The 60948-nt window shown below is 38.8% G+C and overlaps 3 protein-coding genes across 8 annotated transcripts in view; 1 reads left to right on the forward strand and 2 right to left on the reverse strand.

Moving 5' to 3' along the window:
- Nucleotides 1-554, reverse strand: part of CD24 (CD24 molecule) — a 7490-nt gene extending 6936 nt beyond the window's left edge. The window contains exon 1 of the mRNA XM_032215290.1: nucleotides 390-554. Coding sequence (XP_032071181.1) covers nucleotides 390-458 — 69 coding nt within the window. The 5' untranslated portion in view covers nucleotides 459-554. The remainder of the gene's footprint in view (nucleotides 1-389) is intronic.
- A 25749-nt stretch (nucleotides 555-26303) lies between these two features.
- Nucleotides 26304-35104, forward strand: MTRES1 (mitochondrial transcription rescue factor 1). Of its 5 annotated transcripts, XM_032215945.1 has the most exons (5): nucleotides 26338-26400; nucleotides 27803-28143; nucleotides 29111-29558; nucleotides 30792-30864; nucleotides 34675-35104. In XM_032215945.1, exons 3-5 carry the CDS (start codon nucleotides 29119-29121, stop codon nucleotides 34849-34851), a joined length of 690 nt encoding a protein of 229 aa, XP_032071836.1. In that variant the 5' UTR covers nucleotides 26338-26400; nucleotides 27803-28143; nucleotides 29111-29118; the 3' UTR covers nucleotides 34852-35104. The 5 variants fall into 5 exon arrangements, with proteins under 5 accessions (XP_032071833.1, XP_032071835.1, XP_032071836.1 ...); XM_032215942.1 differs by lacking the exon at nucleotides 27803-28143 and having other exon boundaries at nucleotides 26304-26400; XM_032215944.1 differs by lacking the exon at nucleotides 27803-28143 and having other exon boundaries at nucleotides 26310-26396.
- A 3238-nt stretch (nucleotides 35105-38342) lies between these two features.
- Nucleotides 38343-60493, reverse strand: BEND3 (BEN domain containing 3). 2 transcript variants are annotated; one of them, XM_032215947.1, is made up of 4 exons: nucleotides 60186-60493; nucleotides 50117-50170; nucleotides 47787-47998; nucleotides 38343-41788 (listed from the first exon to the last, which is right to left on the reverse strand). In XM_032215947.1, exons 2-4 carry the CDS (start codon nucleotides 50157-50159, stop codon nucleotides 39578-39580), a joined length of 2466 nt encoding a protein of 821 aa, XP_032071838.1. In that variant the 5' UTR covers nucleotides 50160-50170; nucleotides 60186-60493; the 3' UTR covers nucleotides 38343-39577. The 2 variants fall into 2 exon arrangements, with proteins under 2 accessions (XP_032071838.1, XP_032071839.1); XM_032215948.1 differs by lacking the exon at nucleotides 50117-50170 and having other exon boundaries at nucleotides 60186-60489.
- Nucleotides 60494-60948: the final 455 nt, after the last annotated feature.

Below are 60948 nucleotides of genomic sequence, written 5' to 3' on the forward strand. Positions count from 1 at the left end.
TTCAGTTTACTGAATGAACCACAGCTGGCTAAGTTTACCCAACTGGCTACGCCCCAACCAACCATGCTACACTTAAAGGTTCAGAGAGATCTGGAAACTTCAAAAAAAAACTTTGTCGGTATCATTCCTCCCCCCCCCCCGCCCGAGCGCCCCCCCCCCCGCTCAAAATTGCAACTTCAGGAATGCAACTTCGCGCGCGGCTGGAAAGCAAAACCCGGGTAGGATCCCCTTAGGAGGATGGGGGCAACGGTTATAAGAATTAATGTCCTCTGATTCACTCCCCCCCCCCTACACCTATTCCCGCGGCGAGGGGGGGGGGTGTCCCGCTGCTGAGTTATGGAGAGAAGCGAACCCGCGGCGGCCTCGTGGTCGTTCGCTCGGGCGCTAACCTGAGAGGGTGAAAGCAACGCCAGGAGAAAAAGCCCGAAGACGAGCCGCCAAGCCAGCGCCCTGCCCATGTCTGCTCGTGCCGGGAGCGCTGCTCGTCGCGTCCCGCAAGTACTACTCCTGAGGTGGAGAGGCGGCGGGCGGCTTTTATGCCCGCGCCAAGCGGCGGGGAGGAGGGGGCGGGTCCAGGGCCTCCTCGCCCCCGCCTCCTTTTTTTCTTGTTCTGTTTTTGGGACGCCCACCCCCCACTCCCTCCTCCTCTGACTCCCTTTTGCAGTTCAGGAGCGCGCCTTTCCCTACTGGCCGAAGGAAATAAAAACACCAGCGTGGCTAAACGGGGAAGGAACGAGGGAGGAAAGGAACGCTGGAGCGGGGGTGCTCCTGGGTTCTTTAATTTCAATACAAAAGCTGCCGGACTTCCCACTTTCTTACCGACTTGATTCTAGCAAGAGAAGGGGGAGGGGGGCTGCCCATTCTCCGGAATACTGTTTTGATAGTCATATCTCTCACCTTCTTTCTCCTTCTCCTAGAACGGTGGTTCCCAAACTTGGCAACTTTAAGACTTGTGGACTTCAACTCCCAGAATTCTCCAGCCAGCTGCTGGCTGGAGAATTCTGGGAGTTGAAGTCCACAAGTCTTAAAGTTGCCAAGTTTGGGAACCACTGTCCTAGAAGGATAGTTATGTATAACTTGGAAAGATCTCTAGGTCATCCCAAGGGAGATGTCTTGGTATATAAACTTTGATTAATTCAGACTCATCTAAACGATGAATTCAGACTCATCTAAACCAGGGGTGAAATCCAGCAGGTGCTGACAGGTTCTGGAGAATCAGTAGTGGAAATTTTGAGTAGTTCAGAGAACTGGAAAATTCCACCCCTGGCTGGCCCCAGAAAGGGGTGGGAATGGAGATTTTGCAGCATCCTCTTCCTGCCATGCCCATCAAGCCACACCACCAAGCCCACCAAGCCACGCACACAGAACCGGTAGTAAAAAAAATGAATTTCATCACTGATCTAAACATGAATTCAGACTCATTTAAATGATGAATTCAGATTTCTCTAAACTTTGATGAATTCCGATTACAATCAACTTTCCTGTTTTAGAAGACTAGTATCCCCCCTCCTCTTGAGTTCCTAGGATGCCAAAACAGAAGTAAAGAAAAAAAAACTGGCAGATGAGATCTCACAACCACTGAACTATATCTTTCATAGATCATGGAGCACCGGGGAACTGCCAGAGGACTGGAAAAGAGTTGATGTGGTTCCCATCTTCAAAAAAGGAAACAAAATAGATCCAGGAAACTATAGACCTATCAGCCTGACCTCAATACCAGGAAAGATTCTGGAAAAGATAATCAGGCAACGAATTAGCGAACACCTAGATGTAAACAAAGTAATAGCCAAAAGCTAACATGGGTTTGTCAAAAACAGACCATGTCAGACTAATATTATTGCATTCTTTGATAATGTGACAAAATTAGTGGACCAGAGGAATGCCATCAATATAGTTTACTTGGACTTCAGTAAGGCATTTGATAAGGTAGACCATAACCTTCTACTAGATAAAGTAGAAGAATGTGGGTTAGACAGCATCACCACCAGATAGATTCATAACTGGCTGGCCAACCACACTCAATCTGTAGTCCTCAATGGAACTGCATCTATATGAAGGGAAGTATGCAAGTGTACCCCAAGACTCTGTTTTAGGCCCAGTATTCTTCAATATCTTTATCAATGATTTGGATGAGGGAATAAATGGGGAACTCATCAAATTTGCAGATGACACCAAGCTGGCAGGAATAGCCAACACTTCAGAAGACAGGCTTCAGATACAGAAAGATCTTGACAAACTTGAACATTAGGCACTATCTAATAAAATGAAATTCAATGGTGAAAAGAGTAAGGTTCTACATTTAGGCAAAAAAAAAAAAAAGAAATGCACAGGTACAGTATAGGTGGTACCTTCCTCAACAGTAGTAACTGTGAGAGGGATCTTGGAGTCCTAGTGGACAACCATTTAAATATGAGCCAGCAGTGTGCAGCAGCTGCCAAAAAGCCAACACAGTTCTTGGCTACAAAAACAGAGGGATAGAATCAAGATCACGTGAAGTGTTAATACCACTTTATAATGCCTTGGTAAGGCCACCCTTGGAATACTGCATTCAGTTTTGGTTGCCACAATGTAGAAAAGATGTGGAGACTCTAGAAAGAGTGCAGAGAAGAGCAACAAAGATGATTAGGGAACTGGAGGCTAAAACATATGAAGAACAGTTGCAGGAACTGGGTATGTCTAGTTTAATGAAAGAAGGACTAGGGGAGACATGATAGCAGTGTTCCAATATCTCAGGGGTTGCCACAAAGAAGAGGGAGTCAAACTATTCTCCAAGGCACCTGAGGGTAGAACAAGAAGCAATGGGTGGAAACTAATCAAGGAGAGAAGCAACTTGGAACTGAGGAGAAATTTCCTGACAGTTAATACAATTAATTAGTGGAACAGCTTGCCTCCAGAAGTTGTGAATGCCCCAACACTGGAAATCTTTAAGAAAATGTTGGATAGCGATTTGTCTGAAACGTATAGGTTTCCTGCCTAGGCAGGGGGTTGGACTAGAAGACCTCCAAGGTCCCTTCCAACTCTGCTATGGTGGTATTTCTTTTGGGGGAAGCTAAATCACATTTAAAAAATAAGTAACTGGTTCCTCTCCATGGAAGCCTTACTCTGTGCAAGTCCTGGGACCTTCTCTTTGTGCAAATGCAGTTCTGAAAACTCAAGTGTAGATTCATGTGCTGATCACCATTCCTTAAAAGAGGTCATATAATAAGTTTTGGCATATTTTGAATTAGCAGTGGTGCAACTACTAATTGGCCTTTGGGCAATTAGTAGTTGCACCACTAAATGGCAGGAAACTGTGGTGGGATGAGTCTTTACTCTGGCTCATCAGGGAAGGATGCCCCTTTCTTCTTAATTCATAAATTAGTTCTTCATCAGGGACAGCTTGCTAGGCAGGATCATAGTAAACAGGTTCAGAGGTTGTGGTTTTCCTTTTACAATATATTTCTTTTCCAAAACAAACTTGATGTTCATTTATCCAAAGGTGCAAAAAGAACAAGAAGCTGTTCTAGTCTGGACCAATTACTCACTAACAGAAGTGACAGTTGCCTAGAATGTGGAGAGAATTGATTGTGTTGTTCTTGAATCTATAGTAACCAAAGGAAGAGAAAGAAGAGTAGCATACTAGATGTGAAAAGATCAAATGTTGGTGAACTCCAAGGACAGATAGGTGGCTTATCACAGCTTCAATTCCTTAAGAAAAAAAATGTCCAGGAAGAGTTGGAAATCTTACAAGATTGGATGGGGTGAAGCTGCAAACAATCCCTACAAGGAAAAAATAAAAGAAATCTAAGAATGCCAGCTCTCCAAAATTGATTATGTACCATCATGTTGATGCCAACTTAGGCGCCTCTCCTTAAAGAGTCCAGTAATCTAAAATGCTGATCATGAGGAAGAATAACATGGGAGGGCGGGGGATTGAAGAAGAAGAAGGACTAGGCACCATTCAGAAATAGTAGGAACTGTATCAGAAAGGCTAAAATCAAGAATGTGTTGAGGCTTGCAAGAAATAAAAAAGAAAAACCAGCAAGATTTTTTTTTTGGGGGGGGCATAGAATGTAAAGAAAAGTGAGTATGGGAGTCATTGTAAGGAGAAAGTAGTGAAGAAGTGATGGATATTGGTTGGAATAAAGAAGTTCCTAACTTATATTTCCAATTTGTTTTCTCTCAGAAGGAAATGTCATAACTGTAACACTAGAACAGAAATAAACCAGAGCTTAGGATAGACAAGGAGACAATGCAGCTAATTCCAGAGCCAGATAAATTACATCCCAAAGAGCCAGTTTGGTCTAATGGTTAAGGCACCAGGCAAAGAAAGCAGGAGACCATGAGTTCAAATCCCACCCTAGGCATGAAAGTCAGCTGGGTGATTATGGGCCAGGCACTATCCCTCTCAGCCCTGTTGTTTTAAGGAAAATAAATAAATAAATAAATCTTGGTAATGTTTGAAAACTCTTAGAGGACTGGTGACATCTCAGAAAACGAAGAGAAATAAGTGTTATTATTGTTGTCTCACAAGGCTGTAAAAGCCATAAGAAACAACAGCCCTACAGCTAAACATGATTTTAAATATTATTTCCTTTTTTAAAATGCAGCTGATAAAGCAAGAGAATGAAGGGGGGAGATATTATATACCACATTTTGGCATGATTTCATGCTTAAAATGCAATGAGTATTTTGTAAATGCCCCAAATGCTAAGTGTTCTTTTGGCAAAATAAAAACAAAAACCAGTCATCTTCAATGTCCCTCTGAATATTGCTAAATCAGCACTCATGACTTTATGCATATTTATTCATAAAATATTTCAAGACAGACTTGCGGCCCACTTCCAGCAGCCCCAGCCAGCATGAGGGATGTTAGGAGTTGGAGTTTAATAATATTTGGAAGACCCTGGTTTAAAGGGCTTTCTATCTTGTGCCGTACTGCAGCTTCAGAATTCGTTCTTGAGCAAGTTCACATCCAATACTAAGCCATAATGTAATTAAATTAGTTTTGAGTTTGTGTGATAGATGAACCCAGCCATTATTATTAGAAAAGCAAAGTGTATGTTTAATATATGGCTGCCTGTTTTATAAACAATAACCCTAGGCAATTCACACACACAAACAAAAACAAATCTAGCAATAAAACAATTGTATCATCCAGATTTGAAGCAGCACTCTCCGTAAGTTTCTCCACAAGGTGTGTCCAACCTTCTGGTTTGTCTGGGCCACATTGAATGAAGAGGAATTGTCTTGGGAAACATATAAATATATCTAATATAGATAAATATAAAAATCACATAATGATGTTAAAAATTTATGATCTTGTGGGCCTGCATTTCTAGCTATCTAGGTCTGTGGATTGGACACGCCTGGTTTAGTTCAACGTTCTTGGAAGATGCTCAGAACTCAAGTAGGATTAAGACAAATAAGCACATGTTGGCTATCATTTTACATCCTGTTTATCCAAGGATTAAGGTTTATTTAAGGTGTTATGCTCTGTCTGGAAAGTCATTATTTGTGGATTTTGCAACATTATAAATCACAATAGGTGGTTGTTATAATGCCCTACAACAAACAAGGGCAAAAGCAAGCAACTCATACAGTTTGTGATATTAGCTACTGTTTCAATAATATTTATAACCACAATCCTAAACATTTTTATTTTGGAATAAGCACTCCATTCAATAGGCTTTACTCCCATGTAATTTGGTATAGGATCTTCTGAACTATTATAATGCACTAAGTAATGCAATTATGTTGTAAGATATGCAATCATATCATAAAAGTGAATCAATTGATTAAAATGCCAGCTTATTGCCTAACTTGGGAACAACTTTTAGTCATGCTTGACTGATCTCCAAAAAATTAAGGAGAATGGGAACTGGTTAGCATTTGAAGACACCAGCACTGATAAATGTTAGAATTGTAGGCTAGATTGAGAAATAAAGGGGGAAGGGATCTGAGAGAAAGCAATGGCAAATCACTTCTACATAACTGTCAATAAAATTATCTGAACAAATCCATGAATTCGCCGGGAGATGAGTTTGACTTAGGAGACATTTTTACACTCCTATTAATATGTCATTGTCAATTCCTGCATTACTGTATTGGATAAAACCCAATGGTCTCCTATATGAATGCACTGTATAGGGCTGCTTCTTGCTAGACCAGAGCAAAGAGAAAAATAACTCCACAAAAACTTATTTTTCGTCTGCTTTTTAAAAGTCTAATGATGCAATTCTATGTATGTGTATTCTTATGTAAGTCACAGAGTGCAATGAGGCTTAGAATTAAGTTGGTGTTAGGTAAATATGTGCCTGGTCCCTTGACTTCTAAAGAGCCCTTCATTCTTATCCACTTCTAGAAAAGACTTCCAGAGCTATAACAGACAGGCAGAACTCATCTCAAAAAATGAGAAACTGGCATTTTAATTCTGACCTCTTATTCCTTTGCCTCTAATTCCAGTGTTGTGAAAGGTAGCAGTGAGTATCTAAGTGAATGACCAGGTTCACACAAAGGTCTTGATTATATTAAAGTTTTCAGCCATGAATCATTACCTTGCAAACTAATTCTGGAGGTAGAATCTACTAAATCCTTCCTCAGCTTCAGCTTCAGCATAGAGAAGCTGGGTCATAATACACCACTATCTGTGTGGATGAGGATTTGCCAACCCCTGTTGTCCTTTTCCAGTTGTGAGAAATCAAGCTGAGAGTGCTGGAGGAGTCTGGGTCATTCCCCAGATTTATATTATCTCATTATTATCACTCGCTTGTTCATTTGAATTTGAATTTAATAACATTTATATGCCGCCCAATCCCGTAGGACTTCGGGCGGCTTACAATACAAAATAAAATCAAAACAAAAATATAAGGAAAAGAAAAGATAGATTTAAAAACAACACACCATGCACTCAGTTCTAGATGAGTGATTTTAGGGTCAACAGCCCCAGGCCTGCCGGAACAGCCAGGTTTTAGTGGCTTTTCGGAAGGCTGAGAGAGTGGGAAGGATCCGGATCTTTGCGGGGAGATCGTTCCACAGGGCCGGAGCAGCTACAGAGAAAGCCCTCCCCTTGTTCATGTAGACTTCTCCATCAGAGAAAAGCAACTTATTATCCACATAGAAGGTCTTGCTGAAAAACAATTATCTTCAAGAATTCAAAATAGGCAAGTAACACGGTTATTAATGATAATAACAGTGCCTAAAAGGACTGCGGTGCTGTCTATGGAGAAGTTCTGTTGCATCATACAAGCGGCATTAAGAATATGACAACTACTTTCCTCAGTCTGATCAATCAAATTAATTCTTATCCCCCGCCCCCAGTTTTTCTTATTCAGCAAGCCTTGAAAACATCCTTTCCCCCATCTAATGCCTTCCGAATTTGCTGGGCAACAAATCTTGGAACTGAAATTGAGTTGTTGCTTAGCACATCTGGAGAGAGTGGATTTTCCACCCTTTGGAATAAGGCATGAAGATAGATGCTATCATCCATACATTTTGGGTGCAGAAGATGCCCAGGGTCTTAAACTGAAGAGGAATCATAGAGCTGGAAGTAATCATAGACATCTTTTCATCCAGTCCCCTGCCCAGTGCAGAATCTACTATCTCTGATAGATGACCCTCAAGCCTTCTGTGAAAGAGAATTTGCTACCTCATAAAGCAGCCTATTCCACTGACTAACAACTTATTCAATCAGGAAGTTCTTTCTAATATCTAGTCTGCCCCTATTTCCTTGTAATTTTAGCCCATCGTTTTTAGATCTTCCTTCTGAGGCAATGTATAATAAATCCACTCCTTGTTCTAAATGAGAACACCTCAGATTTTTGAAGATTGCTGCCATAGTGTTCTTTTCTGTAAACTAAACATATCCAGATCCTTTAACTGTTCTTCAGAGGCCTTGGCTTCCAGGCCTTTCACTACTTGTTCCGACATGTCAGTTTTTCTCTCTGCCCCCCACCCCCCAAGTGTGGTGAACTGACACAGTACTCCAGATGAAGCTGATTAGAACAAAATAGAATAATTACTTCCAGTTATCTGGATTTCATATTCCTGTTAACCCATTAACACTCCCCAAAACAGTGTTCTTATGACCCGTGTTATACAGGTAGTCCTCAGCTTATGACCACAATTGAGACCAGAATTTCTGTCACTAAGCAATGCTGTCATTAAGTTAATCATGCTGAAACCTGCGATCTATGTTACCATGGCCATTAAATGAATCCAGTTCCCGGCATTGACCTTACTTTTCATAAATCCCCTGGCAAGATCATAAATGGCAATTATGTGATCTCAGGATGCTGAAACCATCACAAAGTAAAAAAAATATACCAGTTGTCAAATGCCTGAATTTTGATCATATGACGGCAGGGAGACAGTGATCATTGTAAATAGAAGGACTTGTCATACGTCACTTTTTTAACACTTTTGTAACTTGGTATTAAACAAATGATCCCTCCATCATCCCCCTCTACCCTACTTCCCCTCGCCCTCTACCGCTCCTGGTATTAAACAAATGATCATCAACGGAGGATTACCTGTACCTGCTGGCTACAAGGATACTCTACTCTATTTCAAATGTACTATTGCCAAGTCAGTTCTTCCCATCCTATGCTACACATTTGTCCTACCCAATACAGAACTTGACCTTTCTCCTTGTTAAATTCCATCCAGCCCTGTCAAGGCTGTGCAGATCTTTCACAATCTTAATCTTCTCTCACTCCACTAAGCCACTTGCCCAGCTCTGTGTTATGCAATGCAGCATAGTTTGACATAACTCAAATGATGCACCTTAGTCTCTCTCTATAGGCATCCTCTCCCTTAAATCCAGAATCTAAAGCCAGATCCCAATTTAGGCTTGCCCATTGCCAGCATGGGCCACCCAATCTCTGTTTCAAAAATACTGCTTTCTGCCCTAAATTGTCATAACCTCCTTAGGGAAGTTGGACTACTGTACTTCATTCTAATCTAGCAATACATCCGGATGATATGGCTGCAATGCTGCCCTGGCATGGCTCCAAGGTGGTCACTGCCTTATATGCTTATTTCATCCTGGTCCGTGAGCAGCTACATTCTCAGCTGATTAGCAGCTTTCCTCCCCCCCCCTTTATTCTTCATCCAATTCCCATAAAACCTGTGGAGCAGTGGTGAAATTCAATTTTTTTTTTACTACCTGTTCTGTGGGCATTGCTTGGTGGGCATGGCAGGGGAAAGATACTGCAAAATCCCCATTCCCTCCCCACTCCAGGGTGAAGGATATTGCAAAATCCCCATTCCCACCCCAACTCTTGGGCCAACCAGAGATGGTATTTGCCTGTTCTCCAAACTACTCAAAATTTACGCTACAGGTTCTCCAGCACCTTTCAGAACCTGCTGAATTTCACCTCTGCTGTGGAGTCTACCAAGATCTGGGCACCCTGTTTTCCCCATCTTTTCTGCCAGTACACTCCGTCCCATCCTTAAATCTCCCAGGAAGCACCCTTTTGGTTTCTGCCCAAGGCTGTGTACAGCATGTACTGTCTTTCTCATCCTGTGACTGCTGGACCACAAAGGTATGCTGGTTTTTTTAACGTTCTTTTATTTAATCTCTAAATTGCAACAAAGGAATGTTCCTCTTTTGCTCCTACTAATCTGACCCATCCATTCTTCCTTGCTGCAGATTTTTTAAATTGTTTAAATATAATTTATTTATATGGATCTGGCTTTATTTTGCCTTTATTATTTTTACAAATAACTCAAGCGGGTGACTCCTATTTTCCCATAACAAGAACCCTTGTGAGGTGGGTTAGGCCAAGAGAGAGTGACTGGCCCAAAATAACCCAGCTGGCTTTCATGTCTAAAGTGGGACTAGAACTCATAGTATCTTTCTAGCCAGATGCCTTAACCACTAGACCAGTGGTTCCCAAACTTGGCAGCTTTAAGACTTGTGGACTTCAACTCCCAGAATTCTCCAGCTAGCTCTTCTGGCTGGAGAACTCTGGGAGTTGAAGTCCACAAGTCTTAAAGTTGCCAAGTTTGGGAACCACTGCACTAGACCAAACTTTCTGTGGACATGCAGTGGAATGTAGAAATGAAGAAACAGACACTTTGATATTACTCTGCTATGTCAACCTTGAAGGGACGCGGTGGCTCAGTGGCTAAGATGCTGAGCTTGTCGATCAGAAAGGTTGGCAGTTCAGTGGTTCAAATCCCTAGCGCCGCGTAGTGGAATGAGCTCCCGTTACTTGTCTCAGTTTCTGCCAACCTAGCAGTTTGAAAGCATGTAGAAATGCAAATAGAAAAATAGGAACTACATTTGGTGGGAAGGTGACAGCATTGTGTGCGCCTTCAGAGTTTAGTCATGCCGGCCAAGATGACAGAGACTTTGAAATGGGAGATGAGCACTGCCCCCTAGAGTCAGGAACGACTAGCAGATATGTGCGAGGGAAACCTTTACCTTTACCTTTATGTCAACCTTGAATTGCTATTAAAATGTGGGATAGAACTAAGCATGTGATGAACTGTAATTTAGCATCGGCATGTGGCAATGTCAATACAAAGTTCCTTGGGTTTAATAATAGTTCATTTAAATTATTTGAGCATAAGAAGGAGAGTTTTGGTGTATTTAAGAGCTGGGCATTTCCTGTTTCAAGCTTCTGAAATATCATGATTTGCAACATAAAAGGGGTTTGTGATGTATTGAACACAGCAGTCCCCACAGCAGTCTTAAGATGCCCTTAAGAACTGTTATTTGGATGGCCCTGAGAATGTGCCTGCTGCTTCTGGAATTTGTGGCTGGATAGATGTCCCAAAGCTGTATTTTCTCTCTCTGTGCACAGTCACATATTTGGCAATTGGATTCTGTATGCTGTATTTAGGTCTGGGTGTTGACAGCCACTGTGATGTACCGGTAATTAGAATGCATTGCTACTATTTTTCAACTGCTCAAAATAAATCCCCGTTCCTTTATAATATGTACATAATTATTCCTGTTTTCTTATTTTTTTTTCCTGCTAGTTAGTTTTCTTCTCATTGTGTTAATTTTCCGTGTCTGGGATGTTTTTTATTATTATCAAAACCTGCACATTCATCTCTGAATGTAATAAGTTGGACTTAACTGCAAAACTGTTTTGCCAGCATTTCCCCTCTGAATTAGCAATTTCTCTCCTGAGTTCTTCATGCATCTGTCCTCTTTCCTTATTTTGAAATTAATTTATTTTCTGGCTTCCAAAAGGGTAGGAGAGTAGACTATTATTTTAGTTGGGGCAGGGGAGTATCTGGGGACAAATATATACTTTTTGCCTTCAGCAAAATAGCTAGATAGAATGGCAAAGACAGGAAGATGGGCCTCTCATACCATACAGACTAAAACAATAGCAATAGCAGTTAGACTTATATGCCGCTTCATAGGGCTTTCAGCCCTCTCTAAGCGGTTTACAGAGTCAGCATATTGCCCCCAACAACAATCCGGGTCCTCATTTTACCCACCTCAGAAGGATGGAAGGCTGAGTCAACCCTGAGCCGGTGAGATTTGAACAGCCGAACTGCAGAACTGCAGTCAGCTGAAGTAGCCTGCAGTGCTGCATTTAACCACTGCGCCACCTCGGCTCCTCTACAAGAGCATGTAAGCATGTACAAAGTGCAGGGCTAACAACATAAACATAACCAAACTCAGCAGCCAATCAGACTAAAACAATAGCCCTTTGTGGGCATTTTCAAATGAAAGACAACACCATGAATATGTAGAATTCAGTAATCAACCAAACTACGGCACTGGGTTTTTATTTAATTTTTAAATATAGACTGAGCAAGATTATGCACAGAATTCAACAACAATAAACCACAGATCAAGTCAACAAGCCAAACATAATCGTTAAAAATTAAAACAATAGCACCAGTTGTTCCCCTTTCAGACAACTGGGCAGGGCAGGGCTCAAGTTTGCCGACTGATCCTCCTTTCTCCCTCTTTTCCTTCTGTGTTACCAGCTATATTACCTGTGTGTGTTGCATGAACTCAGGTCCCGCACATCCTGCATGAACCAGTTAGGTGAGTGGCTAAGATCCAAGAACATCATCTATGGCTCTGTGCAGGTGAGACCAATGGGAGCAGAGCTGGAAATGGTTGCTCAAACATTTTTGTTTTGTAATTTTTCCTCCGCAAATACACTTACTATCTTTGGGATATGCAGAGGTTTGAGCACACATTTTTGAATAGAGTTACCAACATATTTGGGAAAGGTTGATGCATGGTTTTTTTTAAATAATTCCAATAAAAGAAAGTATATGTAGTTCAGAGATGAGCTGTGGAGTCCTTGATACTCTGGGAGCTTGGTTATTTGCTTGCAGCCATTTCATTACTAGACCAGATAACATCATCAGTGTTAGGTAACACAGTTGATGATATTACCTAGTTTGATAATGAAATAACTGTAAACAAATAATCAAGCTCAGAGAGCACCAAGGACTCCACATTTTTGGATAAGTTTATGTTTAGAACATGACTTCGCTGCAGCTGTCACTCTCAGTACAATTTGATGCCTGAGGATTATTTTCTTTCATAAGAAATTCTACAACTTCTTTTATTATTGTTGGGGTTTTTTTTAAAGTAATATTATACTTCAGTAATAATCTAGATATGAGCCATAGCTCAGGAAATGTTTCTGACAAATCATTATCACATTTCTTGACCAGAAATTTTCTAGCTGTTCACAACTCTTTTTTTTTTTTTTTTTACTTTATTTGTATGCCGCCCTTTTCCCTGAAAGGGACTCAGGGCGGCTCACAATTCAAGGGAGGGGAAATGTGAAGATGTGAAGATTAATAGCTATGTTAATGTCAATTAATGTCAAACTACTTGTTTGTTCTGCAAATCTGAGTTTTATCTGAGAGATTGCGATGTCTAGTATTGGAAAGAACACCTGGACTCTAAACTGGTCCTTTGCAAATGCTGGTTTTGGATCCTCTCACCAGTCATCATGAAACCTCTTCATTACTTAGGGCACACATCAGTTTCAAATTCTTTTCTCTCTGATCCCCCCTTTTATATTAGTTCATAGTATAAAATACAAAATGCAAAAGCATCAGTTTCAAATTCTTGAGCTGCAATAGAAGACCGGGCCATGGTCACAATACAATCAGGTTTGATGCTTATTGATTTCAGGTATCTTTTCAGTTATTAAAAGGGGCCTGAAGAAGTCCCACAGCTTCATTTTTAACAGTTGGTGATGAATAAATCAGTTCTGAAATGTAGTGGATTGAAGCCAATGTTTTGGTGAGCAGAACAGCCCTAGAACTCCATTTGAGATATTAAAATTCTGTCCTTTCCTCAAAGAATAATCTCAGGCAGCCTATTATGGATATTCCTGAAACAAAAAAGCATGGGCACAAGAGTTTAAAAGTGTATTGACTATCTTTTTGTATATGGTGTTGCAGCGTAGTTTTCGATTAAGATAATCATATACAGTATAAGAGTCAGTTTGTTGCAGTAGTTAAAACATCAGGCCAGAAACTGAGAGACTGAGAGTTCTAGTTCTGCGTTAAGCACGAAGTCTTAGGTCACTTTCTCTCAGTTCTAGGAAGAAGGAAATGGCAAGCCATTTCTAAAATATCTTGCCAAGAAAACTGCAGGAGTCTGTCTGGGCAATTGTCAAGAGGCTTTAAGAAACAAAAACAATACATGTTCCTCATATATAGGAACATTGAATTACATTATTTGATACTGAAAAAAGTGCTTCAACTTCAAAGAAATACAAATAGTGCTTGACTTACAACAGTTTATCATTTAGTGACCATTTCAAGTTACAACAGCACTGAAAAAAGTGACATGACCATTTTTCACAGCTGTGATCTTTGCAGCATCCCCCCCCTCCCCATGATTTCATGATCAAAATTCAGATTCTTGGCAACTGGTTCATATTTATGAAGTTTGCAGTGTCTCAGGGTCATGTGATCTCCTTTTTTTGAAAAGTTTTTTAATTTTAATTGAACAGAAACACAAAAAAGAATCATCCTTCATTACATCTTGTAGAAAGCATGTCAATTGGTTACAAATAACTTTCATGCATTTCTTCCACAGTCATTACTTATAGTTCATATTAGATTATACACTTTAAATAAAAAATCTTTGTATATCTTACTATCAATGTACCATTGACATTTCCTTGTTGTTATTATAATTGGCTAAAAATCATTTACTATATATGTCCCATCTCCTCACGTCAGACACCCCCCCCCCAAAAAAAGAAAAAAAACACCTTACACCTTTATGACAAGATCTAAATAAAATTTGTTAATAAAAATTATAGGCCTTTTTCACAAGTCACAATTTTCAATTTATATCCAAATTGCTTTTACTAGTTTGCCAGTACATGTATATATCACTAAGCTGTATCCATTATCATTTCATTATTGTTACTATAGATAATTATTTGTTAACGAATAAACATTTAATAATCTAAAACAATCTAAGAGTTACTAAATTCCTACTTATTGATCACCAAAATCAATTAAATTTTATTATCAACTTTCATTGTCAACCTGTATCTTTCCAATAACAAAACAGTCTTATCTCTTTTGCCAATTGTGGTGTCAGTCTTCTTTTTATCTCCTTTATAAGGTTTTATAGACTTCTCTCCACACGTTGTTGCTTGAAGGATCTCTCAGGTAATCTCGTTGCCCTCCAGCTGCTACTAAAATTAGCTTGTCTTTGGTTGTCAATCTTGCTTCTGAAAAAATTTCTCTTCTTAAGTCCATCATCATTACCATTTTTTTTCTTCTGTGTCCTGGAATCTGGGGTAGAGCTCCAAATTGTCGAATTCCCTTTTCTATATTCCCTTCTTTCCACTTTCACCCACATTTGCTCCATTAATAAATTCATCTATTGTCTTGTCTTTATCTTCTATATCAGTGTTTTTCAACCACTGTGCCGCGGCACACTAGTGTGCCGTGACATAGTGTAAGGTGTGCCGTGGGAAAATTACTTTATATATAGTCAATATAGGCACAGAGTTAAATTTTTTTAACATTTTCTAATGGTGGTGTGCCTCATGATCTTTTTGATGAAAAAAGTGTGCCTTTGCACAAAAAAGGTTGAAAAACACTGTTCTATATCTTCATTCTCCCCTTTAATTTTTGGGGCTCCAATCCCATCATCTTTTGCTGTGAGGAAGACTAGTCTTTCCAACTTCTTCTCAATTCTCCCATATCCTTCCAATAGATTTTGAATTCCAGCCAAGATATTTTGGAATTTTAAGATTTCCTCATCTGAATATTGATCCATGTTTCCAAAAAAGAAGAAGGAAAGAAAAAAGAAAAAAAAACTAATAGCCACAGCCACTCTAGCCTTCCAGGCCTCTTTTATTTTTTATTTTAGATTGACTTGAACACAAGTTCTTTTATGCTCTTCAAAGGAGAAAGGTTCTGTTTCCCCCCCCCTTTCTTTCTCCTGCCAAAATAGTTCTCAAAGGTACCTGTGAAAACAATTCATGCCCTTGGCTCTTTATCAGTTTCTGTAAACAAGTTGCAAACCCTTCAGCTACAAAGTCAGTGAAATCAAAGAAGGAAAGAGAAGAGATTCGTTGTTTCAAAAACTCCAGCCTCTGACCTCCGAGTGGCAGTGTTGCTACTTTTCACTTTATAATATTTATCTCTGGCTTATAGGAAATAAAGTTCTTTAGATTTATTTTAATAACAAGTAATAGGAACAATTGTTAAAAGAAGAAGGAAGGTTTTAATCCAGAAGTCAAGAAATAAAGCAACAAAAAGCAGAAGAAAAATAATCAATCCGTTCACTTTAAGAGGAGAAATAAGAAATGTTGCGAGCACCTCAATCCACAAAGAATAATTACAAAGAAAAAAGGCTTTCCAAAGCAATCCAATTAGGGTTAATTTCACTGCTCAATTCTTTTGCTTAAGGATCTAATTTGGCTTAAAAAAAAATTCTTTGGGCAGTCTTTTGCAAAATAGAAAAAATACCTCACCAGATGGACTCACTTTCTCTTTTCACTTCCTTCCTTCCGGAGCCATCCCGATTTTATCAGCCTGGGGGCTGCCTGTTTACCGCCAGCTTGAAGCGCTTCCCTTGGGTCGATCAGGGACTTTGCAATGTCTCTGAGACCAGCAAGGCTTCATCTTCCTGATCACCATCTCTACAGGACGGTTTAGGTCTCAATGGACCGTCCAGCGGCAAAAGTGTCAACAGCGGTTTCGTGGTATCGAGACCACAAGTTGTGACATCGTGACGTTGGATCCTCCTTCCCATGTGATCTCCTTTTGCAACCATAGGAAAGCCAGATTCATTTAACAATCGGTTTACTAACTTATCAGTTGCAGCGATTCACAACTGAGGCAAGGAAAGTCATAGAATGGGGCAAAACTCACAAATGTCTCATTTAATAACAGAAACTTTGGGCTCAATTGTAGTTGTAAATTGAGGACTACTTCACTAATTCACTTCTGGAAAAGCTGAAATAGCCATCGTTCAAGTATAAACTGAGATTATGAGTAGTGCTGGGTACATACTATCTCTTAGACAATGTGCTATAATTCCCCCAATACGCAGCCCCAACATTTTTACAGAATGTTCTGTCAACATCCCGGCCTTGCAATTTTGACATGCCCAATCTATTTGTTTCAATGGTGCCCAAAATGCTACATGTCAGATCAGCTGCTTCCAAAACGCTCAGAAAAGACTTTTGTATTTTTATGCTCATACATTCCTTCACGTTGGTACTGATAGATACACTGCAACCCCCCCCCCCCCTGCAGAGCGGGATTTTCTTGCAAGTATCGTAGATTGTGTCTACAACTGCAGTAAAAATGGAGGATCCATGCTGCATTTCATCACTTGAGCGTTTTGTTTGTATCTGTCAGGATATTTGCAGAGGCTGATAACCGAAAGGAAAATTCCACGTGGATTCACCTCAGCACAAGCCATGTATTCTGTGACTTGTACACAAGAACTAGGGTCAGTGTGACATTCACAACTGTACCAAGCAGTTGCCTCCAATTGTCTCCCCTTGCACAATTCTTCCTAGATTTTGTCTCAGGGGACACTAAAGGGTTAAACAGTTGTCTGTTTCCTTTAATCCCGGCTGATAAATATAGTAAAAATGCAGTGTTTCTTCAATGGGATAGTTTGTATTTTCTTTCAATCTTAATGTTATTCAGTATTGTGCCTGAATAATACCTACAGTTTGCAATTTCTATGCCTTTGTGTTTTTCCCCTCATTATTTTCAAAATAACTAAATCAGGGGTGTCCAAACTTGGGAACTTTAAGACTTGTGGACTTCAACTCTCACAATTCCCCAGCCAGCATGGCTGGCTGGGGAATTCTGGGAGTTGAAGTCCACATGTCTTAAAGTTTCCAAATTTGGACACCCTTGAACTGAATGCATTAAAACAACAACATGTTATTCTGTGTCACTATGTTCTATGAGCACCCCTGCTTAAAAATAATGCAGTGGTGGGTTGCAGGAGGTACGCCCCGTATGGGCATACCGGAGCCTGCCCGGTGACTTGGCACTGTATATTATTTTAAGAGTTCTGAAATGACTAGCTTCTAGCTCTGTATGGTGATCTGCTGCCACCTGGTGGTGAAACTGTGTCCTGACATTAAGGCAGGGGTAAATATGGGCGATCAACATTTGTTGTCTTGACAAATCATAAAATACGGTAAAACATAATGATGGATTTACTTTACCCTTTTCTTAATTTCTATGTGAGTTCTTTGTCAGAGAGAAATATTTTCTGTGTCATGAGGCCAAGGGCTCATCAGTGTGTTGTAATAAGGAAGGCTTGCTTTTTAATATGAGGAAGACTAATGTTCACAATGAAGATATCCTCTCAATAAATGGACATCTTAATTTAATAAAAAATGTGGAATACTAAATCTATCAATGAAGGGAAACTGTTGTATTTTAGTACACTTTTTCATGGGATGTTTAGTTGGTAAAATAATAAAACTGCAGAAAGCATTTTTCTTGGTGAATTAATTGGTAAGGAAAAAAAATAGTAAAATTCAGGCTGTGTGGGAAATTTTCCTTCCCTTTACTTAGGCTATAGGAAAATGATCATTCCTGAAATCTTCCAGTTCTCTTACAAAACTGGACTCCTTTGTTGAAATAGGTCTCCATGCCTAAATTAGAACAGAACTCTTAATTTAAAACTACAAAAACCAAAAGTGGTTGAGAATGTAATATGCATATAGGAGAAAACCCTGGGTCACTGCAACTGTCATAAACACAAGTCAGTTGCCAAGCATTTGAATTATGGTCCCCTGACCACGGAGATGCTCAAATGGTCATAAGTGTGAAAAGTGGTCATAAATCTTATCTTTTCAGTGCCATTGTTAACTCCTCTCTTCCTCCCTCCCTCCCTCCCCCTCTCCCTCCTCTCAGTTCTTCCCTTCTTCTCTTCTCTTCCTCCTTAGGTGCACTCCCAAAGCAACTTGAATACCATCGGCATTAACAAAATTGCCACTAGTCAGTTGCAAAGGCAACTTTATGTGGAGCAGCTTATGTCAATACCTTCAAACACCAACATTTGCCTATCAAAGATTCTGAGGACGAACTTGATGGGAGGATAAAAATGCTAAATTATTTGGTGCCTTTAAGTCAACGTTGATTGGCTGGCCCATGGGTTTTTTGCTAAAGGACAAGGACTCATGATCTCACATTTGCAGCCTGGTCTCTTAATCATTACACTAAATTGGCTCTCAAACTGGAAATTACCTACAGAATTTTTTCCAATACCGATCTCCTGTGGTGTCCATTGACTATTCTTTCCAATTAATTATCTATTTGGTCCAGAGATGAGCTTAATGCATTCTGTACCGTGCTAAATAAATGTTGTTTTCAAATTGAAAACATGAGTGCTGCTGTTAAAAAGCCTCCTAAAATTAGCATACACATATCCCTTTTTCTCAGGGACAATTCTTTCTGCATTCATATGGATATGTTGCCTGCAATCTTGATTTTATTCCTTGGGTGCCCAGGTAAAGAAAACCGCACCCTGAAAACTTAGAGAAAAGGCTACAGAAAGAAGTACTGCTAATTAGACGAAAGTACATTTTCTTCCAAGTCATAATGCAATTAATCAGAGGCAAAATGGGAATACAAACGTAAGCAAATTCAAACTAATTAGCATTTGCTGATGGAACATGTAGCTGTCACGGCGGCTAAGGATATTAAACATAACTAGCATTTAATTTGATTGCTGTTTCTTTTTTCATTGCATTCACCACCTGCTCAGTGTGAGTTGGATAAGCCCCCAGAGTAACAGCCAAAGACAAGGCATCAAATGGGACAGACTTTCTGCAACACTTACAAAACACTCACATTTACACACACCACCTCCCTCTGTTCACATACCCTTAATGCAGTGCTTTTAAGACCAATGGGAAAAAGAGCACAGAGAAAAATGAGAATGTGCCAGCTGTTCTTGTAAGAATACAGTTTCTGGAAAGGATCTGAGAAAGACATGTTGCTATGCCAAGCTGAAACAGTCAACATATCCAGTCTAAGAGCTTAAGTGGTTAGGAGGTTAAAAGAAGCTCAACCCACTTATAACAGAACGAACAGATCCCAAATATGACCAGGGTGATTCGGAGAACTCCTGTTATCTCTGGGACTTGGTTCTGGCATCAGCGCAACTGGCCAAACTGAGCTTCCAACCTGGATATTCGGTGTCAAAAATCCCAGGAGATGCTAGCTAGTGCCCAGCTTTGGAGAAGGCAGGTATGACTGGCATAATCTAGGATGTAGAGATGTGGGCTCAGCAAGGCAAAGTCGCAAGAGATCCCCCGAGGCTGTGCTAAGGCCAAGATCTTGCAAGGAATTTCCAGCATTGTAGTTCAAAATATTTGAAAGCCATCAGGTTAGAGAACATTATTATAGTACCACGGAAGAAGAAAGAAAATTATTGTCATTTTGGAAAGTTATTAAATTCATAGCTTTCATATTCATAACTTTAAAAATACGATTTTTCCTTTGTTTTTCGTATTTACTGTTTATTATTTTAATTTTGTTAAACTTGTTTTGTCCATCTACTTTTTGCTTTTAGCAGGGTGTGTACATGTATACGCATACATATATAACCAAGTAGCAATACAATGGAGATTTCAATATCAAATAATTTAGCTTAAGACCAAAACCTGTATTATGAAAAAAAAGCTCTTGATGTGTATGTCTCATCTTCTTTCATCTCTTCCTTTCTAAGGCTATTTTTATCTTTGACTGGGGAAAAAAATGAGTACAATAGTCATAACACTGATATCTAAACTGTAAATAATATTAACTGAATATAAACTTTCTTCTTTATTTCTAATGCATCAAGGGATTGTTCTCAACCTTAGCAATTTGAAGATTTGTAGACTTCAACTCCCCAAATTCCCCAGTTAAATATGCTGTCAGCAGGATTTGCTTTCTTGCAGCTTAATATAATTACTCCATGTTCTACATTCTGAGGTGATGTAAAAAAGGACTATGATTGGTTCTCTGGGTGACAAGACAGAAATGTTAGAAACTACTATAGGTAGTATTTGACTTTCAACAGATCACCTCATTTGAAGTTACAATGGACCACTAAAAAGGTTCTTACAACCAGGTTTCAATCGCCAGGCCTCCCTCCCCTGGTCGCTGGACTGTATTTGGGGTGCTCGGCAACTGACCCACATTTACAGTTGTTAACAAAGACCCATGGTCACACAACTGCAATTAATTATTATTATTTTGTTGCCAAAAACTGCTTTTCACTTTGGGTGTTTGGCAAACCTGCCTCATAGAAAACAATGGATTTACTTAATGACTGTGGCATTCACTTTATGACTCATTTGGCTTTACAACCATGACATTCACTTAATGACCACCACAGAAAGGTCAGAAAACCAGGTCCAGTCGCAGGTCCAGATGACCTGCTTTATGACCATCCTGACTTATGACCATAATGAGCAGGCTCTCTTTATGGTCATTAGTTGAAGATTACCTATATTAAATGTTCCCCTCAATCTTCTCTATGATAACTTTATAATGGCCTTGATTTCCTTACCTGCCAGGTTCTATCTCAAAGCACCATTTCCTTATAAAGAAGGTGCTCTAGTCTCTTTTTCCACCCTTAACTATTATGGCATAAAGGACAAACATATATTTTAATTACCTCAATGCCTTTGTTTTAGATGTTTAAAGGTTCTTCCCCCCTCCAAATTAAATAACAAACATCCAAAAAGAACCTTCACAGGAGAGTTCAAAGGAAGGAGCCATTATCCCAAAGTCAAGCAAACAAACAATGAAACCAAAATTCATTCTGAAAACTATATCACCATGACAAGTATTTTAAAAAAAAATCTACTAAATCTTCAGTGCCAGATATATGTACTAGACCATAAAAACATTTATGAGTCACAGTGGTGAAATTACTGCTCTCACTTTAATTTAATGTGAGCAGTTTTAATAAATGGAACACTCAGTTAATGCAAACTGATTTTTGTCTTCCTCTGTATTGGGGTTGGGTGGGGGTTAGATGGCGATTTGAAAGCTAATATCACACACTTTAACTTGTATAATTAAACAGCAACCTAACAAGCAAACCTCTGATAGTCAACAATAATTATGAACCTCTAGGAGAACAAAAAGAGTTTTTGCTTGACAACAGAGGGTTTTTTTCTTTCTTTCTTTCAGGACTTAACAGGGAACATGTGCTGAGCAGTATGATTTTATGCCCTTGGCAAAGCAGGACACAGGCTGTAAGGCTGGGGCTGACTCAAAATTTCTGCATGAACCAAGGGACAGTGAAAGTTTCCCCCTGCCACTCAATATTTAAAGATACTAAGGTAGGGAACTAGATTGTTCTTCAGCATGGTAGGCTCCTTAAATCAGCAGATTGGCCATCACCCCTTTAAGATAGGCCAGGTCAGGAAACAGACACCAAAAGAGTGACTGCAACTGTATTTTACTCTTAAGAGGCCATAATAAGAGAATTTTGAAATCCTGACTGTCTCTCTCCCTTCTTCTTAGTTCAGAGTAGGACAATCTTGAGTTTCTTTCTCACCTGCTCAAACTGTATCTATTGTTGCATTCATTCTTCAAGGTTATCTCCATACTCCTCTACACTAGCACAGAGATGCACAGTAGCTCTCTCTTTCTTTCCAGTACTTATCTATTGCGTCTTAACACTTGCTACTAAGAAATGGTGGGGAAACCATATAGCAGAGATGTCAAACTCACGTCGTCATGTTGTTGTCATGTGACGTATCACGACTTTTCTCCCTTTGCTAAACTGGAGATGGCCATGGCTAGTGCTTGATGCATGTGGCTCGCAGGCCATGAGTTTGACACTCCTGCCATTCAGCAACAACAATAAACCAAATGGAAAATGTGTACCTGACAAATTGAAGAAGGGATATTCAGAAATTCCTAGGGGAACTGTATGGAATTATGTTCCTGGTGGTATCCAATTCAGATAATACAGATATACACTTGGAGACACGAAATCTATGGCAAAGGATCATGGAAAATCTTAGAAAATACAGTACAATTTTTGGGAAGTTGGCACTCAAATGATATCTTTGGTTGCTTTCATAATAAGAAAGGCATCTTCAAATTAAGACGGAGTGGCTGATAATTTTTGGAAGAGGGACTAAGGGACATCTCTCATATATAGCAGTAGCAATAGCAGTTAGACTTATATACCGCTTCATAGGGATTTCAGCCCTCTCTAAGCGGTTTACAGAGTCAGCATATTGCCCCCAACAACAATCCAGGTCCTCATTTTACCCACCTTGGAAGGATGGAAGGCTGAGTCAACCCTGAGCCGGTGAGATTTGAACAGCCGAACTGCAGAACTGCAGTCAGCTGAAGTAGCCTGCAGTGCTGCATTTAACCACTGTGCCACCTCGGCTCATGTATCCAGCATACTAGATTTAAATGACTGTTGGCCTAGACAAGAAATTTTGGCTGTTCTTAGAGGCACTTGGTTTATTATGTGGTTAATCTTTGGTGAGATTCACAGCCTTTGGGGCTGGTTGGTAGCTCCACAGCTCGAGTCCTAACCAAGGACCTAGGACAGTGATGGCGAATCTTTTTTGGCTCATGTGCCATAAGTGGGGGGAGCGCAGGGGGGTTGTGTACGGGTGTGCCACACCCATAATGCAATGCACGAACCCCCCAGTGTGCATGTGCATGTGCGCACTACAGGCATGACCCCCCCATTTTTGCATGCTTTTTTCACCCTCCCCAGGCTCTAGAGGCTTTATAGGAGCCTGGGGAAAGCGAAAACAGCCTCCTCCGCCCCCCGGAAGCCCTCCGGAGGCTTCAGGGACTTTCAGGAAGCTTCCCTAAAGCCTCCAAAGCAGTCAAAATGACCCGCCGAGCAAACCGGGAGTCCTGTTTGCTCGGAGGGTCGTTTTGAGTGCTCCGAAGGCTTCAGGGACCTTCAGGAGGCTTTCCTGAAGCCTCGGGAGCAGTCAAAACGACTCTCCGAGCAAACCAGAAGTCACTTCCGGTTTGCCCGTAGGCCCATTTTTTTGCGCTCCGGAAGATTCAGGGAAGCTCATGAAGCCTCCAGAGGCCTCATGGGGGGGGGGAGATTCTTTTTGCCCTTCCCAGGCTTCTATAAAGTCTCTGGAGCCTGGGGAGGGCAAAAAATGGCATTAAAAAGGGTGAACTCAGCTGGCCAGCGGCGCATGTGCGCTGGCCAGCTGACAGGGTAGCGCCTCGCGTGCCCTGACAAATGGCTCCACGTGCCACAGGTTCGCCATCACTGACCTAGGAACTGTTAAGGTAATGTCGGAGGATGTAAGCTGTTCCAAGTAGGGTGGTGTTTTGTAGAATCAGAACGTTCAAGTCCCATAAATTTAAAATTTCCAAATAGCGAGGTAGCCCTTTAGGTATTGCTCTAAGGGCTCCAATTACAATCGGGACAACACACGGTTTCTTTTTCCACAGTCGCTCAAGTTCAATTTGCAAGTCCCGGTACTTTGTGATTTTTTTCTTGCTGTTTATCTTCAATTCGTGCATCTCCAGATATTGCAATGTCAATGAACCATACTTTTTTCTTTTCAACTATTGTTATGTCAGGTGTGTTGTGGGCCAAGTGCCTGTCAGTCTGAATTTTGAAGTCCCACAAGATTTTGACTTTCTCATTCTCTAAAACCTTCTGAACCTGATGTTCCCAGTGGTTTTTGCTGTACTCAAATTCAAACTTTTGGCTATTATTATTATTATTATTATACAATTGTATCACAGCGGCCAGTTGTTTCGCCGGATTTGGCATTGGTTACTAGTCGGGCCCCACCCAGGGGCCTAGGACGTCATAACGTATTTTCGTAATATGCGTGCAGATCCAAGCAGTGCGGCTTTTTGCATTTGACTGATGGTGATTTTGTCAATTTTTAACTGTTTTAAATGTAATTCCAGTGCTTTTGGAATAGCACCCAGTGTACCAATTACCACTGGAATTACCACTGCTGGTTTGTGCCATAGTCGTTGAATTTTGATTTTTAAGTCCTGGTATTTTGCAATTTTTTCATGTTCCTTCTTGGCGACCCTACTATCACCTGGTATTGCGATGTCTATGATTGTGACCTTATTTTTCTCAACCATTGTGATGTCTGGTGTATTATGCGCCAGTATTTTGTCCATTTGTATACGGAAATCCCACAAGATCTTGACCATCTGATTTTCGGTGACTTTTTCAGGCTGATGTTCCCACCAGTTTGTTGCTGTTTTAATATTATAATTTTTGTACAAATTCCAATGGATCATTTGTGCTACTGAATTGTGCCGCAATTTATAATCAGTCTGCACGATTTTTTTTACAGCAGCTGAGTATGTGATCAACAGTTTCATCAGCTTCTTTGCAAAGTCTGCATTTGGCATCATCAGAGGATTTTTCGATTTTGGCCTTAATGGCATTTGTGCGGATAGTTTGTTCTTGCGCAGCCAGGACTAGTGACTCTGTTTCTTTCTTTAATGTACCTGTTGTTAACCATAACCAAGTTTGCTCACTGTCCACTTTATCTTTTATTTTTTCCAGAAATTGGCCATGCAGTGCTTTGTTCTGCCAACTCTCCATTCTTGATTATATCACATCTTTTCTGTATTCTTGTTTCGTCTGTTGGGCCTTCAGTAGATTTTTGTTCTTTACTTCGATTAATAGATGTTCTTGACTTTCTTTTAAATAATCAGCCAGTGCATGTTTTTCTTCTTCAACTGTTTGCTTCACTTGTAATAATCCTCTGCCACCTGATTTTCGGGGCAGGTATAGTCTATCAGTATCACCACGTGGATGTAAACTGTAGTGCATTGTCATTAGTTTCCTGGTTTTTCGGTCCAAAATGTCCAAATCAGTTTGTGTCCAGTTAACTATACCAGCTGTGTATCTTATAACTGGTATTGCCCAGGTATTTATGGCCTTGATTGTATTTCCACCATTCAATTTAGATTTCAAAGTTTTCCTAACTCTGTTGGTATACTCTCGCCTGACAATAGTTTTTATTTCTCCATGCTTGATGTTATACAACTGCAGAATGCCTAAGTATTTGTAGGCTTCATTTTCGTTGCATTTAATTAGTTGGCCATTGGGCATTTCAATTCCCTCACATGCAGTGATTTTGCCCCTTTTTATGGATACAGTGGCGCATTTTTCCATGCCAAACTGCATTGAAATATCGGTGCTGAATCCTCAACTGTGTTTGTCAATGATTGGATTTCTATTTCTGACTTTCCATAGTGTTTCAAATCATCCATATATAGTAAATGCGAATTTTTTTCAGCTTCTTTGGCTGTTTGGTAGCCTAATTTCATTTTTTTTTAAAGATTATTGATAGTGGGATCATTGCGATGATGAAGGGAAGAGGTGAAAGTGAATCACCCTGGAAAATTCCTAGCTTGATATTAACCATTCCGTAGATCTCATTCCCTACTGCCAACTCAGTTCTCCATTGTTTCATCGCCTTTTCAGTAAAGGATGTAATATTTACATGTAATAATAATATGTAATAATATTAAAGCTTGCAAACCAAGAACAGTTGGTTGGGGGTGGAGAAACGCGCTGTAACACCATGCATTCAATATGCAACACTGCAAAATAGGTGCAACTGTGGCATCTTTCCGAGGTCGTCCCGACTTTCTGAAGCTCATCTGGTTGTAAAGTGAGACCAAGCTCTCCTTAGATTGCATCGCCCACAGCCGCAGAGCTGTACCATGCACCATCTGCCTTGGCTCTTCTGAGCCCAGGGAAGAAGCCGCAGCGGAGAGTTGGAAGACTGCGGCCTATAGTCGCCAGGTCCTCCGAGGCCCTTCTTTCCAGCAGGGGTCGCTGTCGCCTCTGACAAAAACTAAGCTCCGCTTCCGTCTTCGCTGCCTCCCTTTGATCCCTGCGGGAAAGGGAAGGAAGACGGGCACGGAGAGGGGCCGAGCGGCAGGGTTTGGGCTGCAAGCGCCGGCCGGAGGCAGGTAGTGTGGCCGGCTGGGTCATAGAGTGGGGAAGGCAGGCAGGCGCTGCTCGGGCCCGGCCGAAGAAGCAGCGCTTTCCGGTTCCTTCTGTCGCTTCGGCGAAAGGAGGCCGGAATCGGACGCAGGACCGCTAGGCAACCGGGTGGAGGGCGGGGGTTACACACGCGGCGCAAGATCTGATCTGCTGCGGGAAGTTGTACAGTCGGGATTGAGCGCGGTTTTTACCGTATTTACGGTAGGGTTCATAAATTCGACCTTGACTCTTGTTATTGCCCTCTGCGGAGTTATTCACACATACACGCGCGCGCGCACACACACACCCCTCTCTCTTATCCAAAACCAGGGGCGTTTGACCTCCGTGGCATTTGTGCCTGAATCCTTTGTTAAGATCAGGGGACGAGAAAAATGAGTGCGGCTGTGACCTATTAATTCGTCTGCCATCAAAGTAATAGCAACGATGCTTGAGATTGACTGGCCTCTTGTACATGGCTCCTTATTGTTAATGGCTGTTCTGCAGGTCATATTGTGTGAGACCGTTAAGAAGTAAATTCAGTCGGTATAGTATTGTATTAATTTAAGGTGCATTGCACTGCCCTGAGGGTTGTATGAATACTTTTATACTGCTTTTAGAGTTCCCAGTAAGGGTTGATGTTTAGATCCAGATAGAAACTTGCTTGCGGTCCACAGCATAAAGTTACAAGCTGAAAACTAAGTGGACTTGCTTCTACTAGGAGGCCTACTGTGTACTCCTTTGATCTATGACCATCTTGGATTATTTTGCAATAACAAAAAGGAATTGATTAGGTAGAGTGTAGAGCTTTATGTTCTTTTTTGATGAATGGACACCCCTAATTTTAAAGGTGGTCCTTCTATGTCCATTTCTGAAGAAGCACTCTCTGGATTCAGGGGATTAACTATTACTATTAATACTATCTCTACAATCATAATATTTCTCTTTGGGGCAGAGTGCTGGAGAAGATAATATTTGTGCAGTTCAGATTTTCTTGGAAAACACTATTTTTGTTCCTTTCTGATTATTTAGGACAGAATGAGTTTTGGTCTTGGAAAATAGCATATGTCACTGTGCCTCTATGGGTACCATAGAGGGCTAATTTTCCTCAATGCTATTTAACACATATATGATGATCATCAGGTGTTTGGACGTGAAATGCCATCAGATGTTAAAGGCATGTAGATTACTTCTTCATGACACCTAAATTAAGAGAAAGCAGGCAAATTTAGAATAAGTATCTAGATTCTGTATGGATGGCTGGGACCCAATAAATTGAAGTGGAATTCTCTCATGACAGCTCATGGTTGATAGATTTCCAGGTGGGGGAATTAGTGAATTTGTCTTGGAGTGGAATTTGATTTGACTTCTGTTTTTTATTCTTTTGGCGAGGTTGTGGACTGAAGACGTCGAATAGTTTCATATATTCCTGGAATAATAATTGATCCTGGAGGACCAAGTGACCTTTCAATTCTCTTGTTGCATTGGCTGTGGTCGTTCTTGTATATGGAAACCTAGCTGCTATTGTTCATATGCTGGGTAGCTTCATGTTTAGATAAGTGAGGGATCTGGCTATGCACACATTGCATCTTTATTGAAGCAACTGACTGGCTACCAATTAACTACCAAACCAAGTTCATGATCTTGTGTTTGACAAAGAGTGCCCTTGAAAACCAGGGAACAGGATACCTAACAGTCTGCTTTTGCCTTTATAGGGCAAGTTGGTTACTAAGGTGATTAGAAGATTTCTTGTCTTGAATCCAGTACTACAATTGACCTATTGTTATTTTGCTGTTTCTCATAGTTGGGCATTCTTTGTAGTGAAAGCCTTGGGATTTTTTTCCCCACCAATATCACATCTTTTGCACTGCTCTAATTTATTAAAGTTTACTATTTAAATTATTATTTGATTGTAAACTTCTTTAGATTGCCTGCCCAAGAAGAAATAAAGAAATATTAAATAATGTGTAGGTTTGGCTTTCTTTCCTAAGAAAGTTTGAACTGTCAAAGCAGGTCTATGTTTCATTTCTAAATCTAACCCTCTTGACAAAATAATGAAGATTTCATTGAGGTCTTCATTCCCAACTCATTTGTCAAAATATGGCTCATCACAGTAGATTCAAATCAATTTGTGTTAGTCATAGACCAGCAAAACAGTCAATTCATGGATAAAGTAATAAATTTCTCCCACTATTCTTCAATGCCTTGTTTATAAATAGTGTTTTTTGTGTGTTAGTATCAGGACAGAGCATGAAAGGGGTAATTATTTGCTGGTAAGTTAATGTAAGCCATTGAGTTATTGTGAATACGTAATACAGAACTTTGGCAGATGATTTTGTGAGCATTGTAGATTTTTATGACATCAGTGGTACCTGTTGGTATTATGTTGCCTAACCTTACCTAGGACAGCCAAAAATACTAGCTAGAAATCTTTAACTATTTGGATTGGGGGTAAATTATTTTAATGTCATTTTACATTAAAGATTACAACCAAGTCCCTGGCGTTTTAAAAAAAATCACATCACACAGCGACACATTAAATTGAATTAATTCAGTGCCACATATTCTTTAATGTGTTTGGAATTTTGTGAATCCCATACCTTCCTACATCTCTTGTTGCTTTGGAATATGTAAGTTGCATCATTTATCTTGGAAAATTACTAACCTGCAATGTCCTAACTATTTAATCCTTTGTTACAGGGTATGCTATGACAGGATATAAATTGCTTCTTGGTGCTTTTAGAAATCTAAATGTCTGGCTTGGACTCCTGGCCAAATCTCCTCACAAACTCAGCTCTCCCTGGAGGACCTTTCTTTGTGCTGCAAGCCAGTATCCCAGAACAGCAATTCTCCCCAAACATTTCTGTGTTTCTCCCATTCAGCATCATGCATTTTTAATACCGTGGTCAAAAAGTGTCACAGGGATTTCGGTCCGACACAAAAGTAACAAAAACTCACATAAAAAAGATGTGAAACGAACTATGGAAGAAGACTTGGCGGAGGAAGACACTGATGAAGAGATAACTGATTCAGAAGATGAGTTTGAAGATGATCCCAGCCTAGTGAAGAATTACAAAGATCTTGAGAAAGTAGTACAGTCTTTCCGATTCGATGTAATCTTGAAATCTGGTTTAGATATTGCAAGAAAGTAAGTCTGAAAGTTTAAAATAACTTGTAAGTAAAGGAATTACAAGATATAGCTAATGATATTTTGTTTAACATTGCTAAGAGAAAGCTAGTTAATGGTTTCCCTCTTAGGGAAACTATTAATATGTGTTGTTGTTTTGGTTTTGTCAATACTACAGCACTATGTATGTTGAGATAGTATTCATCAACCTTTCCCAATCTGGTGCTGGTTGTAACAGCATCTGGAAAGCATTAAGTTGAGGAAGGTTATTTAAAATGACTTTTGTAGCTTGTGATTAAAATCCCTATGAAAACAGACTGGTCAGTTAAATACTGTAAATTTGGCTATAAAGAAATAATGAGAACTATTAGCATCAGCTGATGGTCATTAAAACAAACAAAATAGCTCTTAATGAGAAATTTTTTCCAACTTAATTTGCAGTCTCTTGGTTATTCCTCTAATTAAAGCTTCCAGACACCATGATATGATGCATGTTTCTTGCTTAGATTTTATCATTTGTTTCAGGATCTGGTGTATTTAATATAAATAGTAAAAAGCTTTGAATGAAGAACAGAAAAATTAGGCCTGCGTTATCAACCTTAGTTATTTTACTTGCAGAAGGTAATAAAACAGATTTAAGTAGAAATTGTTCCTGACTTCTGATCACAGACCAACAGTCTGAACTGTTCAGTTGATCACATAAGAAGAAGATTGACATTTTGACCTGAAAGCTGTTTATTTTAAATGTATATTTAACACATTTTATAACTGGATTCTCTGAAATGTTTAAGAAAACCTGAATATGCTTAACAGGATTTACTTCATCAAAACTATGCATAGGATTGCAGTCTTATTTAGCTTTAATAAATGCAGCATTGATTTTCCTTCTGTAAAAACTTACTGTATCTGGAAGTCCATACAAAGTGAATCAATTGCACTAGAGTGGGAAATGCTAAAGTGAAACATTGTTATCATTTATGTTAATTGATATGATCTAGCTCAGTGTTTTTCAACCTTGGAAACTTTAAGATGTATGGAATTCAACTCCCAGAATTCCCTAGCCAGCGTTGCTGTATGGTGAATTTTGGGAGTTGAAGTCCACAACTTCTTAAAGTCGCCAAGGTTGAAAAACAGATATAGTAGCTATCTATATACATATGGTGCAGTGGTAGAAAAGGTTATTCTTAGTATTTTTGTAAAAATAATTTTAGCAAGAATATTAAATATAAAAATAGGGTTCTTTTTGTTTTAAAGCAAAGTGGAAGATGCATTCTACAATGGTGAGCTTAGACTGAATGGAGAAAAATTGTGGAAGAAAAGTAGATCGGTAAGACTTTTTGAAATTCACGGTATAAACTAAATTAACATGAGAAGTCATGGATAGAATTTAATTCTCATAAATATTACATAGTGAAACAGGATCACAGCACTATGTAAAAAACGTTTGTCTTTATGGCATTGAGACCCAAGTTTATTATTTTTTTGGCCATCTGCTTATTTTTATTTCTAGAACTGTTTACATTTCAATAACCAGATTATTAAAGTAACAGTTGCATGTTGTATTATACAACTAATACTGCATTTCAAAAATGAGCTAGTTCAATGTATCTCTTAGGCATAATTTAAAGTCAGATGAATAATTGGAATAAGTTTTATCTAAAATTTTGGGCATGCATTCTTCATATTTTTTCCCACTTTTGAAGAATTCTGGCTTCTTAATTAGACCATTGTGTTAAACTAGAACTCAGTTTTAATTGTAAGTTAGGAGGAAGGCCAATGGTTACTGCTTTGTTGGTTTTGTTTTGTTTTAGTTAAGGTACCTGAGTTGACCTAAGTTTCTCCCAGAAGAAGCTGCTACCAATGGCTTGGTTTTTTTAGTTGTCTGGGGTGGCACCATCTCAGTACAAGTGCTGTGGAACAGCCTGCTTCTAGTACTGAGGCTGGTTCTTTCACTGATGGCCTCCCAGAAATTGGAGAAAACTTTTGTTTTGTAGGGTTTGTTCACCGTTGCCACTTTTTGCTTCCTCTGTATATGATAATTGTTATTTGGGGAGAGGGGTGGATTGAAGCATATTGTGTTGTCCATTTTATTAGGGACTGTAGCTAATTTTTACTATGAACATTTTATTATGATGTATGTGGCTATAAATTGTCATAAATCTGGTAGATTCAGCACCTAGAAATTCAGTTAGTAATAGCAACAACCATTTAATCATAGAATATTTTGATTCTTATGGAGATATTATTAAGTTTAGCACATTACAGTAGATGTGTTTATGTTTGATTCTTAGAGTAAGAGTTCTATGTTATTTTGAAAATCACTGAAGGACTTCAGGCAATGGGGAAAGAGAAACTATTCAGTGCCACATCCTACCAATCTTACACTGTGTATTCATTCTTCCCATGATCTGGAACTGTGCTGTGGAAATAGGTTGATTTGACCCATCACCATTTTACAAGCAAGATACCAAGACACATCATGTTGCTGTACAGTACATCATAAGGAGCTTTGCTTGGTTCTATGAACCCAGTTCATGTGGTTTGTAAATTATAGAACGGAATGGAATGGGAATAGTAAAATAGAATCATAGGGGTGGAGGTCTTGAGGTCTTCAAGATCAACCCACCTCTCAAGGCAGACCACCTTAATAAGCATGGTTGTCTTTTTCTTAAAATCTTTCAGCGATGGAGCACCCACAACTCTGGGAGGCAAGTTGTTTCATTGATTAATTGTTCTTACTGTCAGGAAATGTCTCCTTGAATCTCTCTTTGTCAAGCTTCCAGCCATTGCTTTTGTCCTGCCTTCAGGTGCTTTGCAGACTAAGTCAGCCTCCTCTTCTTTGTGACAGCCTGTCCAATACTAGAAGACAGCTATCATGTCACCCCTAAACCTTATCTTTGTTAGGCTAAACAAAGTTTAGCCTAAAGTTCACTTAACTGTTCATTGTAGAATTTAGCTTCCAGGTCCCTTTTTGTTTCTCTTCTGTGTGCTCTTTCTAGACTCACAGTATTTTTTTTTAATCTTAGTGATCAAAATTGGATATAGTATTCCAAATGTGGACTCACGGGTGCAACAGAGGTGGGTTGCTCCTAGTTTGGCTTGGATTGGGCGAACTGGTAGTAGTGATGGTGGGAGGCTCCGCCCACTCACCTGGATGCTTCTGCGCATGCGCTCCCGAACCAGTAGTAAAAAAATTGGCAACCCACCACTGGGGTGTAATATACAGATGAAACTCAAAAAATTAGAATATCGTGCAAAAGTTCATTTATTTCAGTAATGCAACTTAAAAGGTGAAACTAATATATGAGATAGACACATTACATGCAAAGCAAGATAGTTCAAGCCATGATTTGTCATAATTGTGATGATTATGGCTTACAGCTCATGAAAATCCCAAATCCACCATCTCAGAAAATTAGAATATTACATGCAATCAATAAAACAAGGATTGTACATAGAATAATATCGGACCTCTGAAAAGTATAGGCATGCATATGTACTCAGTATTTGGTTTGGGCCCCTTTTGCAGCAATTACTGCCTCATTGCGGTGTGGCATGGAAGCCATCAGCCTGTGACACTGCTGAGGTGTTATGGAAGACCAGGATGGTTCAGTAGGGCCTTCAGCTCTTCTGCATTGTTTGGTCTCATGTCTCTCATCTTTCTCTTGGCAATGTCCCATAGATTCTCCATGGGGTTCAAGTCAGGCGAGTTTGCTGGCCAATCAACCACAGTAATCCCACGGTCATTGAACCAGGTTTAAGTGCTTTTGGCAGTGTGGGGAGGTGCCAAGTCCTGCTGGAAAATGAAGTCAGCATTCCCATAAAGCTCGTCTGCAGAAGGAAGCATGAAATGCTTCAAAAACTCCTGGTAAACGGCTGCATTGACCGTGGACTTAATGAAGCACAGTGAACCAACACCCGCAGATGACATGGCTCCCCAAATCAACACAGACTGCGGAAACTTCACACTGGACTTCAAGCATCTTGCAGTGTGTGCCTCTCCATTCTTCCTCCATACTCTGGGTCCTTGGTTTCCAAATGAGATGCAAAAGTTGCTCTCATCAGAAAAGAGGATTTTGGACCACTGAGCAACAGACCAAGTCTGTTTTTCTTTAGCCCAGGTAAAACACTTCCGACGTCGTTTGTTGTTCAGGAGCGGCTTGACAAGAGGAATACGACATTTGAAGCCTATGTCCAGGATTCGTCTGTGTGTAGTGGCTCTTGATGCATTGACTCCAGCCTCAGTCCACTCCTTGTGAAAGTCCCCAACACTTTGAATGGCCTTTTCCTGACAATCCTCTCCAGGCTACGGTCATCCCTGATGCTTGTGCACCTTTTTCTTCCCCACTTTTCCCTTCCACATAACTTTCTATTGTGCTTTGATACAGCACTTTGGGAACATCCGACTTCTTTTGCAATTTTATTTTGAGGCTTTCCCTCCTTATGGAGGGTGTCAATGATGATTTGCTGTCAGGTCAGCAGTCTTTCCCATGATTGTGATTCCTATTGAACCAGATTGAGCGACCATTTAAAGGCTCAAGAACCCTTTGCAAGTGTTATAGCTTAATTAGCTGATTAGAGTGGGACACTTTGAGCCTAGAATATTTCACCTTTTCACAATATTCTAATTTTCTGAAATGTGGATTTGGGGTTTTCATGAGCTGTAAGCCATAATAATCACAATTATGACAAATAATGGCTTGAACTATCTTGCTTTGCATGTAATGAGTCTATCTCATATTAGTTTCACCTTTTGAGTTGCATTACTGAAATAAATGAACTTTTGCACGATATTCTAATTTTCTGAGTTTCACCTGTATGGTTTATGGTGGTGTCATATTACTGCTGTAGCTTCTTTATTGTGGCTCTTAAATTTCATGGACTAGAAATGTCTGATAATGGGTTTATAGTAACGTTTTCCTATAAATGCGTACATTCTTAATGCACATCATCCCCAAATCATGGAACTTATGCCGCAAAAAAGCATGCCTATTAAACAGTCATCTTTGCAGCTTTCCTCCAAGCTGGGAGTGAAAACATTCTAATCAATGTCAGCCAAGTTATTCGTACAGTTGCTCAATGAAAAAAATGGACCATTTTTTCTCCCTCCCTCATCTTCTCCCCCCTTCTTCTTCAGGTAAAGGTTGGTGATACCTTGGATCTCATTCTTGGAGAAGACAAAGAAACAGAAACAGCTGTAGTTATGCGAGTTGTTCTAAGGAAAGCATCTGAGAAGAATGAGAATGATAAATACAAAGTGGTGTTGAGGCGCTGGAAAAATTTAAAGGTGCCCAAGCAGGATGTATTGAAGTGAATAAATGAATTACATGTTGTGATTGATTTGTGAGCAGTCACATTTATTGTATAATATATAATTTTTTTTTGTTAAAAAAGTTTTTTTTTGTTAAAAGTTTTTTTTTAAAAAAAAGGTTACTTGATGGCATGCCACTTTCCTTACTATAAACATTACTACTTCTGTTCCATGTCCTTCATTTGCTGTATGCTGTTTTCATTTCAGAGTGAAAAAATAAAATATTGTTCCTATGAGAAATAAAAGAAAAACCTGATCTTAAAGTATCTTGGCTGCTGCTTAACCACATGACCCAGAAACTCAAATGCTAATATTAAGGGGAAACATTACTTTTAGAATATTTTTGTCACTTGCAATAATACTATTTACATCAAAAAGGGAAATATCCGATATATTAGTAGTATATTTCCATTTCTAGGAATGAAAACTGAAATAAATAATTTCTATTTGTTTTCCTCTTTATTCAGAGGTAGCAGTGTGGAATGTAGCTAAATCTGCTGGCCATTGTATTTTCACTTGAATAAAGCAGAGTTCTTTCATGCATAAGATGGTTATAAAAATAGAGGAGGTACTGTTAGTATATCAGAAAAACAAGAGTGCTACTAGATTGGATACCTTGAAAGAGTTTGCCATGCATTTTCTCACTTCAAAATCCAGTGAGTATAAAGCTCTAAAAGAGAAATAAAAGGGAGTTAATGTTTACATCAGTGTTCAGTGCAGCTCTGCATATTCAGTCTTCCATGGACGTGTGATCTTATGGCAACTCAGGTGCTCAGTAGAAAAGACATGAGGCCCTGTACCAAAGTTCATATTTCTGATTTTAATTTATCTCACTGCTGCAAAGTACAATACTTCTCTTTAGTGAAGGCACCTTTCAAAACCATTCTACTTATTCAGCTGGCGGAAGACTTTGGCTGGATTTCATCCTTCTGGCTCATCTATCAGAGAGATGCAGAGATACTTTACATACATAAATTATGAGGGCATACCAACTAGCTAAGGAACTGGAAGAAAATATTTAAAAAGTAATGTTTATGTATACTTTTACATATACACTCTTATATATACCCTTTCAGGGACAATTAGATAGATGATAGATAGATAGATAGATAGATAGATAGATAGATAGATAGATAGATAGATAGATATACAGAGACACACAGAGTCTTGTTTTATAATGGTATATTTGTGAATTAAAAATCTTATGTTATCATATTAAAATAAAATTCTTTTAATTGTAGTTCAATAAATTTCATGTAAGAAATTGTATAAATGGATTTTGTGCTCTTCGAGGATATGCTGATCATCCAAAACTAAAATGTTTCCAAAATGATACTGTACACACAAATAATTCTGTGCTGCAGTTTCGCTGACACCTATTTTAGCAATAAGATAACAAAAACACATTTATTTTTATTTTATTGCGGTAATATGTGGAAGGGAAGGAATTACAGGAAGATTGGAAACAACCCAGCAGGAAAATAAAATCAGAATTAAGTATGGAAGGACACAATATAGAAGTGATGCTTTGTTTTAAATTCTGAAAACAATACGCGTCCTGAAGGTTCTGCCACAGCTTTTCGGCTCTTTCATAGTTCACTAGAACCGAAAACCTGATAACGTGATTTTTGTCATGTTCAGATGAGCAACAAAAACTGCTATTTCTAAATTGAGGGATATAACATTAATGCCTCTATATAAATGTATAAGTTTTAGTTCAGATTAACATTTATTTACTTATAATAAATCAGAAAATATTTTCTTTACTCTCTTTTTAGAGTGGTACATTCAGCTAAACAAATATAGCGTGTTAGGAAAGCTATTTGAGAGAAAAAACTGAAATCGACCCTGGCCCTGAGAGCGGGAGAAAGTAGTGTGGTACTGCTATATCAAACTGAGCTAGGATTCTCAGGGTCCAGTACAGTATAGAAGAAACATTCATAAGGCAGCTGAGAAACAGAAGTAGTAGAAGATACAGATTTGCATCATATTTGTGAAGATTATCACTTGTTTTACTTGAAGCCAGTGTGAATTTTAAAGCCAATACGTAAGACAAAGTGGAGAGAAATTTGGTAGAAAGTTAGGAAAGGAAATGTTCTAATCAATCCATTTCTCTCCTCACGGTTCTATTTACCCCTTTATTTTTAATTCATTAAAAATCCATTATTTTCAGAACAGAAAAAACATTTTTCTAAAGTGACATGTGGTACATATTAAGATCCAAGTAACATATGTTATACAAATGGATAAATAGAAATGTGTCACACACAGTAATTGTATCAACACCTCACTGCCACAACAAAGTTGTGTAGCAGTTTCAATTAGAAGGCAAAACGGTGCTTCAGAGTGTACAGCTGCAAGTAGCTCTGCCTGCAAATGCTTCAAGCAATGATGCCTTTTACTGGAATGACACACAGCTGTCCTATCTTGGTGCATGATCCTAGGAGAGAATAATTGTGGTTGAGGGAGTTGCTGGCATGTGCTCTGGCTTGTGTTCCCGTCTGCTCTAAAGCATCTTTCTGCTTTCAGACTAAAATCCCAAAGGTGCTTTTTCAAGAGGCAACTGGACTTTCTTGTTTTTCTTTGAAGACGTTTCACTTCTCATCCAAGAAGCTTCTTCAGCTCTGACTGGATGGTGGGAAATGGAAGGATTTATATTCCTTGCAGACAGCTGGTCATTTGCATTCTTTTAGATAGTAGTAGAGACCACTTGGAGCTTTATCTGTCTCAGGGTCACTTGAGTAGGGCAAATGGGTGTGGAGCAATTGGTGGCCCATGGGCCGGTGAGTCATGCACAGGCCACACCCACCCCAGCTGTGCGAATGGGGAAAATGTCACAAGTCACACAACGGCAACGTGACATTGTGAGTTTGACACCTGTGGTGTGGAATCTTCTTGAAATTGCTGAAAGAACTGTGTTGTAGACTGATAATGTATCATTCCCCTCTGTTGAGAGAGGGCTCTTAAAGAGGAGTCAAAGAGGCCATCCATATCAAAACTAAACAGCCCTCTCTCAACAGAGGGGGAGGGATATGACATCATCTATCTCTAGTCTACACCTGCAGTCATTTCAGCAATTCCAGGAAGGCTCCACACCCATTTGCACTACTCAGGTGACCCCGAAGACACAGACAAAGCTCCATTATTTGCAAGTGGAACAAGTGTGTCATACTAGAAATGATGGAAAGTAAATGACATCATCCTTAGCATTGAACAAGCATTCTACTATAGAGCATTCAAGTGTACACACTGATCATTATATATGATTTACACTATTCAGGGGAACAGCAAATCCACAGGCAGGAAACAGTTTCTTTTTCTAAATCAATTTATGGGCATTTCAGGAAAAAAACATCAGTGGGTTGGATCTGGAAGTCTTGTAAAAATCCATGGAACAAGTTACTGGAACTTGTTAGTCGTGACTGATTTCAGTGGGACTGAAATACTGTTACCTTTGTTTGGATCTAATCCAACCCAATACATACAAGGAAATGTCAATTTGGAAATATGATTTTATTGTGTTATGTTAATTTCATGACTTGCAGTAAAAGAAAAAATAACACAATGTAACACGTTGTGACACTGTAATACTCTTCAGGAAAAAAACCCAAAATGTTTTAATGTTTACTGAACATGTATTTAGTGGAACTATATAATCAATGTTTTTGATCAACTAAATGGTTAAAGAAAAATTTATAATTTCTGCGATAATGAAATTATTTGGGTGTCACTGTATTTGAAGATACTAATCAACATACAATAGAGCTTAGTATATAATTCAAATAAAAATATAGATAGTATATTTAATATTTTCAACAGTTTAAAAGCTGCAGTAATTTAACTGATAAAAATAATATGGACTTAAGTGTTTTGCACATTCCTCAATTCAAGTATTTTTTTGAAGTAGTGAGTATAACAGGTAATAGCACCACTTTTACCGGTACAGAGTAGGATTCTATATTTCACAATCTCCACACATACCAGTAGTTCTTTTATCAAGATTATACAGAAAACAATAAAATAATTTATATGAATAAAAAATGAAATCAATACTACAATCTTAACATAAACACTCGTTAAATAACCCATGATTTTAATTTTTACTCCAACTACAAAATGAAAAATTATTTTTAAAATGTAATAACTTGATTTTGTAATTTTTCCTTTCCTAATATTCAAACTTGATATAAGAAGTATCCACAAGCATAGAAACTACTGTGATTTTCCATTCTTTTTAAAGAGGTATAACATTTTAAAATTGGAGATTTGAAATATTTAAAAAATTATTAATTTCCAAATGATAAAGGTCCCTATTGAGAACTGTCTTAAAGAAGTTAATTACTATTTAAAAATTAAAAATCTAATCTATTTCCATTGATGAATATTATATTTATACGATATATTATTAGATCAACTCTAATAATTTGTGGTTCCTTGTGATCCAGTTTAGGTAGATGGTAACTGAAAAAACAGCAAGCAATCTAAGCTACATAAAGGCATACTAAAACGGAGCTATAAAATATATTTTTCCACCATATGTATTTGTTTCAGTAGGGCTTTTAAGAGAGACTCTCACTGGATTATAACTTCCAACTTCTTACCCATTCCTGCATGTGTAAACACATATAAAAGAAAAAAAATATATCGATCAGTTGTCCTAGTGCTAAACCATTGACCTCTCAAGCTACTTCAAAATAATTGAAGTCACCATCTTTGGAAACTTAAAATATCACTTTTTTGCTTTCTTGGCTTTTTTCAATATGTCACATTTTTTTCTATTTGGACGTCTGCATCTTTCATCAATGCTTGGTATACATTCATAATGCCAAACTTCATCCATCTTTTCAACAGGATAAACAGCTTCAACATAATGGCGGATGAGTCTCAGTCTGATAGGATCAAGCTGCTTCTTGTTACAAGCCCCTGAATGGTTGTATTGCAGTCTGAGGTTATCTGAAGTAAAAAGCTCTGGAAAAAGCCTTACTAAGAGTCTGGCAGCAAAGTTACCAACTGAAAGACTTTGTTGTACTATCTCTCTTACCTCTTTATCAGACAGCAAATATAGAGAAGGCACAGAAAAGTCTGGTGGAGGAACAATAAGTTCCTCAAGTGGTATCTTGCAAAAGTCTTTGTTGCTTCTTTCGGGAGGCAATGGTGGCCCTTCAAATTCCTCTTTAAATCGTTCTGGGTTTATTGCATAGGTCAGGAATTCTCTCCTTTCAGGTCCCGGTACATGGACTTTTCGCTGCAACTGGTATGTACGTCTTTGTTCAGTATCTCTTCGACGACATCTTTCATCCAGTTTCCCAACAAATTCCAGTGTCCATACTCTATCATTCTTAGCTCTTGGATACAGCATTTGCACGTAGTGTCGAATCAACTTAATTCTAACAGGATCAAGTTGTTTTTTGCCTAATGAGCCACTGCAATTGTATTGTTTCCTTAAGTTTTCAGGAGTAAACAGTTCAGGAAATAAGTGAACTAGCAATCGAGAAGCAAAATTACCTATTGACAAGCTACTTTCATATATATTCTTAAGCTGCTCCTTACTTAACAGATAATCTGAAACAGGAACATCAAAATCGGGGGAAGGAATATCAAGTTTATCAAAGTCTATGGGAACAAGCCAAATCTTTTTTGATCTTCTACCCGGTCTTTCATATTCAAAATTATCTTCTACTTTTATAACTGACACATCATCAGGCAAACTTGAAGAATCGTAGCAATCATCTCTTATCTGTTCATTCTCACTGTCATCCATATACATGCTTTCAAGTTCATCATTTATTCGCTGAACACAATGCTGTAACCAAGCCTTTCTCTCCTGCATAGCAGGAAAGTAAATCTCTGTGTATCTGCGGATTACCTGAAGTCGCTGAGGATCAAGTTCTTGTTTTCCACACTCCCCATAACAGCTGTATCTTTCAGCCAATTTTCTATGATCAAAGAGTTCTGGAAACAATCTGTGTAGCAAAAATACACAAAATTCTCCAGGAGAAGATGCTTCATCTAAAAATTCATTTATATCCTGAGCATCAAATACCCATTCTGAGGCAACAGAAGTATTTCCATCAATAGGTAGAACTTCATCATCATCTTTATCATTCATATGATCAGACTCATAAAAACTGGAGGATTGTATATCCGGTTGACTATTCTCCATATCTCTCTGAGCCCAAAAACTATTGAAAAAGTCATTGACCTGAGGCAAACATTCTGCTTGCCAAACAGCAGGATTTTTCACAGATGGATAACAGACTTCCACATAATTTCGGATGAGCTGCAGATGAAGTGATTCAAGTTTCTTTTTGTTAAGATAACCACATGTGGTACAGGCTTTACTTAATTCATCCTCACTAAAGAGTTCTGGAAAAAGTTGTACAAGTAATCGGCAAGCCAGATCACCACCTGATGTACTTTGATCCATAATCTGTTTGAGTTCTGAAGCAGTGAGTTGATACTCAGGAGGGGGCTTGAATTCTGCAACAGCATCCATTGGGCTGACATGTTTCTTAATTCTACTGACTTCTAGTGACAACAGATCGACTTTGCTATGCAGTTGAGTCATGTTAGAATTTAATGTATTCAGTGTATAAAACATTTTTTGTATTAAAGAATAGATATTTGAATCAGATTCGGCAGTAATATTGCTTGTTTCTCTTTTCCGCTGCTCATTCAAAGTCCTAAGACTGGAGGGACTGCTAGGATTAATCTTTTCAAATAACTCAAAGGTAGTAAACTGTTCTGTTCCTGGCAAAGTCTTCTTCTCTGTAATTTTGTGAGAGATCCCATAAAGAGGTTTCTTATATGAAGGCATAACTGTGTTATTCAAAGTTTCTTCACAAATCCATGTTAGACTGGAATTTTTGTTCTTGCTTGGCTGTTCAACATCTTCCTGAGTAGGCAATCCATCTCGGCATTTCAAGTTTGAGGTCTGATCCTTTCAATAAACAAACAGGTCATTAGTTTAAAATACTTTGAACAAATTATTAACTTATCCTTAACGAACAAGTAATACATTATCTGAATTTAAACAATGCATTGCTTTAATCTAAAGCATCTTGTCATCAGATCAGTTGTAGATTAGGTTAGTTGAACTTAGTTCTCTAAAAGTCAGTAACATTCCATTAAATCATAAATCATTATATCTATTGACGAAATGCAACTAAATTAATATTAATTTAACTAGCATTAACCAAACAGAGTATTATTTTAGCAGGCATTTGTTACTGCTTACTATTTAGATCAGAAGACAATCCTGAATGTAAGTTGATATTTAACAAACAAAACAAAATTAATTATTTGACAGAATAACAGAAGTAGTATACATTAAAATCCCATGTAATATTGCTTCTCTATCTTATCAACCTAAGATTGCAGGATAAAACAGATTCCCAAGAAATTTTCCTCCAATAAATATATCTAGGTAACACTTGCATATCTTTCCATAAATGCATGCTTGTTTATGCTTGCTGATCTGAGGTACTATTCCAAAAACTAGAAGGGCCAAGGAGAAAAATTAATATTAGTACCATTAATACTTATGGAATTCAATTGAAATGTTAGAATTGACAATGTCCATAAAATATTAGAATTGACACTAAAGATATTCAAGTGGTAGATAACTTCTGCCTTTTAGAATCAATCATCTTCAACAGCAAAAAGATTGCCACTGATAAGAGTATCTGGACCACAACCACTTGATCTCTGACGGAACAGCAGTGTCTCCTGATTAAACTGTATATGGCAGGCAGAGTCTTCTGGAGAAGATGCTAAAAGTAACAAAAGACCATTTATTCTAGAGAGGACAAGATTATGAGTTGTGAAATGCTTCTAGGTCCAAGAAAGTGTTAAACTGAGAAATAATCACAGCTGGCCAAAGGCTTTTCTCTCCACAGCCTCTATCTGCTACTCTAGCAGTAGCTATGAAAGAACAGAACAGAATGATGAAGACCTATATTTGCTGTCCATATAACATAACAGAATAACAGTGTTGGAAGGGACCTTGGAGGTCTTCTGGTGCAACCCCCTGCTTAGGCAGGAAACCCTATACCACTTCAGACAAATGGCTGTCCAATCTCCTCTTAAAAACTTCCAGTGTTGGAGCATTCACAACTTCTGGAGGCAAGTTGTTCCACTGATTAACTGTATTAACTGTCAGGAAATTCCTCCTCAGTTCTAAGTTGCTTCTCTCCTTGATTAGTTTCTATCCACTGCTTCATGTCCTGCCCTCAGGTGCTTTGGAGAATAGCTTGACTTCTCTTCTTTGTGGCAGCCCCTGAGATATTGGAACACTGCTATCATGTCACCGCTAATCGTTCTTTTCATCAAACTAGACATTATCCAAGAGAATCTCCACATTGCACACTGTTTACTTCAGAAGAAATCCAACCCTGTTCAGAGCAAAGGATATTATCAGAATATTCATGAAACTACAATATACAATAGCAGCTGGAATTCAAGCAGAATCTGAACAAGTTGGAGAACTGAAAACAGAAAAGTTCTTGAACAGATAGAGATGTAAGATTCTACATTTATATTTGTACAATAAAAAATATAAGACACATATATAAAATGTGTGATTTGCAGCTTGAAGCATTACATCAGAAAATGGGTGAGGTATTTACAATAAACTGAATATGAGCCAGCAGTGTGAACCAGTTACTCAGACTGGGAATTAGTTACTCCCAATTTTGGGATGCATCAAAAGCACTGAATCAAACATATGTGACATTCTCATTCTTTTCTACTCTGCACTGCATCCTGAAGTACAATTCTGGACACCACTTTCCAGAAGGAATAACAATCAAAAATAGGTCCAGAAGATGACAACTATGATACAAAGACATGTTCTACGAAGATTGCTGAAGGAACTTGGGATTTTAGTCTGACAAAAAGACAATTAAGAGGACGCATACCGTATTTTTCAGAGTATAAGATACACCTTTTTTCCTCAAAAAAGAGGCTGAAAATCTGGGTGTGTCATACATTGAATACAGCATTTTTTGCCTCCCGAAGCCCTGCCCCTTCACCAAAAGGGCTGTGCATAGCCTTATGGAGGCTTTCAGAGAGCTCCTGGGGGCTGGGGTGGGCAGAAATGAGTAAAAAATGGGCCATTTTTGCCCTCCCCCCAGCAGCACTCTATAAGCCTCCATAAAGGTATGCATGCAATTTGTTTGACAAAAAACAGGACCACCCCCCAGGAGCACTCTGCAAGCCTCCCCAAGGCTATTCATGCCTTTTTTTGAAATGCAAACAGGCCCGTTTTTTGTGAAAAAAAGGGCCGTTTTGGCGAGGTTTGCAGAGTGCAAAAACTTTTTTTTTCCTTTTGGAAAGCTCTTTAATTGATTGATGAGAATTACATTGATCAAGTGCTGTGCCAGCAGAAATACCTACCTATCTACAGTATTTCTCTCTATCTTTCTCTCTATCCCTTTACCTACCTACCTACCCACTCTCTCTCCCTACCTAACTACTGTATTTCTCTCTCTTATTTTTCTCTCCCTATCTCTCTCCCTACCTTACCTACCTTCTCTATCTCTCTCTCTCTTTCTCCCTTAATCTACCTACCTACCTAACTACTCTCTCTCTCTCCCTACCTACCTACCTACTGTATCTCTGTCTTTCCCTCTCTCTCCTCTATCTACCTACTTACTTTTTTTTTAATTTGCCTCTTCAAAACCTTGGTGCATCTTATAATTTGAAAAATACGGTATATAAAATGGGGACCTATGGTAACGAACTATATTTCCTTGCCACAGAATCCATTATTTAAATGAGAAAAATGTATTGCTAGAAGGTTTTTCTTTCATTTAAATGAAACCATACAACAGTGGAACAATCTGCCTCTGAAGGCTGCAATTTCTTTATCACTGAAGATTTTAAGAAGAGTCTTACCTTTGGAGGATGGTATAACTGATTGTAAACTGCAGAGGATTAGACAATATATTTGCAGTCATTTCCAACTGCATAATTCTATGGTGCTATGTTTTGCTCCAGTCAGAATAGCAGAGGTCCATATATTCAGTAAGGATTTCCATCCCATAATTTGTATTAGTCCTTAAACTGCAATTTCATTTTCAAAACAGACATTCTTATTCATCAATGTTGGGGAGGAGCCCTTACCTGAACCTAAGCTATCTTCTCTTAAATTTGTCTAAATATACTGGAGGTTACAAAACAGGGTATGGTGGCTTAGTGCAGGTGTTCCAAGTTAATAATCACAGTCCATCTGCTTTTCCCTTCCAGCCTGATCCTTATAATTTTCTTCTTTCCTCTCAATCCTTCCCCATTTCTTATTAATCATAAATCCCTCTTCAGGTAATGGTATGAGTTTTGTGCCCACTAGACCTATCATGACCCAAAGTATGAAAAACACTGTCAGGTTAGTGCCAAGGTGACACATGTTTAAGGTTACCAATGAGCTCATGCTCATTGAGTAATTCTGAACAATTCATTTTTTCTAGGCCTAACCTTTTCCATAGCATTAGTGTTCCATGGAAAAGTGCTCTGTTAAATTTAAGTGGTCTTGCTAGATTTGACCTTAAATATTTTTATATTTTTAATATTTTTAATAATAATGTTTAAGGTTATTCTAATGTTCACAATTCAAATATTATCTTAATTGTGATTTTATTATTGGAAGTCACCCTGAGCATTGCGAGATAATAGGGGAAAGTATACATCTAAATAAATTATGGTTGTATAAAACATATCACATCATAAAACATATGCACAGAAGCAAAATGTTTCTTCTCAGAAGCATTAAAACAGCTCAGTCCTCTGAAAGACTTGACACAGCTAATTCAAACTGTCCCCCAGTACCTGTGGAAGTATTGTTTGAATATACCTATCATTGTCATTTTCATCATCTTTTTATTCTGAAGAAAAGGGATTTATATAATGCTCCCACCTACAATTTTCCATACAGCTATACCATGTAAGGTAATTGGGCTGAGGTGGTTGGGCTAAGGCAGGAGTGTCAAACTGGCGACTCACAGGCCAGATGCATCCTGTGCAGGCTACACCCACTCCAGCTCCATGAATGGGGAAAAGGTCATAAAATGTCACCTGACAGCAACTGAGTTTGACACCCGTGGATAAGGTGACTCAAAGTCAGTCAGTTGGCTTTCCCATCCAAGAGAGCACTAGAACTAACAGTCTCCTGGTTTCTAGCCCAGTACCTTAACTACTACACCAAACAGTCTATTCTACATGCATAATCGATTGGAAAAGCCATCAAAGCAGCAACGTCAAGCCTTCTGGAGCCACTCCACGATTGTGCAGTGGTTAGAGTGCGGTACTACAGGCTACTTCTGTTGACTGCCAGCTGCCTGCGATTTGGCACTTCAAATCTCACCAAGCTCAAGGTTGACTCAGCCTTCCATCCTTCTGAGGTGGGTAAAATGAAAACCCTAAATTGTTGGGGGGCAATATGCTGACTCTGTAAACCACTTAAAGAGGGCTGAAAAGCACTGTAAAGCAGTATATAAAACTAAGTGCTATTGCTATTAACTGTTTAGGAGAAATATTTTGCTCATGTTAACACGCTTTCCAAAGTGCTCCTTTCAACCAATCTGCATCAGACTCATTTGCTTGGATCCTAATTAATATCACCAGCAGAAAAAAATGTGACTTATTTTTACTCTGCTCTTTCAAGTACCTTTGTTTCACCCATCTGCAAGGCTAGATTTCCCGATGGAACAGTGAGTATAAATGTAAGAATTTGGAAAAATATTTCCTTTATTTATTTCCATCCCCTATTCAATATAATCATTTCCACAAACAGAAGTCCTTCAAAGAAGGACTTTTAATCTAAGCTATTATGTATAACAACTGAATTAATTTGATGTCCAAATTGGTATCTCAATAACTATCTTCTGGTAAAGGAAATACAGGAAATGTCAAAGAAGCTGCAAATGGCCATAATGAATTAATGAAGACATCAAAATAATGCAAAATGCTTATATAAATTTGTATCTGATATACATTATTTCTTGAGTTTCTCCATCTATCATTAGGTCATAATTCATTCTAATATTTTGCTTTGTTTGTCTTTAGTAATTCAGTACACAACAGATTTCTATATTTTGCAAACACATTTTGTCTCACAACATCAATATCAAATTGTAAAATGGAAAACATAAAAACATATGTGAATATTCACACTTTAAAATCTGATCGTATTTTTTTACTAGCCTAATGCTTATTCAAACATTACAAAGGCAAACATGCACTGAACATTCTATCTTAAAAATGCAAGGAAATAAGTTTTATTGTCCCAGAAAAAATAGTTGAAATATTCCCTTTTTTTCACTAACCCAAGATTGTACATATATCAAGGCTCAACATGTAATAGCCATGATTAATCTTTGAGGAACAGTTGCACAAAACAATGTCAGATAGTTACTTAAACTTTGTATATTGATAAAACCTGTTTATTATAATTTCAACCATAATAATAATACATACTAATGACAAACATATGAAGAAAGACATATTTAATAAATTACTGGCTTGAAAATACACATACGCATACGCACATGCGCGCGCGCGCACACACACACACACACACACACACACACACACACACACACACATATATATATATATATATATATATATATATATATATATATATAATCTTAAAATTACTGGCTTGAATTATGTTTAATGTAGAGCACTTCATGTATTAAATAAATGTTATCAAATAATAGTTGAAAAACTGTTTTGAATCTTGTCTTTTGAACTTTTGAATATATTATTTATACAGTAGTTACTTCCGTAATGCAAGAACTGAACTTCACAGCCAAAATCATTTGAGACTGAAATCATTTATATCAACTTCACTGTTGATATTAATGTATATCATGAATGTATATTTATCAATAATCCCAGGATAAAATAATATGTTTAAAATGCTATATGCAAGAAGTTACCTCTTGTGTAATGCCTCTTTTTTTCATACTTGGCAGGATTTCTTTGTGGTTCCCTGAACCATCCAAACCAAATGAGCTTCGTTTTCGCTTGTTGATGTCTTGTAGGCAAGTTATTAAACCATCCAGTGAATTTTTTTCAGGTCTTGAAATCACAGAGCAGTCTAGCACTTCATCTTCTTTATCAGTTTCTCCTTTCATATTATTTTTAATACCTAATTTAAAGAAAAATAGTAACACAGATATCAGATAGGAAATTCAGAAGCTACTGATTCAAGACACATGTTTTGATATGATATATAGTGGATATAAAAATGTTAATTGATGGTGTTTGGGTAAGATCAGCTACTTAGATTTCCACTTCTTTGCTTTTCTGCCTTCCTTTTCTTTTGTTTTTTTGGGGGGGCGGCGGGGTTCTGCACTTTGTTGCCTAATCTGAATAGACTAGAACGAGGATATTGTATACACTCATACATACATTGGATATAAAAACCACTGTTAAAATGACAGATTTTTCAGATGTAAAACAATCAGATCAAGATAAATCATTTCAGAATTTTTCCCACCCTTAACGTAATATATAAGGTGTACAATTCAAATGAAAAACAAACTGAAATCTTTTTTTCTGGAAAAATAACAATAAAAATGTACACTATGGTTGCATAAGTGTGTACATCTTCTTATAAGTAGGGATATGGTTCAAACTGAGGTAAATAATAGTCAGTATACAGGTGCCATCAATTCAAGTTATTCTGATCAAGCCCATACAAAGTTCAGCTTTTTTAGTAGGGCTTTTCTGACATTTATTCAGTTGCCTCTTACAGCAGCAGACCTGGTCTGCAAAGAGCTTACAAAGCATCAAATGGATCTCATTGTTAGAAGGTATCAGTCAAGAGAAGGGTACAAAACAATTCCCAAGTTTATGGTTTGATGAGACCAAGGTTGAACCTTTTGGCCATAATTCCCAAAAGCATATTTGGTTCAAAAACAACACTGTACATCACCCAAAGTTCACCATGCCCACAGTGAAACATGGTGGTGGACAGCACTCTGCTTTGGGGCTGCTTTTATTCAGCTGGAACTGGGGCTTTAGTGAAAGTGGAATAATAAGTCAGCTAAAATGCTGACTATGATGAGGAATTTCAACACAACAATGACCCAAAGCATATCTCCAAATAAACAAACAAATGGCTTTACCAAGAAATCAAAGTTTTGGAATGAGGAAGCCAAAGCTTGGACCTGAACTCAGTTGAAAATCTGTTGGGTAATTTGTAGGAGGGCTATGCACAAGAGATGCCTTTAAAATCTGGCAGATTTAGAGCACTTTTGCAAGGAAGAGTGGGCAAAGATTCCAAAGGCAAGATGTGCCATGCTGATAGTTCCTACCCCAAAAGACTGATTGCTGTCATAAAATAAAAAAGGTCCTTCAAAATATTAGTTGAAGAGTGTGCACACCTGTCCAACCACATGGTTGGCCTCAACTTATCTGAAAAACATCTAGTAAGCGCATTCCTTTTTTTCAAACCCTACCCTTTTCCTCTTGGCCCTGACTGCCCTGTCCCCGGCTTCAGGTAGCTCCCATCCATAGAAAGGATAAAAGGGAGAATTTTACAATCTCTGCAAAGTTTTACATTAAATTCAGTTACTGGCAATATGTTATGCTAATAATAATGAAAAATACAGGGGGCATCGAAGGAAAGAAAAAAAAATCCAATCTTTCAACTACAAAAATTGCAACCTTTCTCTAAAAACCACTCCCACACCAGCTTCAATCAGGCTTTAAATCGCTCTCCTATGACAACAATAACAATGAATATGCAAATATTAATCTATGCCTTGCTTACGAATGTATGCTAGAGGTTATATGTCTATAGTAAGATGGTGTTGCCATCTGAAATATGTTCTACCTGTTTGGGGCCATGACCCTCCTCAAATCTTGTCTGGACTCACTTTGACCTTCAGATTGAAAATATTTTTTACATTTTGCCTTCAGCATATTTCATATTGCTGATATAGGACAGTAGAATGATCAAGATTTTACTAAGGAACCAGTGAACCTTCCAATCCTAATTTTGCTAATACTTTCTCATAATAAAAGTGTTTGGTTATCATCTATTTTTATTTAGAACTGAACATGTATAAAACCTCTATTTTCTCATAATGTACATAATATGTTAGAAAAATTAAAAAAAACACTAATAGGAGAGTGAAAAAATAACATTTATACATTAAACTGCCCAATTCAATGTGGCAATACTTACATCAAAATAAATATTGGCTTTGGTTAGATAAATATTATAATTTGATAAGGAAATATATTTAAAGAACAGTACCGTCAGTATTATCTTCATCATCAAATAATTCAGCTGAATTCATATTCTGTTTCTCTATATTAATAGAACAAGAAAAAATAGAAGACCAAATGTAAGCACAATGTAAATCAATGACCCAAATGTAGCATTTCTGGTGCATAAGTAAGATGTACATCAAGTTGTAGGCCATATTTAGGTTTTAGGCAACAATGAATATACTATAATTCTATGCAAGGCCAACATTTGCTTGTGCTGTTTGGTAGGCTAGTATAAAATACGTTGCTTGGGTCATGAATTAATATTATTAAGAATGTAAAAAATGACAATAGTTCCACATTTCATCAGAGCTGTTGCTGGTGTGTTTGTTCTTTCAGAGACTAGCAACACAGATACTCTTAATCTAAGCATAAGACATTAATAGTATATGTATTTATGACAGACTTGGATCCAACTGAGTCTTCTTCCTTTAAAGTCATTTCAGTTAAATTGATTTTCCACAATGAAAGTTAGTGGGAGATGGACGGAAGGTATTTTCTTTTTTCCGATCCTACCTCTAATTTTATTACAGGAATTTCAAGCTTTTTAGAGTAGCTTTTAAGACAAAGGAGATTTGAGCAATTATTTTCATAAAAAGAACTCTGCATTCAAGAAACTAACACTGGATTGGAAATCTTAGGGATACATTTGATCTATTAAATTCCTTTGGAACAATTAGTTCTTTGTTAGAAAAAGGGTTATCTTATATTCATTCTAATTACTTAGGCTGCCATCCTATGGGTCATAGATGTTGAAATAAATTCTTTCCAATATCTGAAACAAACAAAAGAAGTATGGAATAGAAATAGTTGGTGGCTGTGCATCTTCCAATCCTTTGCAACTGCTTTAAGTACATTATTTTTCATGTATTACAACATAAAATAACATCCCTTTATAAGTGTTTTAAATAAATAGGGAGGGAAACAATTGCAAATATCCCCTCCTTTTTTCCTAGTAAGGAAAATCATGTCTGATATCAAATCATCAATGGGAACTATTTACTTACTTAATGACTATGAGGTTATTGTGTATGAAGGTATACATATTTGTCATTGCTTTGACACTAAATAAGCATTTTCTAATTTTATTCCAATACAGTAGAACAGATGGCTGAAATGTTACCAGGATTTGACATAACTGTTAAGGGAAACAGGCTAATATATTCTTTAGACTATGGGACATAATATAGACCATTATTTTGTTTATCTATATACACCCCCATTTGGCTATTAAACCAGTATTTCAGAACTCTCAACTGTTTTCCTCTATAAAATAATATTTAAAAAATATTTGTTTAAAAAAAGTTAGATTCATTCATGGATAGTTCCTTGTTTTCCTCAAGCTTTATTTAGGCCATCCATCAGACGTCCATTCATGAGAAACAAAAGTGTATAGTGTGCACAAAAAAATCTATGTTTTCCCTCCTGGTCTACACATACACTGTTTCAGTCCATTTTATTCTTCAATTTCACCTATTCAGTTGAATGGCCTTGAAGGGAGATTTTAGATACATTGGTTATTGCACCAATAAACCAAAACAGCAAAAGGGTAATTAAAAATTTGATTTTAGAAAGTTACAAATAAACTAAGGAACCAGATAGATTTGAAATAAGATTTGGAATTAATAAAAAATTAATACAAAATCCTTCCTGTCAAAAAATTCTTTTTTTGAATTAAAAAAACCAAAATAGTAATCCTCACTTTAAGGGTCATATTATGACCATTTGAAGTTATGGTAGCCATGGAATGGGTGCTTTTTGGTCTATTAGCAATCCCCTTATCATTTCTGTCATAAATGATCATGCTGTCCCCCTGAGATCAAATGACATGTCATCCAGCCAACTTTATGACCAGTCACAGTATTCCCATCATGTGATTCATGATAGATTTTTGTAGGGCTCCGGCAAAAAAATGCCCATTCATTTGAATGGGCATGCTTAACAAATATTGTGTTTGCTTAACAACTGCAGCATTCACCTAACAATCCCAATGTTTGCTTAACGACAGCTGCAAAACATAACAGAAAATTACTTCCATTCATTCGAGGGTCTTGATTTATTATTGTAATTACTTATGACAATAATTCCTGCTCAATTACGGTCATAAGTCGAGGACTACCTGTAATAAAGCAAGACTTTAAAAACTGAACACTAGAGGGAACTAGAAGGAACTATAGATTACAATTAAAGGAGAACACTTAATTTCAATTTACAGTTGCAGAGTGAAGCAAAATATCTTAAGACTGGACATATTGAAGGATATTTTTAAACAATTGACCCAAAAGTTAATTTTAATTGTGTCTGCTTCTATAGATAGACTATGTCTAAAAGATGTTATGGAACAAGTTCTAGTTGACACAAACTAAGTTTAAAGTGGATTTTAATATAACAGACTATCAGAGTGACATGGAAAAAGACATTAGATATACCAAAGAAACCGGCTGATGTCTTGATAAAAAAACAACAACAGAATCCGGCCTGTATAATTTTCCAATACTGGATTTACAAACGAGGCTCATTAAAGTTTTGAAGAATTTTATGAGAAGGAACAAAGAGAAATGAAATGAAATTTGAATGGACTAAAGATGATGATTACTAGAAGAAATATATAGCTGGCTTATTTGATCAAGGCTAATACAGGTAGTCCTTAATTTATGATAATTGAGCCCAAAATTTCTGTTGCTAAGTAGGCAGTTATGTGAGTTTTGTCTCATTTTGTGACCTTTGTTGGCATCTTAAGTGAATAACTGAAATTACTAAGTAACATGGTTGGAAAGTGAATTTGGCTTCCCCATTGACTTTGCTTATTAGAAGTTTGCAAGTGGTGATAATATGACCCCAGGGCAGGGCAACTATTGAGCTAGTTAGCTAGTTAGCATATTTAACCAGCTAAATATGAACTAGTTCCCAAACATCCAAATTTTGACATGGGGATGCTGGAGCAGTCATTGGAAAACAGTCATAAATCACTTTTTCTTTGCCTTTTTAACTTCAGTCACTAAACAAATGGTTGTAAGTGCTCCTAGTATAAATACGTTATTTGAAAACTTTGAAAACATTCATGGACTTTTGTTGGCATCAACACTGAAATGATGATGTTTTATGGATTTATTTATAGATAAATATATTAGATATGTGAATAAGAAATCATTTGCTGTATTTTAAGAGATAAGTTCCTAAAATTATTTATACGTGATGAATATGGGAAGTCACTTCTTTATTATATATATATTTTCATTTCTTTTTCTTTGCTATATTCTTTTTTTCCCTTTTCTGGTTCTCAATTGTTCATTTTCTTCTTTCTTTTCTACACTTCTTAAAATTCTTTTAGTTTTTTGTTTGTTTCAGGTTTTTTGCTATTGTAATTCTTAATAAAATTACCACTAAAAAGGAAGGTAAAATGATGCCAACTATGTGGGGTTTCGAAAGAATTTTAAAGGGCATTAACAATAAACCTTTTCTTTTTAAGAAAAATGTCTTATGACTAAGTATTTTTAATACAATTCCTTAGGTTATGGACTTGTGTACATATGATAGTGAAAGGGTTCGTCCAAGGTTCCATATTATCCAATATAATATTTTGAATTGCTACAAAACACTTCCATTAACGTGTGCAGCAAGCAATTATGACTGTAATCCTATTCATGCTTACATTGATATAAATGCTGTGAAGGTATTAACATCTGTAATTTGTAAAGAGGCCTATCATTAACCAGTTTTCATTACCCCAAATCTCTTCTATATTCTTATGGTGTCACTGCTGCTATAATATACTATTACAAAATAATAAAGATAAGTACAAATAATAAAGTATAAGAGGACAAGGGGAAAAAACTCAGTTGTCTGAGGTATTACTTCCTTTGCCATTCCAGTTACCCTACCACTGGCATTTACCTGAATAAGGGATGCTTATGAACATTAGCAGTCACAACAAAGGAATTCCCAGGTAGCTTGAGTGTCTTAGGTGTGTACCCCACAAAATTAAAAACATTGTTCTCTCCAGTAGTGATAATGATAGCTACTGTGTGCCTATCTGATCACCAAATGAAATGGCAGTTGCAAGAAGTAGCACATTGTCTTGCTTAGTCGGAATAACACTATCTCTACACACCAAAAGCAAGCAAGCAAACAAAGATGCTTTTTTGCCACATGAAATTTTCATGGCTTCCTAAGGAATTAAAATGTGTCCTACTCCTTGTAAAAGCTAATGCAGATCCCTACTGGGGAGCCTCAAGCAACAACTCTTATGACATCCTCTTTTCTCCACCTTCTCATGGAATCTAATCTCAACCACAGCTGAAAAGCTTGCACATGTTGAGCCGATAGTAAAAAGAATTCAGGACAGCAAGACCAATCAGGGGCAATGAACTAAAGGGGCAAGTTGTTTGCCTATGTGTCGTATGAAGTGTGGCATCTGAAAGCGGGTCCATGATACTCAACCCTCATCTGCCCTCTCAAAACAATGCACAGATGCTTCAGCAACTGGGCACAGTAGAGCATCAACTAGGCTTGTTCATTCGGTCTCCTGTTCTCTGGAGTCAGCAGTATCTCAAATTGACCCCACTGCTTTCAATCTTCCTTACTGAAGGGAACAGTAGTACTACTACTACTACTACTACTACTACTACTACTAATAATAATAATAATAATAATAATAATAATGTAATGAGTATTATCACATGAAGTAGAAACTTGTTATTTAATAGACATTTGTTCTATTGTAATATGTATATGTGTTGTGCTGCTGTAAAGGTGTTTTCCTTTTGAACATTTGGTTGCTGGGCATTTGTGGCACATGTACCTCTGCGAAAGTTGTATCCTTCCTGCATTGGGACCTGGATCCTTCATGGGTCCTTTTTCTTCTTCTACAAATGCCATCCAAGAATTGGCATGTAACTATACTCTATCTACTACCAGAGCAATCCTCGAAACTTTTGTGCTATTAATAGGTCAATCAGGAATAAAAAATGATTAACACTGCCAGAAAGGAATCTATCTGATATAAATCTAAGTTAGGGTACATGACTTGAGTTTTACAATGTAGTTAGATTATCATGTGATTTGTTTTTGAAAATTTCTGGATGCCTTGAATTGCGACAAATATGTGGAATTTACTCATTTTACTGCAAAAGTGCTTCAATCAGAGGCAGTGGGAATGTCATGTTCCATGAAATTTAAATCGTCTGCCTTCTGAAATAATGTTTGGATTTCCACACTTGGACAGAATGGGGGAATTCCACCATATGAGACAAAGGTATGCATGTAAAGAACTGTATATTTGGCCTCTCTTCTTTACCTCAGAAACAAAGGACTGCTAGCTCAAACCATAACTCTCGAATTTGCTGTTGGTGATTGAGTCCTGATAAAACCTGATGTGGGGAAAAAACTTAGCCAAGCCTGGGACAGACCCTTGGTAGTTAGCCCTGCTAACCACTGAAGCCCTGCTAACCACTGAGCCCAAAGTGGAGACAAAGGGCAAATCACTACACCCGTGGAAAGTGGTTCCTGGAGAAGATCTACTGAGAATGAACATTTCCAAAAACCGATGTAGTCATGATGATATGCAAAGATTTTGTTTGTGATTTTTTCTTGTTGCAGGAGTAGCAACTTTCTGGCCTCTTCTATTCCACCTGAAGATCCTAAAAGCAGCTGTACAACTTTGCACTCTATGGATTGTGTTGATTTTGTGATTGTAACTGTATCACTGAATATTACTGTTATTATTGTTGTACTTGTAAACTGATACACACCAGTGGGGAGTACTGGGACACTATACAGGTGAAACTCGAAAAATTAGAATATCATGCAAAAGTTCATTTATTTCAGTAATGCAACGTAAAAGGTGAAACTAATATATGAGATAGACTCATTACAGGCAAAGCAAAATAGTTCAAGCCGTGATTTGTTATAATTGTGATGATTATGGCTTACAGCTCATGAAAACCCCAAATCCACATCTCAGAAAATTAGAATATTGTGAAAAGGTGCAATATTCTAGGCTCAAAGTGTCCCACTCTAATTAAGCTGCACCTGCAAAGGGTTCCTGAGCCTTTAAATGGCATCTCCGTCTGGTTCAATAGGAATCACAATCATGGGAAAGATTGCTGACTTGACAGTTGTGCAGAAAACCATCATTGACACCCTCCATAAGGCGGGAAAGCCTCAAAAGATAATTGCAAATGAAGTTGGATGTTCCCAAATTGCTGTATCAAAGCACATTATTCAAAAGTTATGTGGAAGGGAAAAGTGGGGAAGAAAAAGGTGCACAAGCAGCAGGGATGACCGCAGCCTGGAGAGGATTGTCAGGAAAAGGCCATTCAAAAGTGTTGGGGACTTTCACAAGGAGTGGACTGAGGCTGGAGTCAATGCATCAAGAGCCACCACACACAGACGGATCCTGGACATGGGCTTCCAATGTTGTATTCCTCTTGTCAAGCTTCTCCTGAACAACAAACGACGTCAGAAGCGTCTTACCTGGGCTAAAGAAAAACAGACCTGGTGTGTTGCTCAGTAGTCCAAAGTACTCTTTTCTGATGAGAGCAACTTTTGCATCTCATTTGGAAACCAAGGACCCAGAGTATGGAGGAAGAATGGAGAGGCACACACTGCAAGATGCATGAAGTCCAGTGTGAAGTTTCCACAGTCTGTGTTGATTGGGGAGCCATGTTATCTGCTGGTGTTGGTCCACTGTGCTTCATTAAGTCCAGGGTCAACGCAGCCATCTATCAGGAGATTTTGGAGCACTTCATGCTTCCTTCTGCAGACGAGCTTTATGGGGATGCTGACTTCATTTTCTAGCAGGACGTGGCACCAGCCCACAATGCCAAAAGCACCAAAACCTGGTTCAATGACCATGGAATTACTGTTCTTGATTGGCCAGCAAACTTGCCTGACCTGAACCCCATTAGAGAATCTATGGGGCATTGCCAAGAGAAAGATGAGAGACATGAGACCGAACAATGCAGAAGACCTGAAGGCAGTTATTGAAGCATCCTGGTCTTCCGTAACCCCTCAGCAGTGCCACAGGCTGATAGCTTCCATGCCACGCCGCCTTGAGGCAGTAATTGCTTCAAAAGGAGCCCAAACCAAGTACTGAGTACATATGCATGCTTATACTTTTTAGAGGTCCGATATTGTTCTATGTACAATCCTTGTTTTATTTATTGCATGTAATATTCTAATTTTCTGAGATGGTGGATTTGGGGTTTTCATGAGCTGTAAGCCATAATCATCACAATTATGACAAATTACGGCTTGAACTATTTTGCCAAGGTGGCGCAGTGGTTAAATGCAGCACTGCAGGCTACTGCTAGATCAGCAGGTCAGCGGTTCAAATCTCACCGGCTCAGGGTTGACTCAGCCTTCCATCCTTCCGAGGTGGGTAAAATGAGGACCCAGATTGTTGGGGGCAATATGCTGACTCTCTGTAAACCGCTTAGAGAGGCCTGAAAGGCCTATGAAGCGGTATATAAGTCTACTGCTATTGCTATTGCTATTTGCTTTGCATGTAATGAGTCTATCTCATATATTAGTTTCACCTTTTAAGTTGCATTACTGAAATAAATGACCTTTTGCATGATATTCTAATTTTTCAAGTTTCACCTGTAATTGTGATTGCTCCCATATAAACTTCACATATATTGGGACATTGAATTAGACCACAGTAGTCCCAAGAGATAGTGATATCACAATCCCTGAAGATATGAGATGTATTGATGTAATGCAATGGTTTGATATTTGGGAATAATTTTCTCATGCATAGGAAAAATAGGAGGAGAATGTAATGCAATGACAAGTGTGAAAAATCATACATTCCAAGCAAGGGTGTTTTCTTCGCTTACTGTAACCTTGCAGTCTGAAATTAAACCTAGTTACTCACTAGTAAATATAACTAGACAGAGTGGGTTATGGACGGATGTGATCACTGTTAATTAGCATGCTCCAGATCGCTTATGTGCCTAGCCGATGGTATGAAGCATGTGTATATGCTAAATAGAATTTTAAGGTTACAGCCAATGCTTGCAATAATGACTAATGCAACTGCTAGTGCTCTTTTACAACAACTATATCCCAGAATACATTTGCTCTACATAATTTGTTAGCAAAATGATGTATCTATGGGAAAATTTATCTCACAAATTTTGTTCACAAAATTGATGACCAGGGAAAAAGCTATACAGGGGAAAAACTGCCAAAGTGGCGAAGATCACACACATCTCAGCGCAGCCCTGAACTGGGGTAGTTGACTTCACCTGATTTGGCAATATCTTTACTACAATGGAAAGCATTCCATTTTTAAAAAATAAAAGGGTGGAATGAAGGGGAATAGTAATAAGGATACAAACTTGTTGATTAGTATAAATATTTGTTTTCTGTAACACACTTATATTATGCCTTGCATTTGTAACACATAAGCTTGCATGCTTGCAGGGAACAAGTGCCTTTTGTTCCCTGCAACTGACTTCCTGTGGCAATGTTATTAGGGTCTGTAGAATATCTGTCAAATGTCAAATCCTTGCCATTTGAACTCTTTATCAATCTGCAATCTATGGGCATAGAACTTATCCTGGAATGGAGCTGTAAAGAGCTGTAAAATTGACACCTTTGATATGTCCCCCCTTCTGTCTAAGAACATATTCCACCTTTGAACTGCGGCCTTCACAACAGGGGGCCAAATGGCCAATCATGGGAACAGAGGAAAGAGATAATGCTGATAAGGCTAGTGAGTAGTATTGTAAAGCCAGGATGTTATTCTATGTCTCTTAACTGTATAAAAAGGAGGTACACCTTCTCTGAAGGGTAGTTCTTCCCTGCATATCCTTGGGGTATGTTGGGAACAACTGACCATCATGTCTTTAAGCTTCGATCGAAGATTAAATGCTGATTGTTATTCAAGCCTCCCTTTAAGTCTCATGTTTGGCTCATTGTGACTTGGATGTGCATAGAAACTTCTATGGGTCTCATATTCTGTATTCTCAAACCTTACATTACCAAGTCCCTATTTCTGCCAGCACCATCTTGCAGTTGGGGCTGGCAGATACCTCTCTGCTTGCTCCTCTGAGCTCCCTATCTACCTTGTTCTGCTCTCTATGTTATTCTCAAGTCTCTGGCCAATTCGACCACGAGGACTAAAAAGGCCACCGCTTATCCCGAAAGAACTATTTGGGTCCGGAAAACTGGTCCACTAAGGCAAAGTAACCTAAAAGTCTGTAGATTCTCAGTCATGGTTGTCGCAACCCTTTGGCTAAAGTAACCTAGGGTGCGAAGACATTCAGCACCCCCCCCCCACCCCTTTATACGATTGCGAGACAGCGTTTCGGGTCACGTGGCTATTCTTTTTTCCACCCCCACCCCCACCAAATGGCCGACGCGAGGGACACATTCCCTCCCCCTCGCAAACTTGAGTGGCAATGAGAGAAACTTTAAAGAACTTAATCGGCCACAGTGCCGTGGTCGGCAGGCGCAGAAGCCGCGGTGCCAGCCCCCAGCCCCCGCCAGCAGTCGCAAAAAAGAGGATCCCCGTTGCCATCCGAGGAGCAGTTTCTAGGCAACGGGGACGGCGGAGGTGGGACTTGAAACAAACTGGAGAGAAGGCGGGCTGGGGCCACGGCCGGGCTCTCTGGTTACCCGCTGAAGCACCTTTCCCGACCAGCCCTTCCTAACAGCGCGGCTCCCTTCCCGTTGCTTGCGGCAGCTGCCACAAGGCTTTGCTTTCCTCACCCCGTACAGCCCCCCACAATCCCGCGGAAGAAGCCCCCCTTGGGGAAGCTGGAAGCCCGGCAGGAGGAGGGGAAATAGCCTTTCCTTCCTTCCTCCCTCCCACTGACCGAAGGCGGCGGTAGTGGTGGTGGCGGCGGCCGGGCTGCTCGGCCGCGAGAACCCGGCCATGGCTCCCACAGCCGCTCTGCGCCAGCAGGGAAGACCGCCCGATGCGCCCGCTCTCCGAGCCGCGGAGCCAGTCATCCCGGCAGCGCACCGCAATGAGATACCGCGCGGGGAAGGGGGGCCGCCTCGGGGCCCAAGCTGAGAAAGTTGGGGAGAGGGAAGGGGCTTACCTGGCTCTGTCTTAGGCACTGTGGAAAAAAGGAGGGTGGGGACACTTGGTCTCTTGGTCTCGGGTGGGTTTGTGGGTGTTTTTAAAAAAAATAAATAAATGTCAAAGAAAAAAAAAAAAGAACGGCCGAGTCTGGCTCCCCCGGCTTTCCCTCCCCCTTGGCGCTTTGTGTGAGTGTGCGTGTGTGAGTGTGCACGCGTGTATCTTGTGAGCGAGAGGGTCCGCGCGCTCCGCTCTCGCGTGACGTGACGGGACCGTGTGTCATTTCCGCACAAGGACACTGGGCCCCGAGGAGCTGCTGCCGCCACCCGAGACACAGAATGTGCAGGGGAGGGGAGGAGGAGAAGGAGGGGGGCGCGCGAGCGGGCAGGCTGACGAAGTCCAGGCATTGCCGCCGCGCGCGCGCTCCCGCTCGAGGAAAAAAAAAAAAAAGAATCCAGCGCCCTCTTGGGTTCCACACGCATGCACGGAACGCACCCCCACCCCCGTCCTCCTCCCGCGTGCACTTCTGAGCCCCGCCCACGTCCCCGTGATTATGGGCTGGTGGATAAAGCCGTTAGGGGACACGCTGCCACTCTCCTCTTTCTCTCCGCTTCTACCCCATATTTCTCTCATCCCCTTTCTTCCCACGGTGGACGCTATCGAGTCGTCGGCTTGCTTGGGTCCCCCTTCCTTCCCTTCGGGATCGGAGGCCGCGTGGTAGAGGCAGGGATGGGGCTTTCCCCGGGTGGAAAAAGAAAGGACTGTGATGCCCGCAAGTGCTA

Source organism: Thamnophis elegans, chromosome 4 (genome assembly GCF_009769535.1).
Source record: "Thamnophis elegans isolate rThaEle1 chromosome 4, rThaEle1.pri, whole genome shotgun sequence".
Taxonomy (NCBI): Eukaryota; Metazoa; Chordata; class Lepidosauria; order Squamata; family Colubridae; genus Thamnophis; species Thamnophis elegans.

Coding starts and splice junctions, on each gene's coding strand:
- MTRES1 (XM_032215942.1), top strand. CDS start 29,119: ATGACAGGATATAAATTGCTTCTTGGTGCTTTTAGAAATCTAAATGTC. Junction 29,559..30,791: donor GGTTTAGATATTGCAAGAAA/GTAAGTCTGAAA, acceptor TTTGTTTTAAAG/CAAAGTGGAAGATGCATTCT. Junction 30,865..34,674: donor TGTGGAAGAAAAGTAGATCG/GTAAGACTTTTT, acceptor CTTCTTCTTCAG/GTAAAGGTTGGTGATACCTT.
- BEND3 (XM_032215947.1), bottom strand. CDS start 50,159: ATGAATTCAGCTGAATTATTTGATGATGAAGATAATACTGACG. Junction 47,999..50,116: donor TGATGAAGATAATACTGACG/GTACTGTTCTTT, acceptor TCTTTAAATTAG/GTATTAAAAATAATATGAAA. Junction 41,789..47,786: donor AAAGAGGCATTACACAAGAG/GTAACTTCTTGC, acceptor GTTTATTGAAAG/GATCAGACCTCAAACTTGAA.